We start from the raw sequence: 72,089 nt of genomic DNA on the forward strand, positions 1-72,089 counted from the left end.
TTACTTCATACTACACAGGTTTATTTTTTTCTCACAATTTTTATCTATTTCAGTTCAATGTGTATGGCCAGGGATGGGGGTGGTTTGTTGATTACAGGACATTCATTTATTTCATTCTCATTCAGGGACTCAGACTGATCTGGCATCCTTAAGAAACACTACTTAGCACCAGAGAGTGTCAATGGAGAGAAGATGGCTGGGGTTTAAAATCTTGCCCATACAGTGATCAGCAGCCTCCTATTTGCGGAACAAGTCAAATAGCCATCTTCAACTTCATAGAAACAAGAAAGTGCAACTCTACCATCCACATGCCAAAAAAAGATACAATTTAAAATCAATATATTTTAATAGATTTAATGAGGTCTACAGGTACTATGCATATTTTTATATAAAAGCAGAAAACAGTTTAAAAAATACTGAAGGCACTTTCACTTGAAGTTGTGTAGTTAAAGATTTTATATTCCTAGTGAATCTCCAACAATAGAGTTTCTAAATCGCTAAGCATGTGACATAATCAATAGTAATAGACTGAATGATAATTAGAAATCAATACACTAGAAATATTGTTTGGATACTCATCAATTACAGAACATTAAAAACCTGCAGCAATCAATCAAGTGGCCAGGGTTACTGGATATATGGAAGGCAGTCATGAGAACATAAGAAAAAGCCCACCAGGGGGAAGCACAAACTCAGTGTCTGGCTCTGATATGCAATTATGTTTGTGTATAAACCAAAGATCCTACTGGTGCCTTAGTACAACTAGTAACTAGACTGGGCTAAAAGAGAGAGGCGTTTCTTCCTCTACCTCTTAGTACATACATCACAGTAAAATACCAGAGAACGGCCGGGCGCGGTGGCTCAAGCCTGTAATCCCAGCACTTTGGGAGGCCGAGACGGGCGGATCATGAGGTCAGGAGATCGAGACCATCCTGGCTAACACGGTGAAACCCCGTCTCTACTAAAAATACAAAAACTAGCCGGGCGAGGTGGCGACGCCTGTAGTCCCAGCTACTCGGGAGGCTGAGGCAGGAGAATGGCGTAAACCCGGGAGGCAGAGCTTGCAGTGAGCTGAGATCTGGCCACTGCACTCCAGTCCGGGCGACAGAGCGAGACTCCGCCTCAAAAAAAAAAAAAAAATACCAGAGAACACCATACTGATACATACTACTTTTCCAAATATGCTTGGCTCTCAAGAGTAATGCTTGCTTCTCTGCTTTGCAACAACCCATTTATTTTTCCTGATACCCAATCAGTCATGAAGAAAAACTTAATTTGACAATTTTCATTTAACTGTTACACGTGATACACTAAGCACTGAGTTACAAAATAAAAGAATGAAACATGAAGTGTTCATGACCTCTGGCCTAGAGGAGCTTGCCCTGAGGGGTGAAGGAGAAATGCAAAAAAATTACCGTACCATATGGTTAGTGCTAAAACAGCTCAAACCTTTATCAAAGGGACAAAAACAATTAACTTTGCTTGAAGGAATTTGAGGAGCTTTCTGTGAAAGCGATTACAGAATGAAATTAGAAGTTTTCCAAAGTGCAAAAGGTAGAGGTCTTTAACAGAAGGAAACCGGTATGCACAAAGGATATTTGTTAAGTATTGTAACATAGCATTGGCATTACAGACCAGAGAGTAATGAGTGGTTTGCAATGAGGAAATCACAGAGGTTTTTATTGTTGTAGTTGTTAGGATTGTAGTTTTAGTATTGTAGTTGTTTTAATTAAAGGATCCAGATGACCAGATTTGTTTAAACAATTATTCCCTAGCTAAACAATTACTTTAGCATTTTTATCTTTACTTTGTATTTAATGATACTAGCCACTCAGTGCTACTTCTTACCAGTTCCCTCACAGATCCCTAGAGTACTTCCCCTTCATGCTCCTAACCACTCAGGGTATTGCCCTGTCTATAGGTACTTTCTTGATCACCATATCTAACACATTTTCAGGCAATATTTCTCTTTTCCTTAGACCCATATGGATTATCTTTTGTTTCAATATTTCATTCTTCATTTAAGCTCCTTTCCCTTTCCTTCCTTTTATTTAACTAGCAATTTTGGGACTACATGTGTGTGGCTTTTCCTTAATTATACATACCCTTGTGGATTGTTTTTTCCAGATTTTAATCTTGATAATATGTTGTAAATAAGGCAAATAATATTATTTCTGCATTTTGAAAACCTCATTTGGTGGGCTATCTCAATGAACTGTCTACCAATTTTGCTTAGGGAAAAACAAAAAGGGTAAAAGTATATTTTCCTTACCCATCTATTCCACTTCCATTGAGTATCAAATGGGACTTTTATATTGAAAATATATCAGGAAACAAGTCATAAAATGTGGCCAAACAACTATCAGAGAATCTTGTCATTTAATATAGAGCATGTCATATTTTCTAAAGGAATGGATGGTTTAATTTTTATATATAACTAACACCATGCTCAGTAAACAGTTGTGTAATTGATTACTTCATCCTAAAATCATATTAATGAAATAGTAATGGTTTTTCCTGTTAAGCATGCCACTGTTTTTAATATTAGAATTTACCCGACCTAACAGTACATAGAGTATTCAATAGTCAATTATTCTACTTGGAAGTCAGAATTTCATCCATAGATTATCAGAGGTTTGATACTGTGTGTCCTTGAATCTCCATGTGCATGTTAATGTCTTATTAAAATTAATATTTTTAACTGTACATGAAGCATATTTGGTTTGAAATACAGGGCTAACCATCTTGCTAGCTTATTTATAATCAGATGGAACATTAAGTCATTCACCTAGAAAATACTAGTAAAAGTGGATGTATGTTTTATAGTCTAGCACAGATTATCTCCATGACCCATTTCTCAATGAACCTCTGTCCATCACCTATTACTGTAGGATCTGAAAATGTTATGATCTTCCAACACCCACCTCTGAGACAACCTGACCCTTCACCTGAATGGGTGAAATTCTGTGCAGTGTTTTGAAACAGAATTAGCCCTGACTTACAAATGACCATTATACTCACTTTATGCCTGTGTTGTAAAATGCTCTTTGCAGAAGACATCTACCATTGCAATGGAAGCCACCAAGGAAATAAACATACTGAATGTATGTTCACAGTAAGGAATCCTCTATCACTGTCTTGTACTGGGTCACACTCAGGATGAAACTGATAGAAGGCTGTATAAACCTATTTAAAAAATTTGGGATTCTACCCTGATCATTACTGGACATCATGCTACCTTCTTAGTGTACATCAAGGTGCTAGTTTTCCCAAAGAGCTACAGCAGACATACAGAAATCAGCTTTAGCAACCTGGTCCCTCTTGTTGGAATGATATGGTCCTAGATCTTAAGTATAATGACCACTTGCTTTAGTAAACTGCTCTCTCATTCTCCCTAAAGTACCCAACACCAGCCAAAGTGAGGGTACAATAGTTATATGTAAATTTATAAAAACGATTTTGGCAATCTAGCACTTGGCAATTTCGAACTGAAAGTTTGGGTATGAATAAGAGATGACTAAAAAATAGGTGAAGTTATACCTATTGTAATAGAATACACTGATTTTGCAGTAACAATGTGTGAACAAAACCCCTGATCCTGTGGAAGGAATATTTTAGGTACTAGGAAGTGCTGAGGATGAAGAGACATTAATGATTTTTGTCTTTAAAACACCCTTGAAACTGGATCCTCATCTCTCACCTTATACAAAAAGGTATTTTTACTATTTTTGTACCCACTAACCGTCCATGCACACCCCCCAAAACCCCCATTGACCGTCATATCCTCTGGCAACCATTCTTCCACTCTCAGTGTCCATGAGTTCAATTATTTTGATTTTTAAATCCTACAAATAAGTGAAAACATGTGATGTTGGTCTTTCTGTGTTACCTAGGATGTTTGCTTCACCTTTCAGCATCAGTGAAACTGTGACACATTAGCTATTTGGTTTACAAGTAGGAAAAAAAAAAAATCTTACATCCTTCACAGGTTTTGACATAGAGCAATTTCAAACTGCAAAAGAACTTATCAGCCTCCAAAATATGTTTTAATTCTATTCACTATTTTCGTGTCTTCTACTACTTCCTATTCCAACCTTCATTTTGTCTTTAAATTACTGTAAAATCATTTATGCCCCACTCCATTTATATTCAAGAAAGCAAAATAAAATTTTTAAAACATAAATTAATTATGCTATTCCAGTTGTTGTAACCCCTTAATGATTTTTTCTCAAACCTAAATCATAACCCTCATGCTTTGCTATGACCTACAATGTTCTGTGTCATTTGGCTTTTGACAGTCTTTACAAACTTATAGCCTAGCTCTATTCTCCTTGCTCAGTATTTTACAGCAATACAAGCCGATGATAACGTCCTTGAATACATACAGGTTTTCTTTTTCACCAGGTCTTATCACATGATGCTATTATATCTGACAGCAAAAGATTTTCAAGTTTACTAAAAGGTGCATATTATCTCATCACCTAGATGGAATATCACATCCTTGGAGAGGCATCAACTAAACATCCTACTGAAGCATATTACATTCTGTCTTATTTGCTTTTTTAACAATTTGTAGCACAGTGATTTTTTATACTTTTTTATATATTTTATACATTTACCTGCATATTAAAACCTTATTTTTATTAAAATATAAGCATCATGATAACTGGGATTCTATTTGTTTTACTCCTAGTTGTATCCAGAGATTAGCGCTTTTATGGGGAGAATTCTGTTACCACAAAAGATTCATATGAAGACCTAACCTAAGTACCTAAGAATGTGGCTATATTTGAAGACAGGGCCATTAAAAGGTCATTGACTTAAAATGAAGTAGTTATGTTGGGTTCAAATCCAACCTTACTGGTGTCCTTATAGAAAATTTGGGTACTCAGAGACACCCCAAAGATGCAGGCAGGGAGGAAAGACCACTAAGGACAGTGTGAGAAGGCAGCCATCTGCAAGTGAAGGAGAGAGGCCTCTGGAGAAAACAAACGATATTAGTCTGCTCTCATGCTCCTAATAAAGACATACTTAAAACTGAGTAATGTATAAAGGAAAGAGGTGAAATGGACTCACAGTTCCACATGGATGGAGAGGCCTCACAATCATGGCAGAAGCGAATGAGGAACAAGGTCATGTCTTACATGGTGGCAGGAAAAAGAGCATATGCAGGAGAACTCCCCTTTATAAAACCATCAGATCTCATGAGACTTATTCACTCTCATGAGAACAATATGAGAAAAAACTTCTTCACATTTCAAAACCAAGCATGCCTTCCCAACAGTCCCTAGAAGCCTTAACTTATTTCAGCTTGAACTCAAAAGTCCACAGTCCAAAGTCTCATCTGAGAGAGGGCACATTCCTTTTATCTATGAGCCAGTAAAATCAAAAGCAAGTTAGTTACTTCCTAGATACAATGGGGGTGCAGGCATTGGGTAAATACAGGGAGAAATTGGGCAAAATGAAGGCACTACAGGTCCCATGCAAGTCCAAAATCCAGCAAGGCAGGCAAATGATAAGCTCCAAAATGATCTCCTTTGACTCTATGTCTTCCATCCAGGGCACACTAATGTAAGAGTTGGGCTCCTACTGTCTTGGGCAGCTCTGCCCTTGTGACTTTGCAGGGTATAGCTACCCGCCTGACTGCTTTCATGGACTGGCCTTGTGTCTGTGGCTTTTCCAAGCACATGGTTCAAGCCGTCAATGGATCTACCATTCTAGGGTATGAAGGAAACTGACCTTCTTCTTACAACTCCAGTAGGCAGTGCCACTGTGGGTATTCTGTGTGCAGGCTCTGACCCTATATTTCTCTTCTGCATTGCCCTAGCAGAGGTTCTCCATGAGGGATCTGCCCTTGCAGTAAACTTCTGCCTAGACATTAGGCATTTTCATACATCCTCTGATATGTAGGCAGAGGTTCCCAAACCTCAGTTCTTGACTTTTGTGCACCCACAGGCTCAATACCACATGGAAGTTGCCAAGGCTTGGGGCTTGCACCCTCTGGAGCCACCGCCTGAGCTGTACCTTGGCCCCTTTTAGCCATGACTGGAGCAGCTGGGAAGCAGGGCACCAAGTTGCTAGGGCTGCACATGGTAGGGAGGCCCTGGGCCCAGCAAATGAAGCTATTTTTTCCTCCTAGGCTTCATGCCTGTGATGGGAGGGGCTGCCACAAAGGTCTCTGACATGCCCTGGAGACATTTTCTCCATTGTCTTGTTGATAGACATTGGTATCCTTATTATTTATGCAAATTTCTGTATCAGGCTTGAATTTCTCCCCAGAAAATGCAGTTTCCTTTTCTAGTGCATCATCTGGCTGCAAATTTTCCAAACTTTTATGCTCTGCTTCCTCTTCAACACATTGCTGCTTAATAATTTCTTCAAACAGAAACATTAAATGACATCTCTCAAGTTCAAAGTTCCACAGATCTCTAAGGCTGGGGCAAAATGCCACCAGTCTCTGTACAGCAAATGACCTCTACTCCAGTTCCAACAAGTCCCTCATCTTCATCTGTGACCACCTCAGCCTGGACTTTATGGTCCATATCACTATCAGCATATTGGTCAAAACCATTCAACAAGTATCTAGGAATTTCCACACTTTCCCACATCTTCCTGTTTTCTGAGCCCTGTTCCAACCTCTGCCTGTTACCCAGTTCCAAAGTTACTTCCACATTTTTGGGTATCTTTATAGCAGCACCCCACTCTACTTGTATCAATTTATTATATTAGTCTGTTCTTATGCAGCTAATAAAGACATACCCAAGACTGGGTAACTTAGAAAGAAAAGAGGTTTAATTGACTCACAGTTCCACATGGCGAGGGAGGCCTCACAATCATGGCAGAAGGCAAATGAGGAGCAAGTCACGTCTTACATGGCGGCAGGCAAGACAGCATGTGCAGGGGATCTCCCTTTTATGAAACTATCAGATCTCAAGAGACTTATTCACTAACATGAGAACAGCATAGGAAAAATCCACCCCATGATTCAATTACCTCCCACCAGGACTGTCTCATGACACAGATAAGGAAATATTGCAATTCAAGGTGAGAGCCAAACCATGTCACAAACCAAATCTTGATCTGACTTCTACCTTCCAGAACTGTGGGAAAATAAATTTCCAGTGTTGAAGTCACCTAGTCTGTGGTATTTTGTTACAACAGCCCTAGCAAATGAACATAACCATTGTATTACAACATGATGCATACTAAATTTATATTTATTAAACCAAGGCACTAAAAACCATAAGCAGAAACTCATAAAATATCTATTCCCCAATGCTCATGTCTGAGCTACCAAGAAATGTTATTTTAGTGTTCATCATAGTGGAATAAGTAACTCTTTTCATTCAAAAATGTTACAGTCAACAAGGAAAAAAGAAGGAAGATGGATGATGTTCTCTTTGCTGCTGACAATGCTAAAGATGGAGTCTACGAGATAGATAGCACAGTTCTTGATAAATGATGATACAGTTTTGTCCATAGGATTTTTGAATGATGGGGCCTATAGTTAGTGATATCAGAATATTTCTTTTTGCTTAAGGTGTTTTATAGAACTAAATCTAAATGTTATCAGAGTAAACTACATCTGGATAAGTGAGCAGAATGTCAAAGAGAAAATCTTTCTCTGAGATATTGCATTGAATACAATATTTATTGATTTCCATCATCTTTATTTTTAAGAGCAAAATTTGTTCTGGGTCAGAGTGTACATTTGTTCCTGTACCTCTTTTAAAGCTCTTTTTCTTTTCTCATATTTATAATTTTCTAATCACCTTTTTTATCCTTTCCTTGGTCAAAACTGCTTTCAGGAAAGAATAATTTATTCTTTAATATGAATAACTATTTAACTGATCCTGGGGGTATTTATACACTAAGTCATATCTTTAATTACTGAATGGAAAAGCCTTATGAAAATAAACTCAATGAGCAGATTTGGGAGTTGAAAAGTTTTCCTTGGGAGTCCTGAAGATATTTACATCCACCTTTGCTTCTCTAAACACCAGGCTTAAATCCAATATATTGCAATGAAAAGCAAAGGTTCAGTCAGGTTTCACAGATTATCTTTTTAAAAGACTCGTATCTTTGTCATCTAACGGTCTATATTTGACATTTTTTGAATATGGGTTACAACACTATTATGGACCACAACTAATTAGGCCAGGCATGGATAACTTACTGGAAGATAATTTGCTTTGCCTAATGTGGTTGCAAACAAAAATTCTGCACAATAGGTAAACTGTTAACTTGTTTCAGTTAGCAAACCAAGAATTTTCTCTCTGAGATTTTGAATATAAGACATCAATGAGAAACGCATGAACAGACAATGAGGGAGACACATACTGCAATGCAGATGAGAAGAGACATTAATTTATTTCACATTCAACAGGCACTTCTTGAGTAAATGTGGGGAACTGTGCTAGATACTAGACATCAAGAAGAAAAAAGTAAATTAACACATGCCCTAAGTAGGAGCCATGAGTCAATAAAAAGCAGAAGTAATCGGTATCTAAGAGGTATATTTTGCTTAGATATTAAATAAATATTTAATATTTTATCATGCAAGAGTAGAAAAGGTATTATATTAAAATCCCAAATATACATCACCAAATATTTAGAAACCTATCAACAGTCTTATTTCATCTGCGTGCTATCCACGGCATAACTCAGCCACCTCTTTCAGATTATTTTGTCCCAGATAACAAATCATTTTACACAAATATTTAATTATCTCTCCCTAAATGATTGGGACTCAAAAACTGAAATCTATTATAGAATTATTCCACCTAAAATATTTAACAATAATTTCTCAATAATATTAAAGTTCCAGTCAGTTTTCACATATCTGTGATTGCCTAATACAGTAGCTCCTAAACTATTTGACTTCAAGAAATCTTTACACTCCTAAAGAATATTGAAATTCCTAAACAATATCTTTTGCCTTATGTGAGTTATACCTGTTAATATTTATTTTATCAGAAATTAAAAGAGCTCTGTTATTCATTCAAAATATCAATGAAATAAATCAATATTAAATACTACCTTTTATGAAAAAAACTATTTCTTAAATGTGTAAACAGCGACATTACATTTTTGAAAATCCCTTCAATATATTGCTTAACAAAAGACTGTTACATTCTCATATCTAATTTTGTATTCAATATGTTGCTATATATTGTTTTGCTAGGTGTGTAAAGACATTTTGGCCTCCCACACATAGGTAGCTAGAAAAGGAGAAAGTATTTTGAATAGTAGTTTTCGATTATTGTGGATATTATTCTTTGCCACTACACCAAAGTGAGACAAGTGAGAATTTCTTAAAGATTATTTGAATTGTGAAATCTGAACTATATCAATGAGCTTTTTAAAAACTACTCTATGTTAAAATCCATTATACTATCTAACATGGTTTGGCTCTGTGTCCCCACCCAAATTTCATCTCGAATTGTAATCCCCAAGTGACCACGGAGGGACCCAGTGGGAGGTCATTGGATCATGGGGATGGTTTCCCCCATGCTGTTGTTGTGATAGTGAGTGAGCTCTCAGGAGATCTGGTGGTTTTATAAGTGGCAGATTCCCCTCCTCTCTCTTTCTCCTGCCACCTTGTGAAGCAGGTGCCTGCTTCCCTTTCTGTCATGATTCTAAATTTCTTGAGGCCTGCTCAGCCATGTGAACTATGCATCAATTAAACCTCTTTCCTTTATAAATTACCCAGCCTCGTGTAGTATCTTTATAGCAGTGTGAAAAGGACTAATACAATATTTTGTATACAGAATAGATTTTTTGCTGTTTCATGATTTTGCATCATCAAGTAATGATCATTTTGAAAGATTTGATTTCTACATTATACAGGTCATCCAAATATTAACACATTTTAGTATATAGTATTTAAAAGTCACATTTTTAGGATTAATCAATGATCTCCTAATGCACGTCTTTAAGTATTGAGGTAAAGTCATGCTAATAATGGTGATGCAATATTTATATCTTGAATTTTTTCTCAAAAGTTCAATTGTTTTCATTGGTAACAAATACTGTCCAGTTGTTTGCTTTAATGTGAAAAGCTCACTCTGTTTATTTTTCAATTAAAATGGCCAATTATAAATAATGATAGAGTGACAGTATTTTCTTCAGGTCAAATAATAACTTTTTTTTTTTTTGGAGATTTACTTCAGAGGGCATATGTGTTTTATTCTTCCTTTCCATTTAGTCACACATTATATTGAAAACACGCAAGGGTCAAGACTGAATAGAATTAATTATTTTTATTGCCTTATCAAGAATATTCTTAAGTGAAACTATTTTCCAGATCAGTTTAATATTTATTAGGCATAATTATTTTTTAAATACATTATTTGAAAGTAGTTTTAGGTTTTCAGAAAAGTTGTGAAGTTAATACAAATAATTCCTTCTTACTTCACACCTAGTTTCCCTACTATTTATATCCTACATAAGTATGGTATATTTAACCCAATTAATGAAACAATATTGACAAATTAACATTACCTAAGATCCATAATTTATTCATATTTCCTTAGTTCTTACCTAATCCCCCTTTTCTGTTCCAGGATACCATGTTACATTTATCTTTATTATTTATTATTTATTATTCTTTGCCTGACTTATACATCTGAGTAGTCATGACTCCTTGGGTTCCTTTTGACTGTGGCAGCATCTCTGGGTTGGCTTTTTTGTTTGGTTTTGTTTTGTTTTGTTTTTTTATGACCTTGACACTTTTGAAGAGTTCTGGTTAGATATTTTGAAGAATGTCTGTCATTTGGGATTTGTCTGGTGTTTTTCTCATGATTAGAGTGGTGCTATGGTCTTGGGGCAATAAAGTCACATTTTCATTGTATCATATGAAGGGTACATACTATCAACATGATTTCTCACTGTTGATACTGACCTTGATTACCTGGCTGAGGTAGTATATGTCAGGTTTCTCCACTGCAAATTTACCTTTTTAAAATGCTTTCCATACTGAAAGCATTTCCACACAGAAAGAAGACAGTTGCTCAGTCCACACTTACAGACTGGGGAGTTATGCTTTACCTCTTTGAAAGTAAGGTAACTGCACGTTGTGCACATGTACCCTAGAACTTAAAGTATAATAAAAAAAAATCTTTTAAAAAAAAAAGAAAGTAAAACAACTAATTATTTGAGATTCTTTTGTATGGGGTATATGTTTATTAGTCTTTATTCATTTAGTTTGCAATAATTTATTTATAAAATTGGCTTCTTTTGTGATTCATACTCAGGTGTCAGTATTTTAACCAGCTTTGCTATTGTAACAGTGCACTATTGAACAGTGAGAAAAGGAAAATATCATCGTATTACCGCACAAGTAGTTTTAACCTTATGAATATTCTGAAACAACCTGGTTGAATCCCAAGGTCTATGGGCCATGATTTGACAACTACTGACCTTTTGTGCTTTTTGTTTGTTTGTTTGTTTGTTTGTTGTTTTTTGTTTTATTGCATTTGTTTGTGTTGATTAATTTTAGGTTGATGCATTATGGTCGGATAATATGTAGCTGAGGTCTCTTTTTATTCATAAGTTTCTGCCTGTTATGAGCTGAATTATTTTCTACCAAAATTTTGTATGTTGAAGTTCTAATCCACAGTACCTCAGAATGTAACTCTATTTGGAGACAGACTTTTAAAGAAGTAGTTAGTGTAAAATGAGGTCATAATGGGTGAGGTCTAATCTAATCTAACTGGTGTCCTAAAAGGAGAAGAGATTAGGAGTAGAGAAGACAGAGGAAGACTGTGTGAAGACAAAGGGAGAAGACAGCCATCTACAAAGGAGAGAAGCCTCAGAATGAAACCAAACCTGTCAGCACCTTGATCTTGGATTTCCAGCTTTTGGACCTATGAGGAAATAAATTTCTGTTGTTTAAGCTATCCAGTTCACGGTACATTGTCATGGCAGCCCTAGCGCAATAATATACTCTCCATCTTTTTTTTTTTCTCTTGTTCTTTTGTTTCTTGTCATGTTTGCTAAAGAAATGTGGTTATTCATACTGTAGAATTTCTTACCTTGTGGATTGTGATAAATACACACCTGAGATATTATTTAACTTGTTCCTTTGCCTTAGGTATTGAAGGAAATCGGTGGTTACTTCTACAAGAAGCTTTATGAGCATTTTTTTCAATATTACTTCATAAGCCATGTTATATATTTTCATGAGGATTCACACAATGTCTTGGGGAAATGTATATTTTTATGAACTTAGCAGTCCTTTATGATTATTATATATAAAATATAATTTAATTTTTAAAATTAGAAACCATCTAAATGCAGATAAGCCTGAGTTGTGGGAGGACTCAATTTGATAAGGCATGTGAAGGCATTGGCATCTCACTTCTAATGCACTCCTTCAAGGTACTTATCGTTGGAATCTATATTCTATAAAAGAGAAAACTGAACTTATGGGAGGTCAAGTGGTTTACCTGAAATCACACATCATTATTACAGCTGGGGTATGAACTTATGTTCATTTACATGCCTGTGCTCTTTCTCCTTCATCGCTGACTTCCTGGAAGACATAGAAAAATATGAAGAGGATGTTAGATAATGAGAGCAGACTATGTAACAGAAACATTACTAATAAAAAGGTTACATGATTATAAAGAAGGATAAATATAGAAAATGAAAGCATATTGATTTCATTGTGATTAGCCCGATTAAGAGAAAATTTCTTTGTAATTCCTAGTAATATTATTATCTTATTCTTTTTTTTTTTTTAAATCACTTTGAAGAACTTTTGAGTGTAGATTAATGTGGGATGCCAGTGAAGTGAACAGATCATTCAAAGAGAAAGCATTCTTTTCTGAAGAAAGATGAATGCTGAGTGTGACTGCCAGGTTTCATCAATCAGTTATCATTTATGGTACAAATTGTAGCTTGAGTAATAGGTTTTCTCACTTGTAACTGACAATGATAATAATATATAAGTCAAACTGCTAGTGCAAATATCAGTTGTATAAAAAAAGTAAAACAACCCTATGCTTTAAAAACTAAATATATCATATATGTTTATGAATATTTATATTTACAATTTGATTTGAGACTCATGACAACATTGAGATGCAGGTACTATCATAATATTAGGTTGGTGCAAAAGTAATTGCTTTTTTGCCATTAAAAGTAATGGGAAGTATTTTATACCTTATAGAGAAAGATCAGATACAAAAAAATGAGGTTCAGAGATGCTCAAGGTCACTTTGCTACGAAATGATAGAACCAAGATTACAGAATGGCATCTGACAAGGTTCGATTCAAAAACATATACATTACACTATGTGTATTATAACTCACATACTACCTTAAAAGATTATATCCAGAGCTGTCAATTGCTTGAACAAAGTGTTTCTTCAAGTATTTGGATTATTGTGCCTGTATAGATTTAACAGCAATGTACAAGCCATATATTGTGTTTGATTTTAATTTTTTTAAAAAGAAAAGCCTTGTCACATTTGGAGGAAGAAAGTAATTCCACTAGGCATTAGCTTTGTAGAGATCATCTCCTTTTTTATACTTCAACCAATAGTTGCATTTGATATTAGGATCCATTCATTTTAATCAAACTAACAAGCTTATGTATTTCCTGGGAATTCTTCTATAATGGAGTTTAACTCTTAGTAGGAGACCTATAACACCATAAAACTATGTGCTGTGGAGACCTTTTGTTCTATTATTGTTTGTTTATATACAATTCTTTCATATCTAGTACTCACAATATAATGGGAGAACTGAAGCACAGAAACAAATGAAAGATGAGACCTTGCAAACTATCTAAATCAACAAATAAAATTTTGTTCTACGGAGAGTAAAATCAATAAAGAACGTAAGATTTTAACGTACCATCTGTTACGGGATCTCTGAGGTATATCGATTTTTCTGGCCGATTTCCGGTAGTGGGTAGTTCCTCTGCCAGCAGGTGATCTCTTCAGCTCTCAGCCAAGAAGGTACTCCTCTCTGCATCTGGTCGTCCCACTGTCTCCAGCTATCAGCAGAGAGGGTGAGAGGGTACTCTCTGCCCTCCTTGTCCTCTGGCAGTCCTCTGTCCTGCTCTGGCTGAGTCCAGGGATTTTGTTGACCTCAGAGGGAAGGAAGTGTGTGCTGATTGGCCCATGGATGGCCATGGCGCCCGGAAGAGGCACCATGAATCCCCATTCCAGTCTAGGGGATTGGCAGTCCGGACCCAGTCTTCAGGCCCTCCCTGGCCTGAAGGTGGGGCCTTACTGGGGACCCACCCCGTTCTGCCCAGGAATCAATCTGCCTCCCGCTGCCATTCATGGCCTCAACTCCCACTCTGAGATCAGAGCAGGTGCTGGGAGTGGAGAGAGGTCAGGCAGACACCACCGAACCTGCAGGGATGGGAGGGTCCTTCCTGAGGCCCACAATGGTGCAGGCTTCAGAGACGCCTGGATCCTGCACCTGGGAGGGCAGCTGAAGCTGCACCTGGGAGCTCCGGCCCCGCCAACTGAGAAGAGACAGGTCTCCTGCGTGTCCCTGGTTCCTGCCAGATTGGGGGGGCGGGAGGCCTAAGTCTGCAGCTGTAGGTCCGATGGCTGCAGATGCACCCAAAAAGGCAGATCCTGCCTGTTCCAAGCTCCCCCAAGAGCACAGGAAGGCTGGCATCCACAGCTGCAGTTTGGGCTGCTGTGTTCCCACCCAGAAGACCAGGCTTCTGTTTGCTCCCTAGAGCAGAAGGCCTGGGTCTACAGCTGTTGATTGGGTGACTACAGCAGCACGGGGAGCTCCTGTCCAGCTCAGAAAGGGTACTGCTCCCACTGGCTGTATGGAGTGTGCAGCCCCAGCCTTGCTTCCCTGCTGCAGCCAGCATGATGGCAACAGCCACTGCCATCATCACCAAACCCCACATTTAAGGATATTTTGGTGTATTTTAGCAACAAACAACATAAACATAAAGTCAACTTTGAAAAATAAATGATTCTAAGCAGCACCTAAGTTTAAGAATTTATGTCATATATATGTATATGTATGTGTGTATTTATAGTGAATATAGTTATAATTTCAGAGGAATATTAGGGTTTTGTTTAGAAGCAGAAAGTATTGAAATTTTTGGAAAATAAATAAGCCTATCAGTATATTACAGATAGTTATAGAGCTACAGGACAGTTAAAAAAGGCAAAGAAAAGAAGGTCAGAAAGACTGCTGTCCCGAAATGTGGATGCAGAGACCCAGGGATTCAGGGTAGCTGCTGAAAACCATCTTAGCTGCTTCTTAGAGCAAAAATTGATCATTTTCAGAACAACCAGAGTCCATGGATGTAGGGTTGCAAAATAAAGCACAAGATATTCAATTTAATGTGAATTCCAAATAAACAACATTGTTTCTTAGATTAAGTATGTCCCATTTATTGCATGAAATATACCCATGCTAAAAATGCTCATTGTTTATTTGAAATTCCGATTTAACTGAACCTCAGGTTTTTTTTGTTGTTGTTATTGTTTTAAATTTTATTAAGAAGACACGAAATGTACCCCATAAAAGGATTTGTAAATGCACCATACAATATTATTAACCAGAGGCACAATGTTATACAGCACATCTCTAGAAGGTATTCATCTTGCATTACTCATTCTTTATACTAATTGATTAGCAACTCACTATTTCCCAGTGCCTATTGCCCATGGCAACAACCATTCTACTTTCTGCTTCTGTGAGTTTGACAATTTAGATAATTAATATAAGTGGTATCAAACAGTGTCTTTTTGTGATTGACTTATTTTACTTATTAAATTATCCTCATGTTTCATCCATGCTGTCACATATTGCAGTACTTCTTTCCTTTTTTTGAAAACCTGAATAATATTTTATGGTATGTACATACCACATTTTCTTAATCTGTTCATTCATCAGTGAACATTTAGGTTGTTTCCTTATCTTGGCTATTGTGAATAGAACTGCAGTGAACAAGGGAGTGCTAATACTTCTTTGAGATAAAGATTTCGATTCCTTTGGATATGCATTCTGAAGTAGAATTGCTGAATCATATGGTTGTTCTATTTTTAACTTTTTGAGAAACCTCCATATTATTATCCACATTAACTATGCCATGTTGCACTCCTACTAACAGTTTACAAAGGATTCGATTTCTCCAAATCTTCACCAACACTTGTTTTTGTCTTTTTCATCACAGTCATTCCAATAGCTGTGGAGTGATATTTAACAGTAGTTTTAATTTTCATTTCCTTGATGATTTGTGACTTGTTGGATGTCTTTTCATATAACTGTTGGCCATATGTAAGTCTTTGGAGAAATGCCTTTTTAATCCCTTTGCACGTTTTTCAATTGGATTGTTAGTTTTTTTGCTATTGAGTTGCAGAAGTTTCTTATACATTTGGAAATTAATCCCAGTTCGATATATAATTTGCAAATATGTTCTCACATTTTATAGATTTTCATAGATGGTTTTTTCACTCCATTGATGACTTCCTTTGCTGTAGAAGTGTTTTAGTTTCACGTAATCTGATTTGTCTATTTTTGCTTTCTTGGCTGTGCTTTTGGTGTTGTATCAAGTGAATTCACTGCATAGACCAATGCCATGAAACTTTTTTCCTATGTGTTCTAGTAGTTTTAGTTTTGGGTCTTATGTTCAAGTCTTGAATACATTTTGTTTGAATTTTTGCTATGGTGTAAAATAAGGGTCCAGTTTCATGCTTTTGCATAAATATCCAATTTCTCCAACACAACTTGCTGGGAAAAGGAGCTATTGTATATTCTTGGCAAACATGTTGAAGATCAGATGAACTATATGCATGGATTTATTTCTGGATTCTATTCTCTTTCAGTGGTCTATATGCCTGCTTTTAGTTCAGTATTATACTGTTTTAATTACTGTAGCTTTGTAATATATTTTGAAATTACAAAGTGGGATTTGTTCTTCCCTCTCAGAGTTAATTTGCATATTCAACATCTATATTAGTCTGTTCTTGTGCTGCTAATAAAGACATACCTGAGATTGGGTGATTTAGAAATAAAAAGAGGTTAAATGGACTCACAGTTCCACATGGCTGAGGGGGCCTTACAATCATGGTGGAAGACAAAGGAGGAGCAAAGTCATGTCTCACATGGTGGCAGGCAAGAGAGACTGCATGTGCAGGGGAACTCCTCATTATAAAACCATCAGATCTCATGAGACTTATTTACTGTCATGAGAATAGCACAGGAAGGACCCACTCTCATGATTCAGTTGCTCCCCACTGGGTCCTGCCCACAGGTGAGAATTATGGGAGCTCCAATTTGAGACTTTGGCAGGGACGGAGACAAAACATATCATTCCACCCCTGGCCCCTGCCAAATTTCATGTCCTCACATTTCAAAACCAATCATGTCTTCCCAACAGTCCCCCAAAGTCTTAAGTCATTTTAGCATTAACTCAAAAGTCCACAGTCCGAAGTCTTATCTGAGACAAGGCAAGTCCCTTCTGCCTATGAGTCTGTAAAGTCAAAAGCAAGTTAGTTACTTCCTAGGTACAATGGGGTACAAGGATTGGGTAAATACACCCGTTACAAATGGAATAAATTGTCCAAAACAAAAGGGCTACAGGCCCCAGGCAGGTATAAAATCCAATAGGGCCATCATTAAACCTTAAAGTTCCAAAATGGTCTTTTCTGACTCCATGTCTCACATCTAGGTCATGCCAATGCAAGAGGAGGGCTCCCACGGCCGTGGGGAGCTCCACTCCTGTGGCCTTGCAGGGTATAGCCCTTTTCCCGGCTGTTTTCATGGGCTGGCAACGAGTGTCTGCAGCTTTTCTAGGTGTACAGTGTAAGCTGTCGGGTCTACAGTTCTGGGGTTTAGAGGATGGTGGTCCCCTTCTCACAGGTCCACTAGGCAGTGCCCCAGTGGGGACTCCCTGTGAGGGCTCCAGCCCCACATTTTCCTTCTGCACCACCCCAGCAAAGGTTCTCCATCAAGCTCTGCCCCTGCAGTAAACTTCTGCTTTGACATCCAGGTATTTCTATACATCCTCTGAAATCTAGGTGGAGGTTCCCAAACCTCAAGTTTTGACTTCTGTGCACCTGCAGGCTTAACACCACAGATAAGCAGCCAAGGCTTGGGGCTTTCACGCTCTGGAGCCATGACCTGAGCTTTACCTTGGCCCCTTTCAGTAACAACTGGATAAGCTGGGATGCAGGGCACCAAGTCCCTAGGCTGCACACATAAGGAGGACCCTGGGCCGGGTCTATGAAATCATTTCTTACTCCTTGTCCCCTGGGCCTGAGATGAGAGGGGCTGGTGCAAAGGCCTCTGACAAGCCCTGGAGATATTTTCCCTATCATCTTGGTGATTAACATTGGGCTCTTCCTTACTTATGCAAATTTCTGCAACAGGCTTGAAATTCTCCCCAGAAAATGATTTTTTTCTATTACATAATCAGACTGTGAATTTTCCAAACTTGTATGCTCTACTCCCTCTTGAACATTTTGCCGCTTAGAAATTTCTTCTACCAGATACTCTAATTCATCTCTTTCAAGTTCATGTTGCATGTATCTTTAGGGCAGGGATGAAATGCTACTAGTCTCTTTGTATAGCAAGAGTGATGCTTACTCCAGTTCCCAACATGTTCCTCATCTCTGAGACCACCTCAGCCTGGACCTTGATGTCCATATAACCATTCACGTTTTGGTCAAAGCTATTCAACAAGTCTCTAGGAAGTTCCAAACTTTCCTGTATCTTCCTATCTTCTGAGCCCTCCAAGTCCCTGGGAAGTTCTAAACTTTCCCACGTTTTCTTGTCTTCTTCTGAGCCCTCCAAATGGTTTCAGGCTCTGCCTGTTACCCAGTTCTAAAGTCACTTCAATAGTTTCGGTTATCTTTACAGCAGCACCCTACTCTACCAGTAACAATTTACTATATTAGTCTGTTATCATGCTGTTAATGAAGACATACCCAAGACTGGGTAATTTATAAAGAAAAAGAGGTTAAATGGATTTGCTATTCCATGTGGCTGTAGAGGCCTCACAATCATGGCAGAAGGCAAAGGAGGAGCAAAGTTATGTCATACATGGTGGCAGGCAAGAGAGAGATCATGTTCAGGGGAACTCTCCTTTGTAAAACCATCACATCTCATGAGACTTATTCACTATCTTGAGAACAGCATGGGAAAGATGTGCTCTCATGATTCAGTTACCTCCCACCAGGGCCTTCCCACAACATGTGGGAATTATGAAGGCTTCATTTTGAGATTTGGATGGGAGCACAGCCAAATCATTTAGCATCTTTTGTGATTCTGCATGAATTTAATAATTTTTTTCTATTTGTGTAGAAAAAGTCATTGAAATTTTGATAGAGATTATATTAAATATGTAGACTGCTAAGGAAATTAGGAAAGTAAGCCCATTTACAATGACATGAAAAATAACACAATGATTTAGGTATAAATTTAACTAAGATGCAATAGACATACACTGAAACATACATAAATGAAAGAAATTCAAGAATATTCAAACAAATGAAAAGACATTTCACTTGCCCAAATTGGAAGGCTTACTAATTGTTACAGGACATCTTGTATTTTTATTCGTGAAATCTAGCAACCCAACCTGGAAGCTACCACAGGTAATCCCAGCTACTCCCATCTATGCAGTGTATTATACACCAAAGGATTTGGGGAGCCAGAAGAAACAACTGCCAATGATCTCAGTTGACTGTTTCTAACTGCCAAGAGCACAATGGCTTCTTCTACTCTACTGGGAAATGAGTTTAGGCTTTTCTTCTTTCTTCTTCTTTCTTCTTTCTTTCTTCTTCTTTCTTTCTTTCTTTCTTTCTTTCTTTCTTTCTTCTTCTTCTTTCTTCTTTCTTCTTTCTTCTTTCTTCTTTCTTCTTCTTCTTCTTCTTCTTCTTCCTTCTTCTTCTTCCTTTCTTCCTTCTTCTTCTTCTTCTTCTTCTTCTCTTCTTCTTCTTCTTCTTCTTCTTTCTTCTTCTTCTTCTTCCTTCTTCTTCCTCTTCCTCTTCTTCCTTCTTCTTCTTCTTCTTCTTTCTTCTTCTTCTTCTTCCTTCTTCTTCTTGGAGTCTCACTCTGTTGCCCAGGCTGGAGTTCAGTGGTGCAATCTCAGCTCACCGCAAACTCCACCTCCTCGGTTCAAGTGATTCTCCTGCCTCAGCCTCCTAAGTAGCTGGGATTAAAGGCACATGCCACCATGCCAAGCTAATTTTTGTATTTTTAGTAGAGATGGGGTTTCACCACGTTGGTCAGGCTGGTCTTGAACTCCTGACCTTGTGATTTGTCCACCTTGGCCTCCCAAAGTGCTGGGATTACAGGCATGAACCACCATGTTTAGGCTTTTCTTCAGGAGAAAATAGATATGGGGATGGTGAGGAGTTGACAAAAATCAATCTACTATTTTAATTTATGTGATGTAGTCATAGCTCAAACACAAATATTTATTAATATATTTTACTTCCATTATTCATTACTTTACTACTTAAGTATTATTGTTTTGGTAATTGCATATCATTCCTTTAGCTTGAAATAACTCTTCCTACATTATTGGATATTTAGGTTGCTTTTAAAAAGTATTTAAAGTAAGATGAATGTAATTACACATTAATGAATAGAAAAAGTACACAAGTACTATTAGAGACAGTTTTCCAAGTGAAATAAAATGTGAGATGGTCATAGCAAATGGAAGAGCATAGTACAAAAACAAAGGCAGGGCAGAGACGTAAAATATCAGAGTTAAGAATTACAAAACAATGATCAAATGAATAAAAGATACATGAAGCCATTGAGTTGGGAAAGAGTTGTTTTCATGGCAAGCAATGACATGCCTTAACAAACACTCTTTAAAAATATTAATTCAAAGAAGCAATAGAATTAAGATTTTCCTAAGGTTTAGATGCCAATAATATTCAGCAGTTAATGTTTAATATTAATAATTAATAATATTTGCAGAGTTAAAATATAGAACCAACCTTCAGTAAGACAAGGTCTCAAGTTTCAATTCACTCATCAGCATTATGATACTTTGTCAATCATTTAACTTTTCTGTACTTCAATTTCTCTCCTTATTGGAACTACAACAATACTTCCCCATAGAGAAATTTAATGTGTACAACTATTGAAGTCCTTAAGAACTTTTAGTTCAAGTTAATCCTTTGTATAGAAACTCCTCCAGTGAAGACTGAGTGGAGGCTTCAAAATTGTATATGAACCAGTTGCTGGGATATACACAATTTCACTAAAAATTTAGTTTCTTAAAAAGTTCTTTACCTTTTTCTCCTAATAACTCCTAATTATCCCTCTCAGTTTCATAATTAACCTGTTTTTAAGGTGCAGTAGCCCACACAATATTTGGAAAAAGCAAAATCACCTTTTCATTTTGAAATGTGTCAGGTTTCTCTATTATGTGGTTTCCAAACTTTCATCTTTCTGCACATCTTCCTTCCAATGAAGTTTGTCCAGCATGGAATATAATCACGTTCCTCAACTTTAATAGTATGACTGATAACAATTAGCAATGATTTTTATTTTTTGAAATGTCATCCCTAAGTCAAAATTTGGTTGTAAAAATAACCCAATAAAGGTCTTTTTGTCTTATTTTTAAATTTTAGAATGAATTATAATTCAAGGTTATATAGGTTAGTTTATATTTACGATGTATAGTACTATTACCTGGTGATGGAAATAAACTTTAACTTTCTTTTCTTCTTATACTTTAAATTCTGAGATACATGTGCAGAACATGCAGGTTTGTTACATAGGTATACACATGCAATGATGGTTTGCTGCATCCCTCAACCCGAGAACTACATTAGGTATTTCTCCTAATGCTCTCCCTCCTCTACCCCCCAACCCAGCGACAGGCTCCAGTGTGTGATGTTCCCCTCTCTGTGTCCATGTGTTCTCATTGTTCAGCTCGCACTTATGAGTGGAAACATGCAGTGTTTGGTTTTCTGTTCCTTTGTTAGTTTGCTGAGAATGATGGTTTCTAGCTTCATCCATGTCCCTGCAAAGGACTTGAATTCATCCTTTTTTATGGCTTCATAGTATTCCATAATGTTTAGTTACCACATTTTATTTATCCAGTCTACTATTAATGAACATTTGGGTTGGTTCCAAGTCTACTATTGTGAATAGTGCTGCAATAAACCTACGTGTGCATGTGTCTCTATAGTACAATGATTTACAAAACTTTGGGTATATACCCAGTAACAGGATTACTGAATCAAAGAGTATTTCTGGTTCTAGATCTTTGAGGAATCACCACATTGTCTTCCAGAATGGTTGAACTAATTTACCCTCCCACCAACAGTGTAAAAGCATTCCTATTTCTCCACATCCTCTCCAGCATCTGTTGTTTCCTAACATTTTAATTATCGCCATTCTAATTGATGTGAGATGGTATCTCATTGTGGTTTTGATTTGCATTTCTCTAATGACCAGTGATGGCCAAATTCTACCAGAGGTACAAAGAGGATCTGGTACCATTCCTTCTGACACTATTCCAAACAATAGAAAAAGAGGGACTCCTCTCTCACTCATTTTATGAGGCCAGCATCATCCTGATACCAACAACTGGCAGAGACACAACAAAAAAAGAAAATCTCAGGCCAATATCCCTAATGAACATCGATGTGAAAATCCTCAATAAAATACTGGCAAACTGCATCCAGCAGCACATCAAAAAGCTTATACAACATGATCAAGTTGGCTTCATCCCTGGGATGATTCAAAATATACAAATCAATAAACATAATCCATCACATAAACAGAACCAATGACAAAAACCACATGATTATCTCAGTTGATGCAGAAAAGACCTTCAGTAAAATTCAACATCCCTTCATGCTAAAAACTCTAAATAAACTAGGTACTGATGGAACATATTTCAAAATAATAAGAGCTATTTATGACAAACCCACTGCCAATATCATACTAAATGGGCAAAAGCTGGAAGCATTTCCTTTGAAAATCAGCACAAGACAAGGATGCCCTCTCTTACCACTCCTATTCAACATAGTATTGGAAGTTCTGGCCAGGGCAATCAGGCAGGAGAAAGAAAGAAAGGGTATTCAAATAGGAAGAGAGGAAATCAAATTGTCTCTGTTTGTAGATGACATGATTGTAAATTTAGAAAACCCCATCGTCTCAGCCCCAAATCTCTTTAAACTGATAAACAACTTCAGCAAAGTCTCAGGATACAAATCAATGTGCAAAAATCACAAGCATTCCTATACACCAATAATAGACAAACAGAGTCAAATGTTAATGTTTAAATTTAAAAAATATATATATTTTATTTTATTTAATGTGAATTTCTTAAGGCAAGATTTTGTTCCTGAAACATGACCTTGATCTTGTGTTCTAGTCACTGTGATCGAGTGTTTTGGTAGACAAAATTTGGTAGACCAATTAATAGATCGCCAGTTATTTCTAATATTACTTTTACCTCAGTGTCATTTAAATTTACCAATAAATTTATACCTTGAATATAACCAATTTAAATTTATAACATTTTTCTTTCTGTCCTTTGTAGGCCAGGATATAGCATTTATATTTACAATGTCAATTAAATGTAGTGGATACTTTTGTTTTGCTGAATTAAATCAGCATTTGCAATATGCTGTTTACTTAACCAGTATTTGTTTGAATTTGATGTAGCTAAAGCTATTATGTTCCTTGATGCCTTAATTCTGCAACCAGTTTTCTCTCTTTTAATGACTGTGGAATCTTATTGGTTCCATACATTAAGATGTCATGCCCAAAGTAGATTCCAAAGTGTTCCTGACCTAGAAATCTATGACAAGATATGAATTTTGACATTTTCATATGCAAAATGTAAATCTACTTTAGTAGGAGATCTACTGCTATGATAGAGAAATTGTAGATGTGAAATGCAAATCATGTACTTATGTCCCATTTGAAGTTTTATCTCGTATTTCAAATCCACTTAATTGCATATTCTCCAGTGTTATTTATATCAACAAATGACACTTCCTTTAAGGCAATTTCCCTGGAAGGATTTCAGAGATAATTCTTGATTGCTTTCTCTTCCTGATACCCCTCACCAAGTTTTCTTTATTATGCCTTATGTATTTTTGAATAAAATACTAAGTATATGTTTTTGTGTTCTTTGTTTTTATTTGATGGCTGTCATCTCAAATATAGGTTGAAGAACAAAGTCCTGCCATATCTCTCTGCTTTGACTCATATCTCCCTTATTCCATGAATCACAGTGTAGCAAGAGCATTTTTTGCTTTAAATAACAAAACTGATCATGCCATGGCCTTGCTTACAACCCTTATTGACTCCTCGTATCCCTCATTCTAACTAAATTTTAGTGTATGTTTTTAAAACTTAGAACCAATTCCATGCTTACTGAAAGTTGCAGGTGTGGTACAAAAATATTGTTCTCTTCTTGAGCCATGTAAATGATATTCATACCTGTTGACCCATCACCATCACCCCAAGGTACATTAACAGGTGTTTTCTACAAACAAGCATGTTTTTCTACATAACTTCTGCAAAAATATTCAGTTCGCAATTACGTGTAGTATTTCATTGTCATATTTCTTTAGTTTCTTGATATGCAAAGGGTTCCTCGGTCTTCTTCTGGCTTCTATAACATTGACATTTTTTAAGGAATGCAGATCAGTTTATTTTGTAGAAGGTCCCTCAGTTTGTATTTGTCTGATGTTTCCTTATGTGTAGATTTATGTGTTGTATCATTGGGCAGAATGTCACCAAACTAATGCCATGTTCTCATTGAGTGACACATGATATAAATTCACCCTGTAAATAATGATGCTTACTTTGATCATTTGATTAGCTGGTATCTTCCAGGCTTTACCTCTATGAGTGAATACCTTTTGCCTTTTGTAATTGCCGGGCATATTGCCAACAGCTTGTGGGAGAAATTTTGATGATAATATCTTATTTCTGGTTAAAATTTCAATGTGTTCATTTATTTGATTATTTTGTATTTATATTTTGGTATTTTATTCCATGAGGTATAAGTCATTACAATAATTATTTCCATGTATATAATATTGTTCACATTTTGCCAATAAGATCCCCTTTATGCTGCCTTCTATGACAACTTTGACATGTTTGTGGGGTATCGTGATGTATCAATAAATATATATATTGTGTAATAATCAAATCAGTATAATTGGCATATTCATCTGCTTGAACACTTATTTATAACACTCTGTGGTAAAAACATCCACAACCCTCTCTTCTAGCTATTTTGATACATACATTACATTATTGTTAACTATAGTTGCCCTAGTGTGCAATAGAACACCAGTACCTATTCTTCAGATCTGACTCTAACTTTGTATCCATTGATCAACCTCTTCTCGTCCCCTTTTGGCTACTCTCGTGAGACTCTAGTAACCACTATTCTACTCTCTACTTCTATGAGAAAAACTACTTTAGATTCCACATATGAGTGAGATCATGCGGTTCTTGTCCTTCTTTGTTTGATTTATTTCAATTAACACAATGTCTCCTAAGTCCATCCACATTGTCGCAAATGACATAATTTCATCCTTTTTTAATGACTGATTGATATTCCATTGTGTGTGTGTGTGTGTATCCCATTTTTTTAATTCATACATCTATGGTTTTATCACTCTTGGAGTACTTCATTAAATTCTCCTCAAGAATATGTTCCAGGCTCATATGATACTTTCCTGTCCTAGTCCTGGAATCAGCAATTTCTTGAGGGAACTCTAATTTTGCTAGTTGGTGGTAGGACTTAAAAACCATGATTTGGTCACTCTGCGTGCTCATTGTTGTTGGATTGTTGCTGCTCCCAGACTCTACATGGAAAGAACATGAGAATGCACACACACATGCACAGTCATTTACATTTGTATTTACCTGTATATATCTAACTATTGAAGATCATGAAGTCACAATGATAACTACAACCTAATACAAATTACAGGATTCATTCCAGCTTTCTCTTTTCATCTTTATAACCCATGTTTCTCAAATAGTGAGAAACTTGGTGCCTAATATCCTTATTATATTTCCTTATTTGATCATTCACCATGCATGTATCTAATCTCTCATTGCTGCTGCCAATTACTCTTCCTTTGTGAAGATGTCATCTTTATCATATTCAGAATGTGATGCCTCTAATTGGGTCATTCAATCTCCAAAACTCTGCTGATTCTCTGTTTACTTTCCCATTTTTTTCACATCCCAATGAGAAGCATCCGGTAGTGTGAAAGTCCATCTAATTTTATCTTGCTCTGATACCCTCAGTGCCCACTCCAGGAGCATCCTTATCACCCCAAACATCGTTCTAAATAATCAGGCAATTATAATGAAAACACACGAGCTTTCCTTACTGAGATTTTTGTAAACATTTATTGTATACCAGACATTATCCTTCACTGTGATTGTGCTTATTAGACTCACACAAGGCTTTACTGACGTCACCCTATGAGACCTTATTGACAACACCATGTTGAAAAAAGAAAACAGAGTGACATGGAAATGAAGTAGATTTCAAAGATTGCTTAGTTTTTAAATGGTAGAGCCTGGATAAAGTTCAAATTTCTCAACTTGGTAGACAGTTTTCTGTATGATCTGCATTCAGGCTTTGCGTCTTAATAGTTACTAAGTTGAATTATATAAAAGTTCCAAATTCAACCATTTTTACACCTACAAAAGAGAAATTTCCTAAGTTTCCTCCTATTTTTATTCTCATATTTCCTGTTAATATTTTTCTTCCTATTACATTGTAACCTACAACCTATGTAATTGTTTGAAATTTCACTATCGTGTCATAGCGACACGCACCTAGATCCTTGAGAATGTTGCTACAATAGAGAATGTTTCACACTTCCCTGCGACTGTTCCCTTGGTATATATTTATTACTATTCCCAGACCTAACTTTTATCTCCAGCTCTGAGAACGTTTGCTTGATTTCTCAGATAATATTAAATAACTGCCATATATTCTCAAGTTAGTGTGTACTATTACTACATCTATCATTATACATTGTAAACTAATTGCTTATTTTCTAACCCTCCTATTTATTCAATAGGTCTGGAAGTTTTATATATTTTTCTACTGAATAGTAGAAATAGTATTAATATATTTTAATAATAATAGTAGTAGTAATATATTTTCTGCATTTCTTAATTCTTATTCTTTGCTGTGTTTTCCTAAACTCAAGTAGAAAAATATTTTTTTCTTTTGCTTAGCCTTCTGCCTTATCTTCTATTTCTATTCATAACCCAGTTTCTGTTCCAAAAGTTGACTGACATTTCATATTTACTGAAACTAAATTTCTCACTCTTGAAGAAAATATAAATATAAATACATTTGCATATGTCCTTATTTCCTCTAAGGGAACAGATGGATGGGGAGATTGTAGAGTAACTTGCATTTACCTAACAATCAATGTCATATACATAAAACTACATGTAGAATAAACATAGCACTTCCCATATAATTTTACTGCTAGTGCACTCTTTATACATGCCACTTCTCCGTGAAGATTGAGTATGACCTTTTACAATCTCATTTGGAAAATGGGTAGATGAGAAATCAAACCTACTTTATAAAAAATACTGTTACAGGACCCATTTGTCAACCAGAATATATGATGCTTTTGTATCAATCTGTCAGCATAACTTTTTTAGTGGGCTTGTAACTTCACTCATCTATCTTTATCTGTTATGAAACTTCATGTTGTATTAGTCCTATAGCACAATAAAACAAATGGATACTTTATGACTTCCAATTGAAAATAAGTGTTTCACGAAGATCATTTTTCTCTTCACAGAACCAGCTGAAATACAAGCATAGGATTACTTTTCTTTGCGTCAACAGATTTTTAAGAGAAAAAAATCCCCTAAAGTTAGTTTGCTAACTATTCAAAAGAAACTGTACTATTATTCAAAGGTGTATTATCCTCAGAGTGGTATTACTCCACTGACAATGGGTAATGAGCTTTATAATCTGTGGGAAGTCATCACCTGTGATCAAAGATGAAAGGTGGGAGTAGGTTTGTGTAGAGCCAGGTGTCATGGAATTTCCGGAAATTTGAAGTCAATCTAATATCTTTTTCCAGTTTAACCAAATTTTTCTTTCCTTATTGATGTAACTACATTTTTGCTATTTTTGGATCTTTAAATTTCATGTAGTATTCAATAAATCATTTCTGAATGAATAAGTTAAGAAAAATAAAAGTATTTTGATTAACGTTATTTCATATCTATCATCTGTGTATTGCATATGGTAATAAATACTTATAAAGGACATACATTTGATTATATCTTTTTTCTGCCTTATAAACAAACTAAATTATGCTAATTTGAATATAAATTTCTTATCTCAATATTCATATGATCACCAAATAGTTACTTTCCCGCTTTCTTTATCTTACGTATTTTAACCTTCAGGTAACTTCTTATCCTGATTTTATAGATCTTGGAGTTAATAAAATATGCATTGTCCAAAAAAAGTAGCTTTTTGGTGGTTTTTTTTTTTTTTTTATGTCTTGCAATCCTCTTTATGTAAGACACAATAGTCTTTTTGTTCCAATTTACATATCATTATTGCCTCTCAAATCTTAGCCATCTGGGGCATAGTTTTGACCATAACACTAAATACTGGGTAGTAGAGATAATAGTTTAAGAATATTAATATTACATATTCTTGACTATTTTTTTTACCTTTCCTGTAATTTCCATTTAAGAGCCAAGTCTCAATGATTAAAAGCAACTTCCCCTCTAACCCTGAATACGGTAGATGTCTCAACTGTAATAAGAAGGCAATCAGGTTACATTTTCTAGAAATGATGAAAATAGAAAGTAAAAAATGTTTAGGTACAGAAATGGAGAAATGGAAAAATCAACCTCTTCTTACCTGGGGAGAATAGGAGAAAAGAACAGGATGAAAGGAAAAGTTTATGGTTACCATCAGGAATTTTAGTGGATTTGAAGAGCAACAGTGAAACAACTGGGCAGCATAGATTCAGTGCTACAATTAGCACTTTCAACAGAATAAAACTGGTATCTCAGTGTTGCAGTAAAAGAGGCCCAGTTAGCACTCTTAACCCATTCCCAGATTCTTCAGTTTCATAAAACGGACTCAGAAATCTTTGTGAGAATTCAGGAGGTAATCAAATATTTAGGCTGGTAAGGTGGCTAAAGGGACTTTCAAAGCAGGAACAAAATAATGTTGCAGATGGAGTTGCTCGACGACTGCATGAGTCATGGGTGAACTTGGAAAACAACTTGACATCTAGGATTATCCCCAGTATTGGAGAGGGCAAAAGTCCAATCAATCCAGTAGGAGCCTTTTTCAAGGTAAGAGAATAAGACAAAAATTTACTGGTCACAGATTTCTGTACCAGATGATAGCAAGGCACTGATGATTAAACGTCAAAGTGATATTGTGAAGGAAATCAGAAGAACCCTAACCCATTGACATTATTTAAGCCCCTCACAACCCCTATGTAAAGAGAATCCATTGCACAGATAAGTAGCTTGACATGCAGAAAATCTAAAATATTGAACATTTACCCAACTAAGAGCAAATTATCCACAGGAGACTATTTGTACTGGTAAATTCTAAAATATGATTTCTCAATTTACTTCCCTGATTTTCAAGAGTATCAGGAAATACTTGTCCATGGGTCTTTCATAGTTCTACATGTATTGGGAACAGAGATCATGGTGGGTTTTGATACCGGGCTGTCTTTTGAGGATGTTTAGGTAGCAAACAGCCTTGGAAGATAGAGACAGGGCCTCCCTCTGGACAAAAGGCAGGTTTGTTTGCTCACCAGTTTAACAAAGATAATCTCTTTGTCTAGGAGAAAGATTGGGTAGGCTTATGCACACCACATTATAAAAAGTTGGTCTTTCCTAAATTTGGGGTTACCTCAGCCATGACAAACCCACTGTGTGCACAGAACATACCTAGACTATTTTAATTGTCCCCATGGGGCATGAGGGATGGGAAAACCATTGTGACGATGAAGCTCATGCTGCCTGCTGTGCTATGAGCAAAGATTGTCCCATTTAAAATGTGGTAGACTATGTTTTTAGCTTGGTACTAGGGAAAAAACTTACAGAACTTTCATTCTTCATATAAGGTAGAAAGTGGATGAGGAAGACAGGCTCAGATTTAGTACACATAAGAAAAACAGTGGGAGTTTACATATACATATACACACATACTCACATACAAATATATGTACATAGATACTAACATCATAAGGAAATAATTTAAAAATATCTCACTAAAAACTAAGATTTTTTATGTCCTCTGCATGTCCTTTGGTGTTGACATGGGGCTAGTAAAGTGTTTTTCTATTTTAATCACTTAAATTGGCTCTAACTCATACTGTGATCTCCAATAAATTTTAAATGATATCTATGTCTTATTCACTCTCTTCTGTATACTATTAAATCTTTTTTTGAACATTTCATGATTATAAAATTAGTAACCATTATAGAAAAATTTGAGTTATAAAAATTTCAAGAATAATATAATCTTTTTGCTATTAGTATTCAGAAGAATGCCTGTTAATATATTTGTGTATTTATTCCTAGTGTTTTTAACAAATTTTATTTCTATTTTGTTATTGAGATCATTACTCAAATATAATTCTACATTTTTACAGCCTTGGCTTCAGCAGTACCTTTGTCTGCAGTTGAGATTCAGAAATACCCAGGTCCTCTTGGAATCCCTTTGTAGAATGAGTACCTGGGAGAAATTGTGTTCTGAGGAAACAGGGCTGACACAAAAACTTTGTTGAATATTAAAGACCTACGTTTTTGGAGGAAATGATGATATTAAATTTAGCATGGTTTCTGTAATTCAGAGTTTTTACAAATCTCATCTTTCATGAGTTTATCCCCATGGGTAAATCCACGCAAACATAGTCATTGTTTATTTAAAGATGGTCAAACTTGGAGAGGAAAATAAATTTCTTGGGACTCTCTCTTAATTGATTTTAATACAAGTGAAGACAGAAAGATTATCATCAATTACAGCATTCAGCACAGCAAAACTGTATCATTTTAATGATTTAAACATATCAGCAAGGGTGATAGGAGTTTCCAATGGGTGATAACGGTGTAAAGCAGAAGCAGTACTGTATTTCACAGTAAACAGGAACACCACCATCACATCATAGGTTGAGATCACATTACCCACTAGTCATAATGGAAATATCTATTAGAATTATCAAGATGGGGTTTCTAAGGAGGGGTAAATTGTATTCCTTCCTTTTTTCTTTTTCTTCCTGAGAAAAACAAAAACAAAAACAACAAAAAAACTGACAACTATTTTAAAAACAACAAAAACCTGAAGACACTGGGCAGTGAGGAAAAGCAGATAAAATCAAGAGGGGAGCAATACTTGGAAGACAGAAATGGCACTGGGCAGGTTTCTCATGATTATAAGACTAGTTTGAAAGCAGTCACCAACCAGTAGGAGCCCTGCTGAGAATCTGAAATCTGAGTCTTTACTAGCTAAGGAGCTGGATTACTTAATCTGGCGTAATCACAACACACGTGAAATATATTTCCAAGACGTTCTTGGGTGTTTGTTTCCGAAATCATACTTTACAAGTGCCACCAGTGATGCTCTAGATTGATACTGTAAGCCTTACTTCTCTCAGTTATAGTGACTATTCAGATGCACTGAGAAAAATAAAATAGCTGAGAGAAACCATATAAGGTCCTTCATACAAGATTTTAATGTGGAATGTAATGGATTATTTTAAATCCCTGAAAGTCTGTTCTCCTAAAGCTGGTGCCTTCTTGTACGTCATGCTAGAAAGAAGAAACTCAGCTACTGAATTTAGTTAATAGTTTTATATCAATATTATATCAACAAATGTATCACATTAATGCAAGATGTTAACAGAGGATACAAGGAGAGAATAATTTGAGAGGGTATATGGGAGCTACGTATTTTCTACTCAATTTTTCTGTAAACATGTAGCTGTCAAAAATAGTTTAATAATTAAAAAGAACATTCCCAAGGATTTGTAAATAAGCAGTTTTTATGTAAATGGCAGAGAAAACCATTTGGTCTATTATTAGGTAAATTTGTGAAGAGGAATGCTTATTGCTAAGCAAAATCTAACAGATTCAGTTGCATAATTGCCACCACTTTGGCAGCACCTTCATCTTTCGTAGACAGTATATAAAAAATAGAATAATACAATATTTGCAACGCTTGCTCTTTACCGAAATGACTTTTCTATATTTAATCAATTAACTAATATGTCTCAGTAAAATAATCAAGAATCATCACAGTGAAGCAGCAGATAATTACATTTAGATTTACACCAATAAAATTATTAATAAACATCTGTGTGTGCAATCTAAAAGATGAAGTAACACTGCAACTTGTAAAGCACATTAGTAAATAAACCATGAATTCAAAATAGAGTTTGCAGTTTGCATTCTGCAATAGTAAACACAATCTAAACAAAAATTTATTTACTATAAGGGATGAATGGTTTATCATTGGCTAAAATTATGATGTCATGCAATGAACCAGAAACTGAAAATAAAGAATTTAGAAACAAAAATGTATGTGTTTTAATTGATGACATTGAATTTATGTATGGTAATTAGTACATCAATCAAAAACTTTAAGAATACTTTTAAGACTTATTTGTGCCTTACGACTCTTATATTATAATAACTAATTATGATCATGTATTCTATACCATGACAGCATATTTCACAAGCTATTTTTAGTTACATAGTAATGTATGTGATTGTTGCACACACTGTTTAAAATTTTATTTACAGTATAAAATTAGGTTACACCCAACATAAATACAAAACTCAATTGTAATATAATTCATGCTGACACTGAATTATATATTACTTCAAAAACTGCTAATAATGATACACATTTGTAACAAGATTTAATTGTAACTAAAGTTCTTAGGTTTTAAGTATCACAGGAGTTATATAAAGCTTTATACCAAAGAAGAGAGATACATGAACAGGTAGGCTGACATAACACCACAATTCATTATGATATGTATATGTACACACACAGAAACACACACACATACACACCATTCATTTGCAGGAACAGAAGTAAAAATAATGTGAGTCGAGCAAATTGTCACAATTAATAATGATCTCTTATTTCTTTATATTTTTTGTATCAGGGCATTTTAATCTCTAACAAACTAGCCAACTGATATGGTTTGGCTCTGTGTACCCGCCCAATTCTCATGTTGAATTTTAATTCCCAGTGTTGAAGGAAAGGTCTGGTGGGAGAGGATTGAATCGTGGGGGTGGACTTCACCCTTGCTCTTCCCATAATAGAGTTCTCATGAGATATGGTTGTTTTTAATTGTGTAGCACCTCCCGCACCTCTTCCTCCTGCTCAGGCCATGTAGAATGTGCTGTCTTCCATTTTGTCTTCTGCCATGATTGTAAGTATCCGGAGGTCTCCTGAGCCATACTTCCATAGTCTGTTGAGTTGTGAGTCAATTAAACCTCTTTGATTAATAAATTACCCAGTTTCAGGTATATCTTCATAATAGTGTGAGGATGAACTAATACACCAACTAAATGAGACCCAAACAATTTATATTAAATATAAATATACATATTTATATGTATATGTACATAACCAGATTTCCAGAAGGATAATAGTCTGGAATTGGTATGGCAGCTCAAAAATATCATGAAGACTTAGGATTTTTTATTCTTTTTCTTAAACATCTCTATTGTATTTGTTTTTGTTGTCAAGCTCATATGCTCATCTTCACGAGAAGGCTACAGAAGATTGATGCATTATATATTCTTAGAATTTTATTGAAAACATGAAGAAAGATAGTGCTTTTTCCTGTTCCATCTTCCTTTTTTATTATGGAAAATTATATTTCCTAATAATATCAAAAACCTTATACATGATCAAAAATAATTTAACTTTATATCTACACCTACACCAATTATAGTCAAGGGGAGTGATTTTCTCATCATTGATTAATGTACTGTTATGGCTATTTCACAAGCCTAGGATAAGGAAATCCGAATATACTGCAGCTTGATATCTGAGGAAACTCAGCAAGCAGGAAGATGTTGGATAATATACAACTAGTATATCAGATAGAAAGCAAATTCACATGTATACTGTGAGACAATAGGTTTCTTATAGTAATTTGGATTTACATAATTATATGAGAAGCTAGGGAAGTAATTCCAGATGAGCAAGATGGCAAATAAGGCAGTTACTGAATCTAACAGCAGATTTGGTCAAAACATAGTAGACACAGAAGCAAATTCAAATCCAGTGTTTATTACAAAAAGAACAAAACATTCTGATTAATAATAGAAATTTTTATATGATATTTGTATACTATTAAAACCTATGAAAGTTCTGAAGTTTAAACTGACTTAGAGACAGACAAGTTAATCTAGCACAGCTTCATGAATATTGGTTGAAAACATGAGACCCATGGTTCAAACATGAGAGACATATTAGTATCAGCTAATCAATATTTCAGTGCTCATTCTCTGAACTTCGGTCCTCACTGGAGGATGCAGAAGGGGCTAGATGACACTTGCACACATACTAAATAGTGCTAAAGTAAAGAAAACATGGACCTAGGAAACTTAAATAACTTACAATGAACGATAAGTACATCTACCCTTTGCTCCTATATCTAACTTCTAAGGCTGTAACTAAGCAGACTATTAACTCTGTTACAATAAAATGTCTCTATTTCCCAAGACTATTGGTGTAAAGCCATCGTGGAAGGCAGTCCTGAAAAAATGACAGTATATTTCTTATTCAAAAGAAGGAAATTAGACAGAATTATCTCCCAACAATATTTCTAGAGCATCTTGGCTTCCAGTGAATATTCACACAAGTATGTCAGTGTGTTAGCCACTCTGATTGACTTACAAAGCCTGGGACAAAACTATTAAATTTGTCTCATGCAGAGTTTAAAATGGCTATCAACATGACACCAAACAGCAGGATGAAGCCATCTGCAGCACTGACCTTAACCATGCTTCACCAGGTCTTAGATGAAAATCAATGCGCCGCTAGAATCTACCTTAGATATCCAGGTAGCTCTCTCCCTCAGTTTCTTTATTGACCTTTCCACTTGTCCCAAGACACTAGTCTCCTTACAGTAGGAATTATTAGCAACTTTAAAGACTACAACTTGACTCACAAGGATTAAAAACTAGGATAATTCCATAATCCATAGCAATCCTGGCCAGTGGGTTAAAGTTGACAAAAATGACCTCCATGACTGAAGTAGTATTAACACTTACCTCAAGTAGGGTCAGGGATAAATTTTAAAACATCTCTTTTATTTCCATGAACGCAATTATAGGAAAAGTTGCCAAAGGTATACATGTAAATAATGAGTCAGTTATTCTTCCAGTAAATTCCCATGGATAACCAAGGGTAGCTTCACGTTGGAGAAATCTCTGTAGTCATCTAAGGTTTACATGATTTACTGGTAATGTTTACTTAAACATTTGGAAAATATCTCTTGGACTCCTTTACTGTACAAGTCATTGTATTTTTAGGAAGTAGTTAATGTCTTCCTTTCATAAGAGAAGTACATCGTTAAAGGTACACATAGTAGCACAGAAAATAAAGTTAAAATCACTGGGGATCCCCAAGTATTGAACTACATTAATTGAGGTGCCTAGGTTGACATTACCTGCAACTTAAATTCCCAGCCGGTTCGGATTGGTAGTTGGTAGATTTCAGGGATTAAAGTTCAGTCTGAATAAATGATTCTAGTCTTGTTTTGAAGGAGCTGCATAAAGGCAGACAGTACAATCTGTGCTGTTAGTGCATGCTGCCAACTTGATGGCGTTCTTCTGCCTCACAGAATGTCTAAGTGATGTCTTCTGGAATGAAACCTTGAAAATATTCAAAGGTAGTTAGAAGTAGTTTTGCTGGAAGAACAGGATCTGGGGCTCTCACCAACTATTTCTGATCAACTTTAGTTAGAGATGAGGGGAGTGGCAATCAATCATGGTTAAAGCTATTTGTCCAGGGACAAAAAAGCAGTTTATTAAAGTTTTTGCGTTTTTGCAGCATTTGGGGAGAGTTACTGCATTTATTTTTTCTTTAAAAAGACTTCAGAACTCTTTTAAAAAGACAAATATCGGCCGGGCGCGGTGGCTCAAGCCTGTAATCCCAGCACTTTGGGAGGCCGAGACGGGCGGATCACGAGGTCAGGAGATCGAGACCATCCTGGCTAACATGGTGAAACCCGTCTCTACTAAAAATACAAAAAACTAGCCGGGCGAGGTGGCGGGCGCCTGTAGTCCAAGCTACTTGGAGGCTGAGGCAGGAGAATGGCATAAACCTGGGAGGCGGAGCTTGCAGTGAGCTGAGATCCGGCCACTGCACTCCAGCCCGGGCAACAGAGCGAGACTCCGTCTCAAAAAAAAAAAAAAAAAAAAAAAGACAAATATCAACCTTCATACTTCTTTTAGTTTTTTGGTATTGCATTTCCAGGTGTCAAGGTCCCATTACAGGAAACATAACATTCTTTTTTTTTTTTTTTTTTTAATCACTCTCACTTGGACCCAGAACTTTAATTTGGTAAGGGTCAGGTGCAGGAGGGTTAAAAGCATATTGTACCAAACTTGAAGTAATTCAGTTTAATCCATGTTGCACACAGTAGAGTAGCAGGATTTGTGATTAACTCAATTTAGTCATTGATATCTTTTTATCAGGACTATGTCAGCCCAACAAGGTAACCGAGATTGCAGATCAAGAATTAAGTTTGAATTCTGTAAGTCCCTATTGGGTCATGTTTAAACCGATAGCTATGTCAAACCAGGTTGGTATGAGGTTGCTATTAAGGGGAAGAAGGATTAACTTGCCCCAAAATAGCCGGGAGAGAATCTTGAATTTTCTAAATACTCATGTAATCCTTCACCCCTTTTTTCTTCATAATTAACCAGGAAACAATCAAGAGGAGAAAATACCTTCTTGGGACAGCCATTGAATTACCAACCTACCTTTCCAAGTACTTAGATCAAGAGGTGGAAATGGAGATAGAGTTGACATGGTTTTCAGTCTACTTTTGAGAAGGTATTTCAACAACATAGATGCCTATGGAGTGTGCCTAGAGAGTGTGAATACTTAGTCAAATACTTTGACTATCAGGCCATTTTTGAGTGACTATTATGATTAAAGGCACTTCATTATCATATTGAAAATAATCAGGAAAACTTAAAACATAGCGTAAAATTATATTCAAGGGTCAAAATGATATGGCAAGATTCGGCAGATTGAACTGAAAGAACAATTCTGATCTATGAATAATATGTCCAAATATATTATTTTTCTTAAACTATTGCTTCATGAGATGAGCTATTTTAAAATTAATCCAAATTTTACCTTAGTGTTTCCATATACTGATGATACAACTAGAAAGAACAAAAGTTATGATTTGACAAATTAGATGTAGATTCTCTTTGCAGAGGAGAAATAATTGAGTAAAATATTTCCTTTGAAGCTGTATAGTATGTCATATAAAAGGAAATTAGCTTCAAATAGATATTTAAAACAGTGACCATTGTGTACTTGTCTCACAATATTTCAGTGGTTAACAGTATACATATTTAACTCTTTAACCATTTTTATTGTATGTTCAAGATTATATTGAAAATATTTTCCAACTAGGACTACAAAGCAGAGAACCTTAATAATGGACACAGACCAATCAGAATGAACATAAATGAAAAACTGTAGCTCTACTGGAGCTACAGGCTCCAGTACTGGCTTATATGAATCAAGTATGGACAGAAAATATTTATGTAAACAAAGTTTTTTAGTAATTTGGAGTGTTGATTTGCTTCCAATGAATCTTAGAAGTCAATCAGAGGAAAATTCATCCCACAAATATTCATGGCAAAATATCACTGTGATAATGTACTTGATATCACTGAAATTTAAAAGCTTGGTGACACAGAAATATCACATCTCAGGTGATATTTTAATTTTTACGAATGCTCTAATATGACCAGAACATGGCTCCTTTAGATACATTTTTTTCTGTCTCTTACTCTTGCTTTCTTCTGCATATTACTAAAAATAGTATGTGTGTATATGCATGTTTGTGTGTGAGAACTTACAGCAAAAGAGAGCTATTGGAGGCATTCTAATCACAGTTTTCATACTGCTGTAATATCTGCATGATGAAAAAGACATTTAGAGTAAAATACCAACAAGTATTGTAAGTAGTTTCAATTTAAATATGAAAATGAATAGGCATGAAAATAATTCACAGTATTCAGAGATGGAAAGGCTTTTGTTACAGACCTTTACAAAGTGGTAAGATATTTTGCCAATTTATATTATAATGACAATAGGTATGTTGGTATTCAAGCATCAGATTTTATTTTTACTTGGTTTGAAACATGCATTTTAATAAATAGCATAATGCCGATATTAAAATATTATCTAACGTCAATCGTATTTTAAAATATTTCCAATCAGGCCTAGAGTGAACGTTGGTTTTTGCTAATATGACTCTGGCATTAAGTAGTACGTCAGAATAAAAAGAAATTAATAATCTACTGAGCTTTCATATGTAGAGTACAGATAAAATTATATAAAGAATGTGGGTTTTGCCATTGTAAAACAAGTTGATATTACAATAGTGAGAGAAAAAGTATCATTCTAAGTATCCTTAGATGTTTGATTTGAGGTATTTTTAGCTAGATAAAATGGAGTTAGATACTATTATTATGGTAAATGTAGTTTTATTATTAAATTTAGAATTACAGGAAATTTTCTTTTCATTGTTTTAATGTTATGATTTATGTCCTTAGACAAATTAAAATGTTTTAATCATTTCATAATCTGTGCTAAGTTTTGCTTATTTGCAGGTAATTTTCCATAGATGTCTGATAAATGAATTTTCTGAAATTATTACTGAGAAATAGGTTCAATGGAAGCTATTAGTAACATTTAATGTTATGAAATATTAATCCTGTACTGAGTTCAGATGCCTATATCAGACTGATGAGGTAGCTGCATGACCTTGGGCAAAATATGAATGATACTTTTTCTAACTTTTGTCACTTTCAACATGAGGGAATGTACCATCATATATTGCAACTTTTATCCTTTTAAGTTCTAAGTCGTAAATGAGTGTCAAATGCTTAACAACCTCTTTAGAGTTATAGTTTAAGTCAGGACTATTTAAACTTTAGTTATAACTTAAATCAGGATTTCAGTAACAGTTCCATTCCCCATCCTGGCCTAAAATATATTTGTGTTATGGAAAAGTAGTGTAGTCAACAAGAAAAATAATGATTCCACCTTCCTCTCCTGCAGATAATCTTTTCTATTTTTTTGAGAATAGAAAAATCACAGTGGAGCTCCATTGGAAACCAGACATTATTTTTTCACCTGATTGAAGCCTTTTAGGCCTTACCCTAATTATAAATGTGATCCCCTCATTCCCAGGTGAAAAGATTTGAATGTTTTTGTCCCCTCCAAAATCTGTTTTAAAATTTAATTCCCAATGCAATAGTATTGGGAGGAGTGGACTCGAGGTAATTGGTGGCATTAGATACCCTTATAAAAAGACTTGATGAGGGGAGTTCACACTGTTTTGTTCTTCCACCTTCTGTTCCATGAGGCCATAGCATTCCTTCCTTCTTGAGAATGCAATCTTCAAAGTGTCATCTTGGAAGCAGAGACCTTGTCTTCACCAGTCCAGCTTGCCAGCTAGCACCTCATCTTGGACTTCCCAACCTCCAAAACTGGGAGAAATAAATGTCTTTTCTTTTTGAATGACCCAGTCTGTGCTACTATCTTATAGCAGCACAAACCAACACTCTAGGGAATACATATGTTGTAGTACTTAACAACTTTGCATCCCACCAAGGTTATATGCATAGGATACTTTAGAACAACTGGTCTTCTGGGGTTCTTCCAGAATATTTTCAGGGGCTCCTTTGAATATGTGGAACAAATTCTCATAAATATTTCCTGCAATTACTTCTTTATTACTTCTTTAGTAATTCTGACTTTTATTATATGTGAAGCAGCAACCTATCCTAATCTGTGTCTTCCCTATTTACAATTAACTTTTATTGTCAACTAATATTCTTGTCCTTAGCTAGCCAATGATGTCTGTCAGTACGAAAACATATTTACACAAATTTCTGATTGTGCAACAGTTTCCTGTGATCCTACAATTAGCTATCAGTGGAGGCTGTGAATCTTCATGCTTAAAATTACTTATTCAATGTCTGTCTTCTTAATTGGCCTTAAATTCCAAGAATGAAATAGGTTCTCCCTCTTATTCATACTTTTTCCTTTGAAGCTATTATGGTGCAGGTGATATACAAGCATTTGTTAAATGGATAAATCAACATGGAAGAAGAAGTTCTAATAACAGTCTACCCCTTAGATGTGTTCTACTTATTTCTTGGGTTATTCACATGCAAAGTAAACGTTTATTGTTGTTCTTGCTGCTGCTGTTTCTGTGTTCTTCGTTACTGTCATCCTAAATTGAAACTAGAGTAGAAGCAATATTTTTGGAAAAACATAAATGCAGAGAGTTTAAAGGCTACTTCAATAAGAAATGATCATACTTACGATATTATTAAATTGTGGTTTAAGTTTGTGCAACAGTTTTTACCTTAGCTCATTTTAATCTCACAATAAATCTTATAGTATAGATATTATTATCTCCTTTAACTTACTAAACAATATTTAAATCTGTGAACATTTAGTTTTGATTACCAACCTATGAATATGTTCATGTATTTATATGTTTTGTCAATACAAATATTCTATATTTGGAATAATTCTCCACAATTGTCAGTTGTACCCATATTTAATGATTGCTTGTACTTAAGAAATGAGCTTTTTACATGCATGTAGTTGATAATATATTAATACATGATTTGGATAAAGGTTAGAGAATGGAAAATCTTGGAGAAATATTAATGATTGTGTAAATAATATAATTTTAGGGAATAATCATGGTCCATGAATTATATAGTTAGATGGTAGCAAAAGTGGGAATAAGACACAGATACTCAATTTATTCTTTCCAGTATTCTACAAACATAATCTTGACTCCTATGGCATCGTTTTGCAAGTTCCTGTATTCATCTTTGGCAGCAGTATGATGCCACTTCCTATTTTTAGTGGGATAAGAATTAAAAGTACTCTGTCCAATTCTGTATCACATGCCAACATTTTCTATTAAATCTGTGAAAGAAACAGACTAGTGTTGCCTTAACAGGGGAAGGCAGTAAGTATAGCTCACCATCAGCATGCCCTGAGTTCAAGCATCTGAGGGAATCTTTGTTCTTTGTCTATGTGTTGCTGTGGCCAGCATCAGAGGTTTGATTCTTATGTAACCCAATTAGCTGTGTGTTGTTCCATAGTTGCCGGTGGTGCAGTTCATTTAATTTTTTTTAGGATGATATCTTTATAGAGACATTTTATTTTCAAAATCTCTCTTATAGCAAGTTTCAGGCTCCAAAAAGAAATTATGTTTAGAATAAATTGCTTTTATATTAAAGAAATACCATGGAGATGTATTATGCAGTGACTGAAGGAGAATTGAAGTATTTTAAATGTTGAACCATTATAATTTGTGAAGTTAGTCATGTAGATTTAAGAGGTATTTCTGCCATCTTTTAAGTTTGTACCATCAAATTTCTGGAATGCATCTTAGCCAATGGAACATGAATGAGAAAACTAAAATCTTCATTTTCAAATGTGAACATCAGAGTGGGAATGTTTATTTTATTCTTCATGATTGACATATTTGATTTTTATGCAGAATAAAATAAAATCATCATCTATAATATGATTTTACATATAAAGTCACTTGAAAATTTCATAGAAATTAGAACAAAAACTTTAAATTTGTTATTTAAAAGCATCTTTTACATTTACATTTTTTAGTTAAAAATGGACTCTCTCAGCTAGGATATTGTATGTATCTATGACTTTCACATAATAAAATGTCAAGAGAATAAGCAGTAAAGAGAGAGAAATACATGTGATTTATAGAGGTACAAAGATCTTTTATTACAAAACTTCTAATGCCAATCTTCATTAATACAGATGTCATTTTTAAAAATTCAATATTAATAATAAGTATATCATGTTCTATGGAAAGCATTCCTTAATAACATAACTTTAAGTTTGTAAATCGTTGTTTTTTTCTACAAAATAAGACGTGATTATGAAAACTAATAGCAATGTTACACTGTCTGTAGATTTAAGTATCTATAATACTTAAAATACCAAGTAGGATATTTTTAAATGTAGTGAAAATATACATTTAAATTCAGACAGCTTTTCTATAGCAATTCTATTGGATCATATATCATGTAGTAAAGTAAAAGCATCTAATTGCCATATTCTTTTGTAAAGTTAAAAGAGGTCTGCTATAAAAATTACATGTAATCAATATGAATGCAACTATAAAAGTCACTACATATGGCACCCCGCAATTTAATTCTCTTTTCATAATTACTGCTGGTACCAGTTTTATATTTAGAGTGTGCATAAGAAATGAATACTTTGGTATCAAAAACCTCCCCTATTTTACAATGATTTTAACCAAATGATAATTTCTCTCATCAACAAGTTCATTCAGTTCCTTTTTGAGAAAAAGTAAATTGATACTTAATTTGTATTTATTGTTTAACATTTAAAGACAGATATTTCTGCTTTTACAATGAGAAACATTAATCTATCCAGGAGAAACATCATGAAATTATCTGTAACATTAAAAAATTTAAATTAATGAAAAGAGTACAATTTAGAATAAATTTGAGTGACACTCATTCTATAATGTATACGTTTCTAAAGATTACATTGCATACCTTAAATATATACAATTTTTGTTTATTACATCTTATAAAACTGGTAAAATAAATAAATAATTTTAAAAAAAGGTTGTGGGAAAATAATCTGATTGTCCTGAAAGGTAACCATACTGTGCAGAGTTCACTTTTACAGTGTGACTATCCCAAATTTTAGAATTTTTAATTCAGTTTCATACCAGTCACTTTGTCTGAAATGACAAGTTGCCTTTGCAATGAATTATCACGGTGAATCATCTGGTTTTACCTGTGGTCTGAAGAACTATTTACTACTTAATGGTTTTCTATACATTTTCTTCATAATTTAGTACTATAGCTACAGTTCCTGCATGGAAATTATTATAAAATATTGAAACCCTACCCAGTGTCAGGTATTGTGCTAAAAATGCTCGCTAATCTATCATGTAGGTACTATGATTATCCACATGTGTTCAGGAGATATGACAGATTAAATAAGATGCTCAAGGTTAGATGGAGGTAAGGGGTGGGAAAGTAGTAATTCAGCCTCAAATAGTCTGATTTATTGGATCAACCCATTTATCTCACTGAATTTTAGTCAAATTTGTGTATGCAATGTTATAACTTTAAAAAGTTATTTGAGGTATTCTTTAAAATAATTCAGGCATATATTCATTTATTTAAATATTTAAAATAGCAATGTGAAATATTATTTTCAAAAAAATTGAAACAAAAAAGCAGCATTTGTTAGGTGTATATATATATACACATATACACATGTATGTGTGTGTATATATATAATACACATGTATATGTATATAACCTAGTCTGTTTAGAAATAACATATAGATCCTATTGTGTTTAGAAATAAATATATTTTCTGGAGTCCAATATAATAATCTCATTTATAATTGAGGCTTTAAAATAACTGAGTATAATAATTGTCAATATGATTGTTGATTAACATTTAATAAAATAAATATATATAAATGTATAAATAGTTGATTAATATTTAATAAAATATATTTATAGATATGAAATATTTTATTATATGTATAAATATATTTTTAAAATATTAATATAATTACATTATTGTATTATGATTATATGATATAATTTAATATATTATTTAAAAAATAGCAGCATATTAACTTTTTTCATTAAAAAGCTAAGCTTATCATTAAGACATTATCATTTCTTAAGCTAAGTTATTCTTATATTGTAGCCACCCAAATTAAAAATAAATCCCACTTTTCTTTGAGAAGGGTTCCACTTTCCCACAGCTAGCCCCAACCTTTCTTTTATCTTCGATATGCATTCTGGTCATTGTTTCAGTATGCATACTTTACCTTCGTATATTTTAAAAAATCATTCCATAATCCAACAGAGATAGCACATTCACTATTTCCTAAGTACTCTTAGAGTCTTTGACTTTTATATGATGGATTCATCATCTATGGTCTTTTAAAATGTCCAGTTTTTTTCAGAAGCCTTTTTTTGCTACTGGGGACTTAACCAAATGTTTCTCTATGTCCATCGTTTTTCAGTGCAGTGCTCTGGGAAACGGGTTGGCATTTTGTACTCCACGATCTTTTTTATTAAAATCATTTATATCTGGATCATCACCAATATGCTTCTAATAGCCTCTAGCAGCTGCTTAGTATTAAGATTTTTCAAGTTATCTCCAGCTCCTCACATTCCAAATATTGTAAATTACAGCTCAATATATACCCCATGTCTGGACTCTGTGGTCATGTATCTAAGGCTTAAAGGAAATGAGGGAGAGCTGAAGAAAAATTAGGCAAAATGCCTAGAAGCTTAGATTCCTCCCATTCCGTTTTTCAAAACGACAATCTGCTATCTGAACAGTGAAATATATGGGCACCAGATTGAACACAATTGTAGAGTTCTTCTGAATTTTGTTTCAGCATAATTTACTTATTAAATGTGGCCTCTATCAGTCTCCATGTTAAACCCCTTCTACCTGTTGCTATTTATGTTTCATTGTTATTACTTGGAAAGGCAGCAGTGGAAGTGAGTTACTGGGGAATTCCTTTCTGACCTTTTCTTCTGCAGTTGAAATGAGCAGAGTTCTGAGAAGACATTTCTGACAACAGAAACAGCACTAAAATAGAGGAACCATTTTGTCTCCTCCAAAGTTCTAAAAATAGAGAATCTTCCACCTCTAGGAGTAGGTTTTTCTGTGGAAATTTTTCAGAGGCAATGCATTAAAGATATAACCTGTCTGGATATTTCTATACACCTTTTTGTTTTAAAGCCTGCCATGATACAAACAAAATTTTCAGGCATAATATACAATCTAAAATTGACTACAACTCCAATTATTGTTTAACCATAATTTATTTAAGTACGCTAATAATGGTAATTGTGTATTAATTTTTCAATTTTAATTGCATTATTTGTTGTTTGATTTAAATCATATGATCATATGTTATCAACATACAAAAAATTAACAGAATATGAAGTTAAGTGACTTTGACTTGTTAATGACAATATAATTGAGCATATCTGGCTTTAGGCTATGAAATTTGCATGTGACTGCACCACATCATACTGGTTTTACAAATTCAATAATAAGTAATTAATTTTTGATACAGCTCACTTGCATTTTTCTAATTAACTTGATATAATTAATTCCATGACAAATCATTGATTATCTCAATAGGAAGTGTATCAATCTAATATGGCAAATAATTCAAATGACTTATATTGATATTTGTTTAATTTTTCCACGGGAGTGAATTTGATTGTTAAAATATTTTTTAAAAACCAATGATTCAGAAATACATGGAAATTATATCTGTTCTTTCCTCTACACATTCTTCAAATTTTACCTTTTGTTGGAAATAAGTATGTTTTAAAGACTGCATAGGTTTTTCTCTATCTGTTCCTCCTGTGTCTAGCTTTAAAGAACATGTAATTATGCAGAATCTCTGAAGGTCCTTTTATAATTGGAAGTTTTAATTTCATTTTAGAAAAACATTGAATATTCCAATGGCAATATGTAACAATGCAATTTATTTGCTCTGGATCTATCATCCACAGCCTAAACAATGAACACGTGTTTTATAAGAATCGCAAAGATGATTCCAACTTCATATGTTTATTTTCTCACCATTGTTGATTTAAAAAATCTCTTTCATTAATAATATCGTAAGTGCTATAGCACATTTTTGTTAGCTAGGCTTTGGGAATACTTTCTCTCTTCTTTCTGTCTCATCCGTCCTCTTTCTTTTATTAGGGTGTTAAAGTTTTGCTTCTCTGGCCCAATGGTCAGGGAATGGAGTGGAGAGAGATTTAAACGACTCCCAACTAAATGCTTAACTGAAAGTGTTGCCCAATACCAAATATTACCAACAAGGAATAGTGATATAACTTAAATATTATAGAAGTTATTAAGCCAGTTTTGTTTTCCCTGTCTTTATATCAAATATTTTGTGACAGTAGCATCCCAAAAGAGGTTTGAAAGTTACATGGATAAAACAGATGTGTGCATGATGCCATTATGCCTCTGGTCCCATCATTGTCCTTTCTTAGACAGTCATAAATTAAAGGTATATATTTAATGATATGCTTTATGATTTGCAAAAACTCAAGTTTCTCACTTCATTTTCTACTTTAGATGTTTATAATGATAATGTCAGGGAGACTAACTGGTCTATGTTTTTCAAATAAGTTACATAGATTATTGTGAGATCTAGGCTGATAAAAGAAACATACTTAAAATGGTTTCATGGCATTTCAATGTGGAATTTAAAAATCCTTTTCTATTAGACATGGAACTGATACACCATAACACATAGGTGATTCTTTATAAACCTTGTTGAGTATTCTTTATTAGACAAAGACAAAGAGCAGTTAGAATTAGATTTTTCAGATCTTATTGTATAATTAGTAAAAATGTCTAAATTTGGACACATTGTTAAGATATCTAATACCATGAGAAATTCATCTCTAGAAGTTTGCTGAAAACTTTAAAGTTCTGTACAAAAAGAGGAGCCCTGCTTACTCTCATGCTTTTCTCAAAACAAAACAAAACAAAATGTATTCCATTTTAAATAGCACAAAGTAAGAAAAAGTCTACCATCTTGAAACTTCATTTTAAAAAATAAATTGGTAAAAAAAATATATTGCTGATGTTTGAAAGCTCTCTTGGGGAGACAAACCTTCTACTGACAAATTAGTTCAGTCATTTTAATGGAGTTTTTCTTCGCAAATTATTGCAAGCTTAATTTCATTGAAATATTTTAAATGTGTTACAATTCACAGAACATCATCTTTGCTGACTGTATATTTTAACATGTTCATGACTGTTGTTATCAAGTAAGCATACAAATTTCAACCAGCTATGGCACATAGAAATAGTAATTTCCTTTAAGTATTTTATATTCAGAATGGAAATCTGAAAGCAATAAAATGAAATCTTAAATTATGAAACTTCTTGGGAGGAGAAAATGGACGTATACCTGGAACATATTGTATGCTACTTAATAAATACTAAATAAATTAATAATTAGAAAGGTACAACTGACTCGTCTGGCTTAACATACCAAAAAAACTGTGAGGTTTTTTCTTCTCTCCTTTTGAAATTTAATACCATAAGTAAATGCTCACAATTTGGAAAAAGAAAATCAAAATAAATGATAAGCACAGTTGTAATAGATTATTGTTCAACAAATATTCACCTCCCCTCAAACACTATCTCCATGGCATATGCCTGTGACATTGGCTTTGGCCACAAACCTTTTTTGGCCAATGGGATTGTGGGCAGGAATGCCAGTGTGCTATTTTGCATTTTTTCCTTCTGACATTTTCCAAAAGCCCTAGAAATGAAAAGTATGGGAGAGACCTAGATTTTAGATTAAATCAGAGCCACACCATCCCCTCCACGGAATTATGAGTAAGAAATAAATGCTTAATATTTGCCATTTAAATGTTGTGCTGATTTCTTACTCAAGGAAAGCTGACTGATACAATGAATTTTAAAATAAAGCTTACTTGTCAGGGGAGGCGAGAAGAAGTATGCTCCTACTTTAACATAACATACTTTAACATAAAGTAGGAGCATGGGGTAGATGGAAAGTATTCTTGGTTTTCTAGCACTTAAGTTGGATAATGGGTCAACAGTTTTTTTTTTTTATAATTATGCCATTAGTTTATAAATAAGATATTTTGTAGGCACAATATATTTAAAAATTATAAGAAAAAAGCAAAGAGAATTTTTAAATTTTAAGACGAACAATAAATCAGTGTTATGCCTATATATACATTTTTTTTCAATGAGATAATATATCTGTGAAAATACACATGTCCATATTACTTACATCATACATGGACATACCTGTGTTAATAAATTTTTTTTAAAAGTTACTCAGAACAATTCAAAATCATTAGAAACTATAGTTTTCGACAAAATAAAACTGAATGAACTTCACTTAATTGGTTTTAAAAATTGATTTCATTTTTCTTTTCAGAATCATAAAGTTTTAAATATATTAGGAACTCTCTGAAATACACTACACGAGACTACAAAGTATCATCTACATATGTAATAGCTTCGCATATCCTTATATTTTTCAAATGCTGTTATTCACGTGTTCATATTGAATGACTTTGCACATTTGGGTGAAAAAGATATATATTCATTACCTTGAATAATTTTTCACTACGAGATCGCAGTACTTTTGAAATATTTACTGAAGTGTATTGTTTGATATAAATTCTTTCAAGTTACTGTAAGATCAAGATCTACTGAATTATTTTAAGATGCAAATTATTTTCAGGTCACTTTTAATGATACTTATTAAATATGTAAGTTAACTATTAGTTCAATAATATTAAGTTAGCTACAGTATATATGTGGTATATACTCTATTTGTATACTCTATAATTGCTGCTTTTGTAATTATAAAATTAGTGATACAATAAAAGTTTAAAAAAATTTGCTTAGAGTTTATGATCCTAAACACTGTAGGTCTCATATAGATACACTATAACTTACTATAATAGCATTACCTAATTTATATTTATAGATGGTATTCAAAAACTGAAAATACAATTGAGAAATATGAGTACCAACTTAATTCATAAAACCATGATAATTCAGGTTTCTTTGTTTTCAACTTAAGAAAAAAAAATTAGGCCAGGCAAGGTGGCTCAAGCCTATAATCCCAGCACTTTAGCAGGCGGAGGTGGGCGGATCACCTGGAGTCAGCAGTTGCAGACCAGCCTGGCCAATATGGCAAAAAACCGTCTGTACTAAAAATACAAAAATTAACCAAGCTTAGTGGCGCATGCCTCTAATCCCAGCTACTCGGGAGGTTGAGGGGGGAAGATTCGCTTGAACCTGGGAGGCGGAGATAGCAGTGAGACCCGGCATCATTACACTCCTGCCTGATGAACAGAACAAGACTCTGTCGCAAAAAACAAAACAAAACAAAAAACAAAAAACAGAACAACAACAACAACACTTGTTTCCTATACTTTCAGAACTTTGTTATTAAAAGTCAGGTACTTTATTTTGCATTCCCTGTCGTATTCAAGATTTAGTTTTGTTCTTACTTGTTTCAGAATCTGGAAACAAGTGAATGCTCACTCTTTAAGACCATCCTGGCTAACACAGTGAAACCCCGTCTCTACTAAAAATACCAAAAAACTAGCCGGGCCAGGTGGCGGGCGCCTGTAGTCCCAGCTACTCGGGAGGCTGAGGCAGGAGAATGGCGTGAACCCGGGAGGCGGAGCTTGCAGTGAGCTGAGATCCGGCCACTGCACTCCAGTCCGGGCGACAGAGCGAGACTCCGCCTCAAAAAAAAAAAAAAAAAAAAAAAAAGAATAACTTATTTATATTAGTGTCAACAGAAATAGTATCAGGATATAAAATCTGGGGAAATTTATTTAGTGATGTTGTGTCCAGAATTCGTAGGTGCTTGGCCTCACAGATTTCAAGAATGAAGCCGCGGACCTTAAGATGGTATGTCAGGAGTTTGTTCCCTCAGACATTCAGATGTGTCAGGAACTTCTTCCTTCCAGTGGGTTCATGGCCTGGCTGTCAGGAGTGAAGCTGCAGACCTTCATGGTGGGCGTCACAAATTAGAGGCAGCACGTCTGGAGTTGTTCATTTTTCCTGATGGGTTTGTGGTCTCCTTGACTTCAAGAGTGAAGCTGCAGACCTTCCTGGTGAGTGTTACAGCTCATGGAGGCAGCCTCCACCCAAACACTCAGCAGCCGCAAAATTTATTGCAAAGAACAAAAGAACAAACCCTCCACCTTAGGGAAGGCAACTGGAGCACATTGCCACTGCTGGTTCTGGCAGCCTGTTTTTATTCCCTTATCGGACCCCACCCACATCCTGCTGATTGGTTCATTTTACAGAGAGCTGATTGCTCTATTTTACAGAAAGCTGATTGGTCCATTTCGACAGAGTGCTGATTGGTGTGTTTACAACCCTTGAGCTAGACACAGTGCTAGACAGAAAAGTTCTCCAAGTCCCCACTAGGTTAGCTAGACACAGAGTTAGCTAGATAGAGTACCCATTGGTGTATTTACAAACCTTGAGCTAGACACAGACTGCTGATTGGTGTATTTACAAACCTTGAGCTAGACACAGACTGCTGATTGGTGCACATACAATCCTCTGGCTAGATATAAAAGTCCTCCAATTCCCCATCCAGCTCAGGAGGCCAGCTGGCTTCACCTAGTGGATTCTGCACAGGGGCTGCAGGCCCAGCTGCCCGCCAGTCCCCAGCCGGGCCTGCACTCATCAGCCCTTGGGCTGTCCATGGGACCAGGCAACACGGAGCAGGAGACAGCGCCTGTTGGGGAGGTTGGGGCAGCACCGGAGCCCACCGCAGGCGGGGAGCTCACACATGGTGGGCTGCAGGTCCCAAGCCCTACCCAGTGGTGAGGCAGCTAAGAATTTGAGTGCAGTGCCAGCGGGCCGGCACTGCAGGGGTACCCGGCGCAACCTCCACAGCTGGCCCTGGTGCTAAACCCCTCACTGCCCTCAGCTGGCAGCCCCAGCCGCCCGCTCCATGTGCGGGCCGCTGAGCCCGAGCCCGCCCCCGCCAGAACTTGCACTGGCCAGCGAGCACCGCTGGCAACCCCGGTTCCCGCCCACGCCTCTCCCTCCACACCTCCCCGCAAGCAGAGGGAGGTGGCTCCGGCCTCTGCCAGCCCATAGAGGGGCTCCCATGGTGCCATGGTGAGCTGAAGGGCTCCTCAAGCGCCCCCAGAGTGTAGCAGAGGCCGAGGAGGCGCTGAGAGTGAGGGTTGGTAGCAGATTGTCGCCTCTCAATGTTATAGTAATTCTTTTACAATTCTAAGGGAACTTCAGGTGAATGAACTTGGTGAATTTGAAGGAGGCTCATGTTTCTTTTCTTTTTTGAGACAAAGTTTCACTGTGTCACCCAGGTTGCAGTGCAGTGGCACCATCTCCGCTCATTGCAACCTCGCAGGCTCAAGCCATCCTCCCACCTTAGCCTCCCGAGTAGCTATGGGCACACACCACCATACCTGGCTAATTTTTGTATTTTTTGTAGACAAAGGGTTTCACCAGTTTTCCCAGGCTAGTCTTGAACTCCTGTCCTCAAGCAATCTACTTGACTTGGCCTTCCAAAGTGTTGAGGTTACAGGCGTGAGCCACCATGCCCAGCCAGGAGGCTCATTTCTAAATCAGCATGTAAATGTACTTTGATCTTTAATGTTCATAAATTATGTTTATATTCCTTAAAGTTTTCTGAAGATTTCAAATTTATCAATATAGGCTTATATTAACTTATTAATATAGGTTTCCTTTAATAATGTAGGAGATAAAGTGAGAAAATATTTTTCTATAATCTACTTAAGTTTGTATGAAAACTTTTGTAAATTTTTTTATACTTTTATTTTAATGTAATTGAAGCTATCCTTGGTGGATTATAGGTAACCAGTTCCACAAGATGGGACTGAAAGGTGACCATGGACAACTCTTAAAAAAAAAAAGCTTTTCATAACCTCTTTGATTAATACATTCCTTATTTTCCTTTTTCTTTATATGAAACTTAATATATTTATATCTTTCTTCTATGATACATGCTACAGTCCTGACCTCTTCAGTACTTATTTGTGAGTTTCTATTTCCATTGTGGTTGTTATGGTGACCTCTATAAAGCAACTATATCTAACCTTGCATTCTGCACAAGTAATATAAAATCTTAACAAACTAGTTATTTTATATATTTTATAACAATAACATATCCATTATTTAAGAAATTAATTTTTTTAGAATTTATCAAAATTATATATTCTAGCTTATTTTTTCTCAGTGTTTTACTAAAATGTAGTACATTCTGCTTCAAAGTTACATTTTGAGAAAAACATACATAATCATCGAGTTGTTAATACAGTTATACACTCTGTGTTATAATGCAGTTATACACTGTAAATTGTACACTCTACGTGTACAAAGTGTTATATATTTGTCACATAATTTTTAAAGTTATTTCTAGGTTTTTCTTCCCATAATCCCTTATATATTTTTAATTTAAAAAGCCTATTGAGAATAAAATAAATGTGATTCAGAATATTATATTTAATACTTGCTTATAATAAGGTAAAACAGTGAACATTGATGGACAATATAAACAATCAGATTTTTCTTTTTTTTTTTTTTCCAAGAGAAATATTAGCCGATGACACCAGAACTTCCTGTAATTAGCCCTGGCAGGACTCACCTGTTATGTAGTTCATAACATGTAGTATTCTAGCCCCAAATAATCTGTCACAGTTTAATAACTCTAAACATTAGGATGTAAAATTATCAGAAATAATGGGGTATATATAAAACTCTAAGGTCGTGATTATTCACATGGAAAATGGCAATCTTTATTTTTAACAGCTACTTTCACAGGGTTGTTTAATGTGTGTGTTTATTGAGTAAACAGATAACACTAAGGACATCATCATTAACATAAAAAATAACCATGCTTGTGATTATTAGCTATTTTGGAAGCTAGAGATGTTTTATGCTTATGAGGGAACTTGTGTAACACTGAGTGTCTTCCCTCCTTAATCTGATACAAGAAACCCACTAAAATGCATCCATCAACCGTGCATGACATTATTACTTGTTGCCTTGTTTTATATTTTGAATAAGTCTGCTCAAGTAGTAGACAAACAGAAGTTATCTTTGGAATTGGAGCCTGACTGTCCCCTGCAGGTATGCACCTCTATTCCAAAATGTCATGATCTGGAAATAACAAATGGAATAAATATCTACAGCTCTGCTCCTTGGAAAGTCTGTATGTCAGGATAAACCCAGCTTTCTTCATAGACCTCCATGTTCTGTATATATATATATTTTTTTTTTTTTTTTTTTTTTTTTGAGACGGAGTCTCGCTCTATTGCCCAGGCTGGAGTGCAGTGGCGGGATCTCAGCTCACTGCAAGCTCTGCCTCCCGGGTTTACGCCATTCTCCTGCCTCAGCCTCCCGAGTAGCTGGGACTACAGGCATCCGCCACCTCGCTCGGCTAGTTTTTTTTTTTTTTTTTTTTTGTATTTTTTAGTAGAGACAGGGTTTCACGGTGTTAGCCAGGATGGTCTCGATCTCCTGACCTCGTGATCCGCCCGTCTCTGCCTCCCAAAGTGCTGGGATTACAGGCTTGAGCCACCGCGCCCGGCCATCTGTGTCTTCTCTAAATGTGTTTCCCCTGTTCTCCATTGCCATTAGTGAGATGAGTAATGAAGACTTTCTCCTTCTTGGTGATTGCTCAATTATGTTAGACTGCTTTCTGGTGGTGTAGTTTTAGGTACCTATACTTTCTTTAGGGATATAACTGCCACTGGCTACTTTTTCAAGACAGGTATGTGCATATAGTAGACTTCTGATTTATTCGCTTCCAGTCCCAAATGCAAGCAACCATAGGCAAAGAGCTTATGTAAACAGAGTATTTAAGATTAAAGTATTTTACCTTTCCTGTATCTGTGCATTTCCCATCTGCACCTCTCTGAAAATTGAGGCCATCTGAAATAATGAACTTGGATAGAAAAACAACACCCTAAATTGCCTCTTTGCAGCAGAGTAATAGTGTTTCAGTAAACTATTACTATTAAATCTGTGGCCCTGCTATCTATCATCTATCTTTACTGTGCTTAGCAGCATCTTTCCAAAATTCATGATCATAGGAAATCTCAGAAAATACTCTTATTTGGAAATAGAGGATTTCTGGCAGTTGTTATTTGTTAAGATGCGGTCATACTGGATTAGAGTGAGTCTTAAATCTAATGATGGCATCTTTATAAGAAGCCCATATGAAGACAGAGAGAAACACAAGGAAAAAAAGTTTATGTGATAATGCAAGTAGAGTGGTATGATTTCAGCTGCAAGTCAATAAATGCCATGGATTGCCAGTAGATACCAGAAATCAGAAGAGAAACATGGAACAGATACTCCCTCAATGTCTCCATCAAGTACTCACCCTAATGCTTTTATTTTAAACTGCTAGCTTCCATAACTATGAGATAATTATTATTTTTTGTTTCAAGCCACCAAGTTTGTGGTAATTTGTTATATCAGCCCTAGAAAATTTGTCTGTCTATCTGTCTATCTATCTATCTATCTATCTATCAACTATCTATACATCCATCTGTCTTTCTACCATGCATAAATACACATCACATCTAGGACAGAAGCTGTTGACTTTTTAACCTAGAAATCTGCAGTATAAGGGAGTCTTATTTCTGCTTAATGATAGGCTTCTCTTACTTTGAGTCCACAACCATTTTGCAGGATTTTACCAAAGCAGCAAGTAGCAATCATGAAGTGATCCTGTGACTCCCTTTACAATTCCATGTAATAACACCACCTTAGCCAGCCTGCAGTTTGCCTTCCAAAGCATAAAATGTACCAGTTTGCCAAAATTGTTTGCCAATGCAAAACAAAGGTCTAGGCAGGTAGCTTTTAAGGCTATTACTCAGCATCTGGGTCTTTGCTTGCATTGCATTTCCACAATTAACGAGGGTTCAAGTTCCTTCATATTACTGCTTTTGTATGTGATTGCATATGTATTACAGCCAGCAGGTAATAGAAGGAAAGAAGGAAGATGAAACACTATTTCCTTAAGAATGATTCCTGAAAGTACTATAAAATTGGCATATTTATTTACCAGTTTTTAGTTAAATGGTCCAAACTAGCAGCAAAGTATAAAATTTTGTCTTTTACTTGGATCAATTGCTACCCCCCAAAAATGAAGTTCTCTTACTAAAGAATAAGAAGATCAGACAATGCATTAAGCAATTTGCAATCTATCTGACATACGTCATTTTATTATTGCATGAAATAGACAACATAATGATAAAGTAGCCATTAATATGGGGATTAAATTATCAATTATAAGAGATAAGGTAGTTATGTAAACTTTTATAAAAAATAAAATCATGCGGTGTTTGGTTTTCTCTTCTTGTGACAGTTTGCTAAGAATGATGGTTTCCAGCTGCATCCATGTCCCTACAAAGGACGCAAACTCATCCTTTTTTATGGCTGCATAGTATTCCATGGTGTATATGTGCCACATTTTCTTAATCCAGTCTGTCACAGATGGACATTTGGGTTGATTCCAAGTCTTTGCTATTGTGAATAGTGCCGCAAGAAACATACGTGCGCATGTGTCTTTGTAGTAGAATAATTTATAATCCTTTGGGTATATACCCAGTGGGAACTGAACAATGAGATCACTTGGAGTCGGGAAGGGGAACATCACACACTGGGGCCTATCATGGGGGGGAGGAGGGGGGAGGGATTGCATTGGGAGTTATACATGATATAAATGATGAATTGATGGGTGCTGATGAGTTGATGTGTGCAGCACACCAACATGGCACAAGTATACATATGTAACAAACCTGCACGTTATGCACATGTACCCTAGAACTTAAAGTATAATAAAAAAAAAGAAAATAAAAATAAAAATAAAAAATAAAAAATAAAAAATAAAATCAAATCGTTGAGGGCTAAACAGTAAATTGTAAAACAATATATTCAATGCACAAAAAACATTTACATAAATATGTACACATAATATAATTATCTGTAGGTAAAGTAATAACATTGGGAGTGGGGGTGGACCAAGAGGAAACATTACATGTTTTGATAATATGAAGTTCTAGTTGCTTATGACAAAAATGTTTTAGTACTAGAAAGGTGTTACTTCCTAAACGTGCGACGTAACAAAATACAGAATTGAATGTATATATATTTGTGTGTGTGTGTATATCTAAATACATGTAATACATTTCTGTATCTATATTTGTATGTTTCTATATTTTGTACTTTTAAATACACGTTTTAATGTATAAATTTAGATAATTAATCTACCTGAAAATATTTCTTTATCTGATGAGACTTGACTTTATTTTTATCATATGACTATTGAACACATTAGTAAAATAAAGGAAAACAATACAAAACAATAGAAAAAATAACAGATAAAACATTTTTATTTTGTATTATTACATTTAATTGACACAGAATAATTGCATGTATTTATGGGATACAATGTGATACAACCTGGAATGATTAAATAAATCTAATTAGCATATACATCATTTCAGTTTTTTTTGTGGTGAGATATTTGACATTTAATCTCTTAGCAATTTTGAATATACAATGCATCGTTAATATAGTCAACCATGTTGTGCAACAGATCTTAAAAACGTATTCTTCCTAACTGAAACTTTGTACCTTTTGACATTTTCCCATTTCTTCTCCTGCCTCCACCCTCTCATAACCAACATTTTACTCTACTTCTATGAGTTTGTTTAAGGTTCCATATGTAAGTAATATCATGTGGTATTTGTCTTTCTATGTCTGACTTATTTCACTTAATGTTCTCCAGATTCATCCACGTTGTCAAAAATAACATAATTTCTTTCTTTTTGAAGGCTGAATAACATTCCATCAGGTTTATAAAACACATTTTCTTTATCCATTTGTCTGTTGTTGAGCATGCATTTTGATTTCATATTTTGACTATTGTAAATAATGCTGCAGTGACCATGGACATGCAGCTATCACTGTGATATATTGATTTGAATTTCTTTGCATTATATTTTTATTTTTAAAAGTTCCCTCTGACTACTGAGTGAAGGTTTTATTGGTGCTAAGTAAGGGTGGAAAGAGACTCTAGTTTCAAGGATAGAACTGACATTGGCTTAGAATTAGGTGGTGGCAATTGGGATGAAGGAAAGTAAATTGATTTGAGCCATATTCTGTGTGAACAGAATTTGCTAATAGATTAAATGGGGTGTCCCGACCCGCAGGACAGTCGAACGGGCCCTGGAAGGGGGAGTGGGAATGGAGGAGACAAGAAAACACAAGAAATGGAGACAAGACAAGTAGCCTGATCAAGTCTCGTTTATTGAATGCAGGGTCATGCCTTATATAGGCTGGCAGGGGAAGAGGTTGGGCCAGGGCGGTGACCGGGCCGGGTCTTCTCAAGTTACAATCGCGCATGCGCCGTGGGTTTGTACTTTTCCCGGGCGCGGGATGGAGCCTGCGCCCTAGGCTGCATATCTTCCTGGGCGGGAAAATGTTTGCCCGCGCGCGGGAAAGGTTGGCGCGCGCGGGAACAGTTTAGGCGCGCCCGGGAAAAACTTAGGCGCGCGCGGGAAAAGCTTTGGGCGCGCGCGGCAACAGTTTTGGCGCGCGCGGGAAAAACTTAGGCGCGCGCGGGAAGGGTTTGTAAATAAAGAACCCGGGAATGTGCCCTCCTGTCTCCGCTTTGCGGAGATCAAGCAACAGAGGTCGGCTAATTCCGGGCCTCATGGCTCCGGACAATGGGAGAGATACATATAAGTATAATATTCCAAGGATCAATCTCTAATTATTTATTAAGATATATACCAATGAGCATGTTTATCTCTTCTGAAGATTGTCACCTATTTGAGCACTTTGTAATTTGTGGATTTTTTAGCTGAAAAAATGTTTATAAAGTTTGAATTAAAGAAATGTATTCTGATAAAACTTCATCCCAAAGAAATGTGTGTTAAGAATATTAATTTCTAATGGATAATTTACTATATAACAACTCAATTTGTTATCAAAACACTAGGGGTTTAGTCTAGGCCCTGCTGCTCACCACACAGAAATTCAATCAAGTATTGCTAAGTAAGAAGGCCTTAATCGGGTGCTGCAGCTGAAGAGATGGGAGTACAATCTCAAATCCATCTCCCTGAACCACTAAAACCAGGGGTTTATATAGCAGGGGAGAAATGCAACACTATAAGAAAACAGGAATTACGAAGGGACAAAGAAGCAATCATGATGAATGAGGGGTATAAAGTGTCATTATCTGGATGTGGTGATCTAGTGAGTTTCAATTCTTTGCTACATTTTTTTTTTTTTTTTAAGAGGCCTGAAGGTTCTGTCTTGAGGAAGGAACTCAGATAAAACAAATATAAATTTCAAGCTTTAAGAACAGAAAGGTCAATTTCTATGTTTATCCAAAAGACCAATCTATGAGACTATTGGGTCAGTTTCAAATTCAGACGAGAAACATTAGAAAACTGATAATTACAGTCCAATGTTTCTGAAGCAACACTTGTGTAAGTGAACCAGGATTAAATAAATTTGAATCTATAATATTAAATAATTATCTTTAATTATTAATATAAGACAATCCTTACTGGTTAGTCTGTACTAGGGAACTATCCTTACATGTGGTCCAGAACATGTATTTGGGGAAAGGTTTCTGGTAGTAAAGGAATTAATCTCTACTTAGAAATCATTATTGTCTTTAATTTCAATGTTCCCAAGTCTCAATTTACAAATCAAACGAAATGAACAATGGAAAAGTTAGTAGTTTTGCCCATGGAGACTGGTTTTATTTGTAACAGAGTATGGAAAACCACATGCCAAAAGAATTGTCAAAAATGATTAAGATCTTGGTGGAGAGTGTTTAAGAGGAGGCTAGTAGCTCCAACATACGTGCAAAATGGCAAAACAGTCAGATATTTAATAGAACCAGGAAAAAAAAGACAGCCTAAAAGAGCCTTCCTGAGAACCAGATTGACTCTGTGTTTCAGAAAGACCATTCACATGCTCTAGGTTGCACCCACTCAGGAGTAAGTAGAGAAAGACATGGGACAGTGTTGAAAGCATTCACGAAGCTGTACACAGACCCATCAACATAAGCTGGAAATCTAGTAATACAAGGCACTTAAATGCAACCTTTGACAAAACACTGAGTGAAAAATAAGCTGCACTAACCTAGCTACATAGGACTGTTTCAGTGCCGCTTCACCAGCTGGAAGCCTCTTTGGCCACTGGCACATCTGTTTTGAGTTTTGCTCACGACAGCTGGGCTGGCTCCACTCACTCAGCCTGGCAGGCTGTGCTTGGTTTTTGCTACCAGCCCAGATCCCACACTTCCCCGCGGGTAAGCCCGGCATGGAGCGATGAGGGATGTGTAAGTGAGGGAGCACAGGGTCCGGCCACTACGTGAAGCCAGACGCACTGTCTTCTGCAGTGGGACGGGCAGCTCCAGGCACTGGCACAGGCATAAGCTCCAAGCGAGACTGTAGCTGGACCAACTGTGCCTCCAGTGTCTTCTGCCTTAGGTGCCGCTGTCTGGACTAGGGGAATGCAGTGGTGTCCAAAGAGTCAGAGAGACCAGCAACCGTGGAGCCCCAAGAGGCGTTACACCGTTTCATATCTCTGGCTCGGGGAGTCTCAAGATCTGGGCGCCCAGAAGGGTCACAGCTCTTCTCTCCAAGTCTGGCAAATAGGAGCGTGTCACGGCCAGCAGCCAGGCAGGCAGGCCGGGAACGTGTTTTAGCTGGTTTGCGTTACAGCTCATTTGGTCCCACTGCCCCACTCAGGCCCATGGGTTCTGTGCTTTCCCAGCCTTACCACTGCTTCCTGTCACGTGGAAGGGCTACAGTGTTACAGCTGTATTCGCACCTATGATTCCGGGTTCTTGTCCTGCATCCAAGAAGAATGGTGTTACATGACAACTGGAGAGTGAGCAAAGTAGAGAAGAGTCTTACTGAGCCACAGAACAGCTCTCAACAGGGAACAGCTCTCAAGAGGAGAGGGGACCCAAGATGGATTGCCCCTACCCCAGGGTGAAGCCAGAAAGTCCCTAAGTGTGACTGAGTCTGGGGTTTCTATGGGTTCAGAATGGGTGTGTGCACGCTGATTGGTCCATGGGCAGGCCTGGAAAAAGCACCATTCAGTTGGCTAAAAGGCATCAAGTAAGTTCTCACTCTGGGTCACAGACTGCCACCAGAACTAGCAGCCCAGTTTTCAGACTTCAGACTGTCTTTGGCTTGAAAGTCGGGTTTCACTGGGCACCTGCCCCTTTCTGCCTGGCGATTTATCTTCCTTCTGCTGCTATCAGCAGGAGGAATTCTATTAAGTGAGAATAAAAATTAAATTACACCTATCCCCTACAGTCTGGAAGACTGTGTGCATGCCCAAGACTTTGCAAGTTTAGAAGTGATCATAGAGCAAACATCCAAACCTCTATTTATAGGGAAATGTGGGGCAAAAATCAGCAACTACCAGAGCTGTTTGTGTGGCCCTCAAGCCACACAAACATCCACTAGTGAAGAGTAAAAATCTAATGCGGTAAAGTAGCTTAACAACAACTTTTGACCAGTAAATGCTTATGTCAACCCAGGGGCAATTTCTAGGTAGCTAGAATAAATGATAGAGGGAGAGAAAAGGAAACAGAGCAAGTACATGAGAGGCGGAACACTGCAGGGGATGTACATTACAGAATTTGTATAGCCAAGCCTCCAGACAAATAGATGACCAAGCAAAGAACATAAACAACTTCCAGGAAGACATCATTATCGAGTATTATTGCAATATTTTATCAAATATATCCAATTTTTAGCAGAAAGAAAAACTGAGGACATATAAAGAAACAAAGTGTAACCCACGCACAGAAAAAACAAGCAAACAAACAACAACAAAAAAAAACAGGTAATAGAATCTCCAAGTAGAATAAACTCAAGGACATTCACACCCAGACACATCATAGTCAACAGTGAAAGCCAAATAAATCAATAACAAAGGGAGATTTGATGAATTCGTGAATTTGTAGAAATTAAGTTGCTCAACTGCATTGCTCATCAGGTAAATTCAAATCAAAACTAAAATGACATACCACTTCCCAAGCACTAGAATTGCTATAAGAAAAAAAAGACAATTTATAACAAGTATAGGCAATCCTCACCCTTTTCTGGTGGGAATGTGAAGTGGGACAGTAACTTTGGAAAACAGTCTGACAGGTTCCCAAATGGTTAAACACAGAGGTATCATATTACCCAGCAATTTTACTTCTAACTATATGATCAAGAGACATTTACACGTGTCCACACAAAACCTGTACATAAATGTTTATGGCAGCATAAATTATAATGGCCAAAAGTATCATAACTCAAATGTTCATTAATAAGTAAACAAATGTTGTATGTCCATACAATGAAATATCATTTAAATATAAAAAAGGAGTATCCTACCAATATTTGCAAAAACATGGATTAACAAAAGCCTTAAGCTAAATGAAAGAAGTCAGATACAAAAGGAAACATATGGCATAATTCCATTTATTTGAAACATCAAATAGGCAAATACATAAAGTCAGGATGTAAATTAGTAGCTGCTGGGAGGTGGAAGCAGGATGGAGAGTGACTACTTACTAATGTTTATAAGATTTCCTTTTAGAGATATGACAGTGTTCTAAAATTAGACTGATGATGATTGCACAAGCTTGTAACTATAGGTAAGACATTGTATACTTTAATAGATGAATTATAGGCTATATGAATCACATCTCAATAAACCCATTAAAGTTGAAAATAAGCCAATTCTGAAGTTGTGTTTATCACTCCTTTATCATGCTTACAAAGACGCTAAATTTTTCTTTTTATTGTTTTTTTTTGTTTTTTGTTTTTAAATGTATGACTTTTATTTCAGCATCTGTATTTCTAAAGTCACCATAATTATAAGACAGAAAAACTTCCAGATATTTATGAAACAAATAAAATGAACAAATTATCTTCAAAGTATCCAATGAAAGAGGGCTTGAATGTGAAAAAGAATTTCCCAAAGCACTAGGTCTATCTTTACCATGGCATTAATGCCAGGATCCATTTACAACATATTGTGTAGGGGCAGATTCTTTTTTTTTTTTTTTTTTGATTATACTTTAAGTTCTAGGGTACATGTGCATAACGTGCAGGTTTGTTATATATGTATACTTGTGCCATGTTGGTGTGCTGCACCCATCAACTCGTCATTTACATCAGGTATAACTCCCAAGGCAATCCCTCCCCCCTCCCCCCTCCCCGTGATAGGCCCCGGTGTGTGATTTTCCCCTTCCGGAGTCCAGGTGATCTCACTGTTCAGTTCCCACCTATGAGTGAGAACATGCGGTATTTGGTTTTCTGTTCTTGCGATAGTTTGCTGAGAATGATAGTTTCCAGCTGCATCCATGTCCCTACAAAGGACTCAAACTCATCCTTTTTTATGGCTGCATAGTATTCCATGGTGTATATGTGCCACATTTTCTTAATTTTTCAAAACACTAAAATTAAATTTCTTTTTTTTTTTTTTTTTTGAGACAGAGTCTCGCTCTGTCACGGAGGCTGGAGTGCAGTGGCGGGATCTCAGCTCACTGCAAGCTCCGCCTCCAGGGTTCACGCCATTCTCCTGCCTCAGCTTCCCGAATAGCTGGGACCACAGGCGCCCCCCACCGTGCCCTGCTATTTTTTTTTTTTTTTTGTATTTTTAGTAGAGACGCAGTTTCACCGTGTTAGCCAGAATGGTCTCGATCTTCTGACCTTGTGATCCGCCCGCCTCGGCCTCCCAAAGTGCTGGGATTACAGGCGTGAGCCACCGTGGCAGGCCTAAAATTAAATTTCTGACACATCAAGGGATATATGAAGACAGTCAATCCACAGTTCTGAAGAAGACACGTGGCTCCTACATACAATTTATCAAATTAGTTAATATGTATGCCATTTTTAAGCAATTTGATATTTTCATTTGGCAATTTTTATAAAACCTATCAAAATTTTACAAAAACATAACGTTCATAGATCACAGGTGTCATATGAAATCAGTACATTGATATCTATCAAAGCTAATTTTTAGAGACATATGGAGAAAACTGCTTTCTAAAGCAATTTCATTATCTTATTAAAAAAAATAATTTTGTAAGCTTACTTTCCTGAAAAAGCAACTGCCACTTTGCTTTTTTTTTTTTTTTTTTTTGAGACGGAGTCTGGCTCTGTCTCCCAGGCTGGAGTGCAGTGGCCGGATCTCAGCTCACTGCAAGCTCCGCCTCCCGGGTTTACGCCATTCTCCTGCCTCAGCCTCCGGAGTAGCTGGGACTACAGGCGCCCGCCACTTCGCTCGGCTAGCTTTTTGTATTTTTAGTAGAGACGGGGTTTCACCGTGTTAGCCAGGATGGTCTCGATCTCCTGACCTCGTGATCCGCCCGTCTCGGCCTCCCAAAGTGCTGGGATTACAGGCTTGAGCCACCGCGCCCGGCCGCCACTTTGCTTTCAAATACTTGGTGTACTTAGCAAAGAAAGACAAACTGGGATTTTACTATATGCTATGTTTTTCCAAATGTTAATGTTTACTCTTATGCTAGAGCATAGTAATTCTATGAAAAAGTTTGCTTATCGAATGTGTAAAATTTGCCTCATGCATATTTTTGGAATCATAACTATTTGATATAATTACCTATAATAATATACTTTGATTCCTAAATTAGGTAACCTGTCAAGAGTTCATACAATTTTTGAACATTTTCATATCTCAATTATGTAAAATAATTTCTGTTACTCAGTGTTTATATTCTCAGGATTAAAGGGCACTCTGAAAAAAATCTATGTAATACTTTTCTGCTCAATTGTATTTCTAATGTTGACTTCCCACAAAGACTGTTAAACAATACTTTCTTTGTGATATTCAAGAGGAATTTACTAGTATGTGTTTTCTATAAAATAAACCGCTAAGATTCTGAGAGTTATGCTACAATAATTTTCATATAAAGGCACATATATTTATGTACTACCACATGATTGAAAGACTAAAATTTTTATGTTCTGCATATACAAATCCATTTCCAATTGTCTTTGTTGTTTTCAGAACTAAGGATTTAGTAAGCTAAATTGTGTTTCCCACAGAGAATTAAAATCAATTAAATCCTTCCTGTGAAATGAATAAAGGTAACATAAACACCTTTTGTTCAACGTTCAATCATGCAGAGAAATGGCACATTTAAAGGCCTGCATGTTGGAACCACTGTTATAGCCCAATATGTTAGCCAAAATTTAGTCTGATGTTTTAGAAATTAGTTAAGATTTGTCTCAATTTATTATACTTTCAAACATATTAAGAGAATCAGTATATTGCCCCAGTGCCATTTGGGGAAATACATAAAAATAGTCCAGTTAGAGAAAGATGAATGAGGAAAAGCAATGAAAATGAGAGAAGGCATGCTTCTTTTCAGGGAAATGGAAGTAGATGAGAGTTCAAGAAACAAAGTTTCAGGCATACAGAGGCAGAAGATTAAACTTAAGCAATGGGCAAGAGCAGATTAAGAATACCTGGCCCTGTCATGCTAATTTTCATCCTGATATAATGGGAAGCCAATAAATGATTGTGAACAGCGATATCATGTTACACATTTTCTATTTAGAATAATTAGTACGACAAGAGATTTGAAAATATGAAAAAATAAATGAAGCTTAAGACTGAAATATGGATATGGAAAATATGGCTATATTAATAACCCAAGCAAGAGATGACAAGGTCATGAATTATGGAGTGTTAAAAATAATTGACAGATTTTTAAGATCTAAAGTTAATATGACTTAGATATCATGGTAGTTTTATTACTGGTGGCAGAGATCTGAGTTACCCTGTTACTGTCTGCCCATCTATATGGGTCCGTAGCAACTTCAGTCCTTGCCTCCTCAGAAGAAAGAATTCGACTGAGGGTCATCAAGTAGAAAAAGAGACCAAGGCAAGTTTCAGAGCAGGAGTGGAAGTTTATTAAAGACGCTTTAGAATAGGAAAGAAAGGAAAGAACTCTTGGAAGAGATCTAAGTGGGCATGTGAAGGTCAAAGAGAGAAAAAGCCCCTGTAACCTGATTCTGGAATAATGGGAAAGGCTCTGCTCTTTCCCATGATTCTTCCCTTAGCGTGGGCTTTCCTCATAAGCAGCTCTTTCCTTATCCTTCAGATTGAGCACGCGCAGTGTCCTAAGAAATTTATACGCATGCCCATCTGAGGCCTTTTTCCATTTTCCGGTGCCAGGTGCCCCAGAACGTCATACTTCACTATTTGTCTCTTGACACTTATGCCCAAGAAGCTGCTGCTGCCTGGGGCTTGCATTCAATGAACACTTTTAATATTAACAGGTGTGGACCATCAGGAGATCGTATCTCGGCCGGGCACGGTGTCTCATGCCTGTAATCCCAGCACTCTGGGAGGCCAAGGAGGGCGGATCACCTGAGGTTGGGAGTTCAAGACCAGCCTGACCAGCATGGAGAAACCCCATCTCTACTCAAAATACAAAATTAGCGGGGCAAGGTGGTGCATGCCTGTAATTCCAGCTACTCAGGAGGCTGAGACAAGAGAATCACTTGAACCCAGGAGGCGGAGGTTGCGGTGAGCTGAGATTGCGCCATTGCACTCCAGTCTAGGTGACAAGATCGAGACTCCGTCTCAAAAAAAAAAAAAAAATAGATTGTCTCTCCCTGGTTGCCAAATTATCATTTTTGGAGAAACAATGCGATAATTGCTGAACCATCAACCGACATTTCTAGCGGGTGGGGGATAGCCCTCTCCTGCTCTGCTTATGCCTAACTACCTGTAACAGCTTCATTGACTGTAAATTGTCTTCCAAACTGAAAAGGACACTTAAGGTAATAGAATCTAGGTGAGAGTACATAGGATGATTTTTGAGAGGAATATGTTGAACTTCAAGTGGTAATATCCAGTACAATTTGGGGAAGGAGTCTGCATTTCACTAAAGCAATCTGAATTGGAAGCATCTAATTATCAAATATGGGTAGCAGAAAAAGACATGTAAAGTAGACATTATCAAGTAGTAGAAAATAATAGAATCAAGTTAGTAAAATAAGAGAATTTAAAGTTCATGCTATCAATAACTTCCACATTCCTACCTCTCTGTCCCATCTTCTCGACATGTCAGTTGCTATAGTTGACTTCTCCTTCCTTGAAATTTTATCTTCATATGGCTTCGCTTCTGTGACACCTTATTTTCTTGTTTTCTCCTATCTCGTGTACAGTCTCCTTTTCTACATTCTCTTTCTCTGTGACTGAAAAAGCCTAACGCTCAGTGTTCTGATCTCTTTTCTTCTAAAGCTATTTACTAAACAATGTCTTTACACCCAACACAGGCCCTCTCAATCTATTTATCATAGAGTAGTCAATGATAGTTTTAAATATAATCCAGATATTACTCCTCTGCTTAAAATCTCCGGTGGCTTTCAAACACATTCATAGGGCAATGTAAGTACTTACAATGCCCTACGAGGCTCTGTGTTATCTTCCCTCCCAAAACAGGTTCACTAATAACCAGTCGCAAGAAAATACTCTCACTGCATAAAGCACAGAGATCATCACTAGGTGAACTACCAGGAATAGGAGTCGAGCACTTCCACCTACACCATCCTCCTCTGCAACATTGCTAATAACTGAGTCTGGTGAGACAGAACACACTTACGTGCCATAGGTTGTATGAGGCAAGTTTACTATGTGCACATGGCTGCAAGGGAAAAGGTAAGACAGTTTGTTTGTGAGCTATTCCCCCAAGGCTCAAGAAAGCTGACTAGCACAGACAGTGCATGTGCCTCCACTTACATTACAGCTGAGGGACTCTGAAAGGCAGCCTGCCCAATCTGGGTTATATGCCTTATGGGCCATATGACTTGCTGTGCAAAACTTTCAAGTACATCCTGCTTCCAGGGGAGAGGGAAACAAAACCTTGACTGATCTGGGCAGTTCCTTCCTGACTCAAAATGGTACATTCCTTAACATGGACAGGAACAAAGCTTGGGCTGTTTCAGGCAGTTCCTCCCTATCTCAGGCTGTTGTGTTTTCTAAGCACATGACTCACACTGACACGTCAGAGCCTTTTTACTTACTGTTTACACTGTCTACAGTGTGCCTCCTCCAGAAGGTCACAGAATATTTTGGAGCCTTAGGTTTCTCATCAAATGTCCCAAATAAGAGAAGTCTTCCATGCATATCATACCTTAAATAGCATCCTTATGCCACCAGTTCCTGAGTACTCATGTGCTCTATATTTTCCTCTGTACAATGGTCATGCAGGAAATATTATTTTCTCTCTCAGCCCACAATATGATCAACACATGAAGGCAATGTTTCTGTTTAGTCCTCTGAAGAGTTCCTGGTATCTGACATTTATAGGTACTAAATTGATATTTCTTGAGTGACTAAATGAACAAATATAATTAAGTTCCAGGTATAGGGAGAAGATTCTGCAAAAGCAGCTGGAAAGGTACAACTCAAGATAAGGAGATAAATCTATCGGAGCTCATAGCTGCACAAATGAACACCCACTTTAACTTGTTTAAACAGGAAAGTAATTCATTTAAGGACATCTGGTAACTCAAAGGATCTCCCAGAAGACCAGATTTTTAGTCTCAGAATTGGGAACTGTATAGTACTCACCACACACTGTGGTGGTTCTCCAGTGGAAATTCCACAACTGGGCATAAACAGTCCAAAGGACACTGCTTACAATGGGAATTGGATAATAGATCCTTGGCATTGCTGCCCTAAGTCTTATATGAAGAATGAATTCCATGTGGTGCCCATTTCTTCACATTGTTGATTGTTACATCTAAATTTCACTTAAATGTATCTAATTAGTGGAGCCCAAATAGCAAGATAACATCTGTATGTACTGTCAGGAGGGGAAAGTGAAATCTCTGATTTCTACACTGGAATGGCAGGCTTTATAAACTGAACTATTAACACAATTAGAAAGAGTATTGAATAGTGTTTGAGAACCCCTAGAGGAAAAATGAGGAGAGTGGAAACAAGTTTTAAAATTACAATACAAAGGAGCTTGCTATCAAAGTAAAACATTAGGGGAAGCAGTTAATTCTTTCAAGCAATATTTATTGAATGCCTCCTAGCAAGAAACACCTGGACCCTACACTACAGTAGCTGGCAATGATGGGAAAGATTAACATCTAAGCAAACAATTGCCACCATGGAAAGTCTTTGCCAAGAGAATTATATTGTGCTGTAGTACCAAGTCTGTAAGGGGAAGGGGAAACTTTTTGGAGGAAATAATTTTAGCAGATCAATTAAAAATTTTTTCTTTTCTTTTCTTTTCTCTTTTCTTCTCTTCTCTTCTCTTCTCTTCTCTTCTCTTCTCTTTTCTTTTCTTTTTTTTTTCTGTTAAGTGCGAAGCCAAAAAAGGGAAGGGGAGTTTAAGGAGAGGAAGCAGTGGTGAGATTTCACATAGATTTCAGGTACAAGAATCCATTTAATTCCTGATAGTGGGGAAAATGTGGCAATTTTGAATAAATGATAAAAACTCATTATGCCAGCACTTTGGGAGGCCAAAGCAGGCGGATAGTAAGGTCAGGAGTTCAAGACCAGCCTGACTAACACAGTGAAATCCCTTCTCTACTAAAAATACAAAAATTAGCTGGGCGTGGTGACACGTGCCTGTAATCCCAGCTACGCAAGAGGCTAAGGCAGGAGAATTGCTTGAACCCAGGAGGCGTAGGTTGCAGTGAGCCAAGACCTCACCACTGCACTCCAGCCTGGGTGACAGAGTGAGACTCTGTCTCCAAACACACACACACACCAACTCATTATGTCTGATAGGGTTGAGTTTTACAACTAAGATGGGCTTGATGCCTTTTTCCAGAGCAGTTCTGGAGAATAATCCATGTGGAATAATCCAATGTTTTAAAAATTAACCAGATAATAGTAGAGTGAAGAGAAAGTGGATCATTTATTCTAAAGGCTTGAATAATAAAAGAAGTGAAACTATAGTGAGACTAATGGTCAGACTGATTTTAAGAGAGTTTAATATGCTATGAGAAAAAAGCTGTGATTTTAATGTAATAAACACTAGAAAAGGAATGACGAATCCAAAATGATTATTGAAGCAAAAGCAAGATTAGGCCATACCTGGGTAGAAGAATTTGCTTATGAATGAAAAGGGGATGACTCTTCGTGGAGATAAGGAAAATGAAACACGTTGATGAAAACCTTTGTCAAAACAATCTATTACTGAATAAAATGATGGAACTCGTGTCTACACATTACAGCATTTTCCATATAAAATTCATTTTCTGTCTTATACATAAGAAGTAGTCTAATACTTGTCTCCTATAGTGCGGGTTTTTATAGTAAAACAATGGTAATAAAAAGTTCTCCAAAATCAGTGATTTTTGTACTTTTAATGTTATTGGAAACTTGGGAAATTGTTAAAAATATAAACTTTCTGAGCCAGGCACAGTGGTGTGTGCCTGTAGTCCCAGCTACTCAGGACACTGAGGCTGTCGTGGTGCTTGTGAATAGCCACTGCACTTTAGTCTGTGCATCATAGCAAGACTGCATCTCTAAAATATATAGAAATAAGCCTGAGCAACATAAGGAGACCCTGTCTCTTCAGAAAATAAAAAAGTATATATTAGCTGAGGGTGGTGATGCTTGCCTATGATCCCAGCTAATCTGAAGGCTGAGATGGGAGAATTGTTTGAGCCTGGGAGGCCAAGCCTGCAGTAAGCTGTGATTATATCACTGTATTCCTGCTTGGGCAACAGAGTGAGACTTTGTGTGTGTGTGTGTGTGTGTGTGTGTGTGTGTGTGTATGATATTTGGAAATTTTTATATATAATTCTTTATAATACTTTTATATAAATATATATAACTATATATAAATAATTATATATGAGTATACATAAGTATATGTACTTAAGATATATATACACACACACACAAAGTCTCACTTTGTGTGAGATATATATATATATAGTACCACAGACTTAGTGTATGGCAAACCACAAATCCTGAGATTATGGAAATTTTCCAAACTAATTTCAGTTGAAATCTATTCAAATCAATGGACTGCAAAGCAAAGGATTGTGATGAGTTCCTTGAACAAAATCATACTGTGTTATGGACTGGAGGCCTATAGGCATAGTGCTGTCTCACTGTGTGTTTTTCTTAAGCACTATAAACATGCCAAAAGGCTGCTCTTAAAGGATGGCATATTTCCCTCTTGTTATATTCTAAAAGTGCTTTTCATTATCTTTCTAAGATGTATCCCCTTGATAGATACAGCTTCTAATATTGAGAATAAACTGTGATTTATTGTTTTCCTTATGCCATATACCCTTTTATTTATCTCATCTAATTTTCTTAACTGTTGTGAAAGTTTCACATATATCTCGTTGATGTATGAGGACACATCACATTATTTCTCCTGAGGTTATATTTTAGATTTTTAATTACCTTTTTTTTAAATTAATGGCAAACAAAGACAGATGAGTGGAGAGTAAAGGGGTTATTTGTACACATATTTTACTGCAGTAGCCTAATTTTTTCCAAAGGTGATGCTCACCGCCAACTTGAGTTATTCATTAGTTTATTTAAAATCCTATTTATTAGGCCAGGCACTGTGGCTAATGCCTGTAATCCTAGCACTTTGGGAGACTGAGCGCGGGAGGATCACTTGAGCCCAAGTGTTTGAGAGCAGCCTGAACAACATAATGAGATTCCATCTCCACTAAAAAAATTTCAAAAGTAGCCAGGCATGGTGGTGCTCATCTGTAGTCCAAGCTACTGAAGAAGCTGAGGTGGAAGATCAATTGAGCACAGAGGCTACAATGAGCTATTATTGTGACACTGTACTCCAGAATAGAGGATAGAGCAAGATATATATATATATATATATATATATATGTGTGTGTGTGTGTGTGTGTGTGTGTGTGTGTGTGTGATACAACTTACTGCTAAGAATTCTCAAATATCATGAGAGAGAATTAGGGCATCTTATTCTATAACTCTTTAAAAATCTTGGTATTTAATCTATAGTCCTTAATCAACAATTCAACAATACAATAAATTATCATAATAATTCACTTCATGAATGTCATCAGAAATTGGAGGCATGGCTATGTTTTGGTTTGAAAATGATATTTGGATGGCTTATGCCTGTAATCCCAGCGCTTTGGGAGGCTGAGCTGAGCAGATTGCCTGAGTCTAGGAGTTTAAGACCAGCCTGGGAAAAATGGTGAATCTTTGTCTCTCCAAAAAAATATAAAAACTAGCCTGGGCAACAGAGAGAAACCCTGTCTAAACACCAACCAAACCAAACAAAAATATTTGATTCTAAAATTCATTTTTATAAAATTTTTCTAATACTGAGTCAACTTAATCTACTTTTAAGAAACTTGACAAAAATAGACAAATAAGTTTTTACAACACATATCGTTTTGTATTATATTCTAGTACTGTAAGTATAATATGTACTTTAAAATAATATTTTATACAAAATCCATTATGCATGTGGAAGGATAATAAGAAATATATCGAAGGGTTAAAATGCAATAATGCATCTTAATTGTGATTGTAAATGTCATATACTTTTTAAAATTATATGCAGTAGGATGCTTTAGAGACTTACCTTTCTTTGAGAATTACTTTTTTTCACTTAACATAAAATAATAATCATATATGAAGTATTTATTAATATCAAGATTTTTTTGAACTTTGTACCTTTTTATTCTTTTTGATTTTTAATTTTTTTATTATACTTTAAGTTCTAGGGTACATGTGCACAACATGCAGGTTTGTTACATATGTATACATGTGCCATGTTGGTGTGCTGCACCCATTAACTCGTCATTTACATGAGGTATATCTCCTAATGCTATCCCTCCCCCCTCCCCGCTCCCCACAATAGGCACTTGATGAGTGATGTTCCCCTTTCTGTGTTCAAGTGATCTCATTGTTAAATTCCCACCTATGAGTGAGAACATGCGGTATTTGGTTTTCTGTTCTTGCGATAGTTTGCTGAGAATGATGGTTTCCAGCTGCATCCATGTCCCCACAAAGGACATGAACTCATCATTTTTATGGCTGCATAGTATTCCATGATGTACATGTGCCACATTTTCTTAATCCTGTCTATCATTGTTAGACATTTGGGTTGGTTCCAAGTCTTTGCTGTTGTGAATAGTGC

The sequence above is a fragment of the Trachypithecus francoisi genome, unplaced genomic scaffold (genome assembly GCF_009764315.1).
Source record: "Trachypithecus francoisi isolate TF-2019V2 unplaced genomic scaffold, Tfra_2.0 Lachesis_group18, whole genome shotgun sequence".
Lineage (NCBI taxonomy): Eukaryota > Metazoa > Chordata > Mammalia > Primates > Cercopithecidae > Trachypithecus > Trachypithecus francoisi.